Genomic DNA, 72089 nt, shown 5'->3' with positions numbered 1-72089 from the left:
ACTAGAATACCTAGGGGAGTCTACATAATTTTTTGGGGCTTTTTCAAAAATTTTATTTTTCCCACCTCTGGTCGATATTTACAGACATCCGCTCTTAAAGCTGCTTATAGTCACTTTGCGTCAGTCAGTAGAAATAGATCCTGACACTCGCTTTTTTACGATACGATCATGATTGTGTTACTAAGGCACCAAGTAAGAGCACAAGAATGTTAGCCAGGCTGATCAAATTCAGTTCTTAGGAAAGTTGTTTCTTCCGATCAACTGTACTAACATCAAGTAGTTTTGCTGCTCGTTAAGTTGTAGAATAGTGAAACTATTTTTTAGAAAATGATACTTTGATACGCAAGCAAGATAAAACGAACGAACGACATTTCAGTGTCGTCATGACGCTAAATTTCAAGTTTACAATGTTGAAACTAAGCTATCAGAAATAGCTGCCTAACGATTAACGTATAAAATTATGCAAGGTCATACTGATAGTTTGTAAGAAGTATTTATCGAGAGAAAGCGTACTTACTCTGGTAAAGGCTGTCTACACGAGCCGTATAGATTACTGTAAATTAAAGCTTACTGTATGGGCCTCCCCAAAGAAAAAATAGCTAAGTTGCCACGCATGCAAAATGCTGCTTCTAGATTATTAATGGTTTTAGGAAGTATTCTCACATCATTCTAGTACTTTACGAGTTACACTGGCTACCAGTGCAAACACGCATACATTTCAAGATTCTATTGTTAATTTTGAAAGCCATTCACGGCCTCGCACCTGCACATATCAGCAATATTCTAGCTGTGAATAGGTCCTTGTATAATCTTAGTTCCACCTCAGGCGTTTTACTAAAAGTAGGATGATAGAAATACTGGGCCGGGCGCGCAATTCAGGAAGCAGGGCCGCATTTGTGAAACAAGTGTCGATTGTGAATATTACAAATGAGACTAGCTCGCAGGTAGCTTTAGCTAATAGACTGAGGAGGGTGGGGAGAATCCTATTATAATTGCTCACTATTGAATTTGTAGAAATTTTCAAAAATCAATCAACGCATTTCTCTTTGGCAATTTTGAGTTGGCGGTTAAATCCATGAACTTCATATATCTCTTAAGGTTTGCATTATATCATATTATTTATTTTCTTAAGAGTCGTACATATTGAAATTGGTTGAAAAACAAGCTAAGGGTCGATTTTACTGCACGAAATGTTGCTAATTAGGGAACTGACGGTGCCTCTTAATATCCAGTTGGACTCAATTCGAGCCAAAATATTTGCGTCACATTGACTAGTTTTTACTCGTTGACCTTCAGCCAACTTCCTGGTAGTTTATAGTAAAAATTTAATGGCTTCATGACGACGCCAAAACGTCAAATGATTTTATCGTCATTGCTTTTTGTCTCTCTATCTATTAGAAAACCCTTGCCAATAATATTTTGAAAGGAAATTTTGGCCAATTTCGTATGTAATACAGTCTTTCCTAATAAATTAACTTTAAGTAGAAGCATCCGCTAGCCATTCTGTCAATTATATCAAGGAATATGCTCAGAAGGGCGGAGTTCCCCTTAAATGGTAACATCTGGAAATTTGGTTCCTGGAGAGAGGCCATAATCCAGAGGGGCCATTTATAGCAAGTTGCTTCGTTTAAAACAGTCTGTAAAGCTAGAAATTCTTCTAAAAAGGGCAGGTGAGTTTTAAAGTGTTTTAAGTATAAAATTCATGGCCACGGGATCGGTCACTTGAATGAACAATATGCTGTTTTAGGGCCTGTTTACATGGAGTGGGGGACCCCGGTCTAGTGGGGTTAGTTTCTTTTGTTTTCACGCTCTGGGGGACACAAAACAAATGAAACTTACCCCACTAGACCAGGGCCCCCCACTCCATGTAAACAGGGTCTTAGAAAATGAACAAGAAGTTAGGAAAAAGAAGACTTAATTTTGAAAAATTTACCACTTTACCATAGTTAAGAAATTTTAAAAGGAAAAAAGAATCATAATTATGATAGTAGTGATATAGGGTTATTTCACTCCTGTTTGGTTCCTTCCCCTGCCTTCCGTATGCCTTCTCTTTATTAATATGTGTAGGTGTCGTCCCTCATACAAATTTAGTTCCTTCCTGCATATTAATTATGTGCCTTGTCAGTGTCTAGCTAGCTGGGTAAAAATGTGTTCCTCCAAACTAATTAAGTGCCTTCTGCCATTTGTAATGAGCGTTTCTCTACTACAATAGGCACAATAGGCTTGCCCGGTCCCTTTTAACCCTGATTGGCTCTTGTAGGACATATGATTAATTTTGTTCAAAATAAAAACGGGTAGATTTCGAATCGCTATCGTTCTTGCAATCGCTTTGTTAGGAAGCAATTTGTTCGAGTTCGTGTGTTTGAGAAAACGTTTATTAACTTTTTATCACCATGGGTTTTATTACCAACGTTGATGAGCTTCAAGCTCTTTTGGACGCTTGTTCCGAGACCAGACAATGGGAACTTTTGATCCAGTCTATTTTAATTCCCGATGAGTAGATCCCAATGGCGTATGCTCGGCTATTAGAACTAACAGCCGGAGCGATTACTCAGCAACGCGAGAAACGGCTTACTATATCTTTTTTAGCACTCAAAATCGGATATATAAACAAACCACATACACAAAGTGGAGTTGAAAACTCTCTATTTCAATTTAGCTTATGTCTTCTTATTATTTAGCGCTAAAACTTAGATATATAAACAAAACACACACACATACACAAAGTGGAGCCTAAAACTCTCCATTTCATTTCTGTCTAACTATTAAAAAACCGCTTTCTGCTTTCTATCTCGAGGAAATGAAAAACTATTAAAGTCTAAGCGTTTCACGTGCCAGTAGTTAGTTAATTATGCGAGTTAACAAGCCCACCGTTGCATATAAATTAACTAAGCTCTGCAGTAAAAACCCCCAGGGAGAACTTTGAAGTATTATTATAAAAACCAATAACTTAACAAGGATTAATCGTTAATGTTGAGAACTGATGACTTTGACTTTTAAATGGACCCACGTTTTACCTGAGGTGTCTTTTCAGAGCCATTAATCACAGGTAGCCCAAGCTCGAAATAGAAGCATCGGTGAGCATCGGCATTGTTGCGTAACATTCAAAATATAAGGATTTGTATGGGAAAAAAACCTATCGTTTCCGTAACCTACGAAAGTGAAAGGATTTCAATAAAAAACAGCTTACCTTACTTAAAATGTGTGTTACATCTCTCCTGTGTGGTCCACCGGCCGATTTATGGAGAGACGTAACACATTTTTTATAAAGCTAATTGAAAGGATTTTTCATGGTGCTATTCTGATCCTTTCAAATGTACTATATATTCTATGTCGATAAAAATTTTATGCTTTTTATCATCATTCTCAGCTCAGTAATAAAAGTGGCCCAGTTCCTGTCCTCGCAAAACCGGTTTGTCCTGAAAAACCGGTATTGACCCTCCCACATGCTGAGAGGGCGCCATTTTGAATAAATCTCGCTTAGTTATCTGACTTAGACTACTGCCGTATGGGGCAAGACCAACAAGTAAGCTCTCATGCTGGGGCTTATGGTAGACTCGGTGGAACAATCTACTAGAGTAATATATAAGTAATATTTTAAGGTCACTAGAAAATTAAAAATTAAGAAGTCGTGAAGCTCAGTTATGCGGTTTATCTGTTCTTTTAATCGAGTAGTAAACCTCCAAAACATTCCACTTTTCCTTTAAGTCCTTGAGTGAGGTGATAGCATCGTCGGAAATCTAGCAGGTTCCCAGGCCGCTGAAATTTGATTTTCTTGAAGAGGCAAATTATGGTCCAAATGATGTTTGGCGATCGATCGACTCGGGTGAATTAAGGAATAGGTCTCTAGAAATATGTCAGGGGGTGGTCTAGTTTAAAGGAGATTTAACTTTTCGACTTGAAACTTTGCATGCGGTAAATACTTTTTAAAAATGTTCGTATCCGTTGTCACTAATAAGCTGTCTTAGTCACACGACTTGTCACACCCATTTTTTGCCATTTAGTTGGGTCCAATTTTACAACATTTTACAAATACTAGTTGTGATTTATTTTGGTTTTTTTCAATGACTATTAACACAAGGTTTATGGAATTAATCGGGGTTTTTCGAAATTATTTGTTTTGAGTGAACTATAACGTTTCCAGTTAAGAGTGGGACTGGGTCGAGGAGAAAACATTTGATAATTACATAGGAATAAAATATTTTGCAATTCCCCGTTTAATTTGACTCATTTGACTTTAAACTTAACACCATGGAAAAATAAACGGAAGCTTCAACAGTCATTTTCATGGCGTAATCTGAAAATATTTAATTTTGCATAATTATAGGAGTGGCTGTTCACGTGACCTTAAGTGGCACAGTGTGAGCTTTAAAAATGGTTCCAATCTTAAGCATATGTGTTTAAATAATGAAATGAAAAGAGATGGCAGACAAAAAGAGAAAAAATGAAAGAAGTCCAAAATACTAGAGCGAGGAGCTATGCGTTAGTTGTGTCTGTTAATGACTTTTAGCTTCTGGAGCCATTTCGAGGCCGTTTCGGAGTTGTACCTATTCTCCTGCTTATCAATAATAATAATAATAATAATTGTAATTATAATAATAATAATTATTATTATTATTATGTCTTTCTTTTTTCGATACAATACATATCAAACGGTACACAAATTTTAAAAAGGATTAAGAAACGGTCCAGATAAGAACGATAGCAACAACGGCAACGAACTTGTTGGAATGCAAAAAGGTGCTAACTTTTCTATTGTCTGTACTTACTTCTGATTGGCTTAAACAGCAAAAGTTAACAAAACTTCATAAAGCAGTACATATATTCATCCTTACTTTCCAAGCATCTTCCATATAACAAAATCTGGTCTCAGTTTGAATAACAAAGAAATCCTATGTGGGGAACATGTAAAATTGTAAACGTTTCTTGGCTATTGTTTTTAACTCTTGTGATTAGTCAATATCTTTTAACACAAAAAAACACCCTTTCAAAGTGGAGTGTAAATGCATTTTATTGCGTAAACGGCCTTCATGTAGGTTTATGCATTCTCTGTGTAAAAATGAGAACATTCCTATGTGTGGAAAGCACCGTTGCCTCATAACAAAAGAAACTGCTATCCACCTTACCCGGATCATTACTTAATTAAGGAGCTTATTTACAGTAAGAATTTCTCATAGTGTTCAATTGTATTTGAAACTAAGCCTATTTAAAAAGCTACTTTTAAAACGTTCAGTGTTTATCCTAGGTAACTGACTAGATTTTTTTTTTTAATCTAAGGACCCTTTGCCTTGGGGCAACATAGGGTACAATGGGTGAGAACTGTCGCTTCTAATTTTCTTGAAGAGTTTCCTATCACATTTGTACAAGAGCTAGCTAAGAGCTCGTGGATATTATAAATTTTTGAGGAGTAGCGCCTCTTGAAACATCTTTTCAGGCAGCATTGTACTGTATTTAAATCCGCTTGGCATGTGCCATAAATAAAAGAAGAGCATACACTCTTGTTGGAAGAACGAGCCTTTAAAAAGATGATCGATTTCGTCTTGGCTATAACCCTATTTCCTAAGTTCTCTTTTTATGTAAATAAGCTTAAACACATTTGTTCGCTTCATTTAGTTACGTTTAACAAATGCTTAGCAAATATATCAATTTAAATTCTAAACCAACCACCTGTTTTACTCTCAATTTGGCCCTGTTTTCGAAGCACGGTATGTTTACTGCATTTCTTTGCTTTTTAATATAATTGTTGTTGTTGTACTCAGTCTCAGCCCGCTTGTTATACCCAACTCGTGTTCCGCAGTCCGCATTCCAAGTTTATATTTGTCAAAAATATATTTTTTATATCTGTTAAACCCACTTTAAGAAAATGCATTAGACTGCTGGTTCGCCATTTGGCTCCCACTGAACCTTAACATCCCAATGAAAACTTGTTGCTAAGACCCTGTGTTCAGAAAATGACGATATCCTGGTCTCATTTAGTTTTTCTACACGTAAACAATAAAAACGAAACATTTCTTAACTTTAATGTACTTGATATTAAACTTACTATTACATGAAAGAACATCATCGCAGTTATAATAGACGAAAGCCTGAAAAAAATCAGGCTTGTACGGGATTCGAACGCTTGACCTCTGCGATACCGGTGCAGCGCTCTACCAATTGAGCTAACAAGCCAGCTGAGAGCAGGTGGTTGAATTGGTTGGTATTAAACCTGGTGAATTGGTTGGTATTAAACCCAATGAAGGATGATAATGATGATCATCATATTCCCTTCAAGGTTTAATACCAACCAATTCACCAGGTTTAATACCAACCAATTCAACGAGCTGCTCCCAATTGTCTTGTTAGCTCAATTGGTAGAGCGCTGCATCGGTATCGCAGAGGTCAAGGGTTCGAATCCCGTACAAGCCTGAATTTTTTCAGACTTTCTTTTCGCAACTACAAAAGTTGCGTCTATAACTGCGATGATCTTCTTTAATACAATTCTTGTTCTCATATATGATTATCATATATTCATAACTTCATTAAACCTACTATTATTGTAACTTAAGCTTGTAACAAATTTCTATATATTACTTGAGCATAAACTTGAATCTTTCATGACTTAATTACTTTGAAAATGAAATTTGTTCCACAACAACATGAACAAAAACAATAATCCAACTAAGTTAATTTTAAAGTAGAAATTAAGTAAAATTGTTTTCGCGTATCTTTTGGCCAAGTCTTATTTTCTAACAAACTACACGTGCTTTACGTTTTGTTATTTACGTTAGCGCAAATTCTAGGATGAGTGGGCCTCCACCTCATGGACCGCCACCCCATGGTCCCCCACACCATGGGCCTCCACCTCATGGACCGCCACCCCATTGTCCCCCACACCATGGACCTCCACACCATGGGCCTCCACCGCATGGGCCTCCACACCATCCACCACACCATGGTCCCCCACACCGTGGACCTCCACACCATGGGCCTCCACCGCATGGGCCTCCACCGCATGGGCCTCCACACCATCCACCACACCATGGTCCCCCACACCATGGACCTCCACACCATGGGCCTCCACATCATGGGCCTCCACCGCATGAGCCTCAACACCATCCACCACACCATGGGCCTCATCCCCATGGAGATCACCACCCTCCACCACCTTAAGGACAAACCCTTCCCAGGTAAGTTGGAAATGTTGTTTTATATATATATATAATATTACTGTTATTTGTGAATGCCATTTTCAGAGAACGGTTACGCAATACTGGTAACATATAGCCTGCGTAGCAGGCGTCGAAAGAGGTAGGGGGTAGGGGATAGGGAGGAAGGAAAAAAGGGGAGGGGGATTGGGGAGAGGGTGAGGGGACGCCCTGCTCTTTGAACCCCCTTTTGTTCATATCTGCGGACGCTGGCGTCCGCAAATTCCTGATTGGCTGAGCCGTAATGAGTAACATATTAAAATGCGCGTTTCACAAATCAACAAACAGTCGAGATGGCAGCGGTAGACGTGAATTTCGTAGAGAGTGCTTTGAGAGATGTGAATTTATTTTTGTAGAGAAACTGTTTTAAAACCACAGCAAGAATCAGCAGTAAGGGCTCTTTTAGCCGACAGAGATGTTCTGACGGTTTTGCGGACCGGATACGGTAAGAGTTTAATTTACCAAATGTTTGTACGCGCCAAGAACTACGAGCTAAATGGTAATGCGGCGATTCTCGTCATTTCGCCACTGAAAAGTATTATCGAAGACCAGTTGCAGGAGATGGAATTGTTGGGCTACCCAGCGAAAGATTTAGCCAATTTATCGAACGATGACATTCGCCGATGTAACTTAGCAATAAAAGAGGGTGGTTTTACCTCATGCCAAAATGCTGCTTATTCCAATAAAGTTGTTTTTATCTGCTGGGTAGATTATGGTCTGGAAGGTTCTGCATTCATACTGAGCAAATGTTATTTTAGCCGCATGTTTCACACTGAGAGGTCATGACATACATATCGATTGGCTGTAGTTACTGTTTTCTGGTCGGCAGGATTTGCCCTCTGATGCAAGCGCAATTTCTTTGTCCTCTTTTGAAGAGTAAAGCTTTTTTTATTACGGCTGAATAAGGGTTCCAATTTTCTCCAAAGTGCCTTCTGGATCTGAATAACTGAGCGAATTTCTTTAGTCCGTGAGTGTAATGTTTTTCTGCAATGGCGAGTGTAGCGACACTTGATTGACAGTAAGCGTAATCGGATTACTAGAAAATTGGTAGGCGTTATGCAAAAACATAGGCTCTTAGAGCAGGCGCTCCCTTCCCTTCCCCTTTCTCCCTTCCCCCTCCCCCTCCCCTTTTTGCGCCTGCCACGCAGGCTAGGTAACATACATCATCCGGAACACTTGGATTCGGGTAGCTTGTGTTAACGATATAATTCAATGTTAGTACAAGACTTAAATTTCGTCTATAACACAGGCTTAAAATTGCTAAAAGGTTTACTTCGTAATGATAGTCTTTGGTTTGCATACGTATCTCAACGAACATTTTAAATGCCACTCTTGTAGGTTAGGAACTATAGCAATACCCTGATTTTAGGTCCATAATTTTTCATCATTTGCAAATGTTTTCAAGTATTATATCCTGTTGGAAAGTAAACGGAAAACGAGTGATGTCAGTAAAACGTTTTCGAAACAAAAGGAACTTCTGTGTAGCGGTTGAGTCCCCTGTTTCGTTTTTTCCTGCCTTATGAGACCCTGTCTTTCGCCCTTGCTTGTTATGCTTTTGGCAAGTGTTTGCACGGCTTGAGAAAAAAACCGACATTTCGCGACGCCAGGATAGTTTGCAGCTGCTTTTCCATAAATCGGACTGATTTGTACAAATGGTAAACGTGTTTGCCAAATCGTTGAAAGTTACTAGTCCTAGCCGAGCTTAGGGAACGACAAAGGTAACGTCCCGTACGTCAGAAGTAACAACCATAAGTCGTTCTTTTCTCTTTTTTAATTGTTTGACTCGATAACGTCATACTACAGTAATTAAAACAAAAACTTTCAAACTTATTATGTCATGTAGAAGTGTTTCATAGAGCGAACTGAAGAAAAACAACTGGTTGTCATTCATGACGCCCGGGACGTAAGAGTTGCTTAGACTCCCTAATTTTGCAATTTTCCCAAATCGTGAACCGACTAGTTTGCCCGTATAACCTTGAGGAAGTAATAACTGTTACTTGCTAAGTTAGATTATTGTCTTTTTTTCTTCTATTTTTGTTTCAGATATGAATATTTCTGGAAGTAGCAGCAGAAGCATCAGTGATTAGTGCTTTTAGTAAAAGTGGATAGAAATCGCCCGTATCATATTGTTATTCACTACTTTAGTTTTTATGATAGCCTTGATGATTGAGAACTATAAGAACTATAACAAGAGTAGTGGTGCTCAATAATGACCTGAAAAATACTTTTGCTTTTTGTTAAACTTCAACAATGATTGCGTCATGGCGTTGTGCGATAGCTCTTTATTACCTACAAGTGATTCAAACTGGTGCAGAGTTTCTGGCCTTTAGCATATGAACTTGTCAATTGATATCATAAATAATGCTAATGGTTATAGTTAATGTAAACTAAACAACAATGCTTATCGCCTGCTGTACTGCTATTGCATATTTCAAGGCTTGTCTTACTATTTTCAAGATGTTTGCTTTGTTACAAGCGGCCGAGTGTATGCAATACCCTTTAAGAATGCAACTTTGTGAAAACCTTCTTAAAAATGTATTTGATGTTGCTACCTCCACTTTTATCAGTAATACAGTAAGGATTGCTTCTTTTGCCGGATTTTTTTAAATGTCTAAAATAATTGCATTTGTTTGTATTTATTTCTAGCGAAGGGAGGGAGGACTGGCATTAGTTTCTTTCTCGGTCATGCGTTCTACTCAGCTTTTGGTCATGTGCTTGTACAGATCGTAGCTTCGCTGAACACACGTTTATTTCCCAGAATTGTTTCTAATGGTGTGCCGATATCGTTTTTTACACTATGGCGACTAGAAGGAGCAGCAGGAGAACATAACTGTAGTGTCTTACGGATTTAACCACCAACACACACACCATTGCTGCTCGTGAACACCTATGTATTCAATCATCATAACAGTCAGAGCGCATGCTCGATAATACAAACATTGGGGGTGGGGACGGTAGACCTAAAGATTTACATATACTTCCTTCCTCCCTTCTTCGAATTACTTGTTAGGTTAAAAGAAAACGAAAAGAAAAGAGAACCTAGCTAACAATGTATATAAATGTCTCTGAATTTCCTATGGATATCCTAACCTTCTCTTATTTATCAGCTGCCTGCGTACTGAAGAAATGCCACGAATCCGAGCAATAACTGAACTATAAGGCTATATAGATATCTCCCCTAGTTCCTCTCTACCCATCAGATTGTGTAATATGCACGACAGTTCAGGTGGATGTTCACTAAAACCTTGTTATTTAAAGTACAATTTGAAAAGAAATAATTCAATAGTTCTGCGACCTCTTGCTGATCTCTAATGACTCTACTACCTTATCCTTCAGAGAGGCCGTTCCAGGAGTTCAGATAATGGAGTGCGGCGCCAACCTTTTTGCGCCGTCCTCACAATCTGAACGCCTGGAACCGGGCTATCCTTCGGAACAATTCTGTGATTATGGACATTCTTGCGAGAATTTATGAAAGTTTTTATAGTCTTTATACCTTTATCTTTTTGTTTCTTATCGCTGGACCGTATCAGCTCTGCTCTATTTTTTTTGCTATTCTGTATAATTAAATTCATTATGGTTCTGCTCCGACCGATAAATGTTTAAATCTGTTTTATTAACCAATCTTGACAGGTCAAGACTGCTGCATATAGGTCATGTTTGTCCTGGTGTTTTTATGGAGCGAGATAAAGTCGACATTTATAAAAACGCAAAAAGAACTAGGCTTATATCAGCGGCGGAAGCCCGAAGGAACGGCCGGAAAATTTGTTTTTGGAGACCGCCCCCCCTTATCTCAAAGTCTGGATGGCTGCTCCCTTATTGACACTTCCCCATCCTCCCCTCCCAAGGCATTTCTCTGTGATTTTAATTTCGTCCCGGAGAATAACCCAGTCACGTGCTTCTTGGCTGTGCAATTCACTTATTGTTTGCTGAGTTGTTGAAAGACTTAACTGTAGTTCAGAAACTTGTCCTCGGCAATTTCTCAACTGCTGTCTTGTCTCCCTTAATTGCCTCTGTGAATTTTCTTCACGTTGCTGAAACTCCGTTAGCTGCCTTTGAGATGATTTTGTTCCTGTTCTTGAACCTCTCTGAGTTGTCGCTGCAGTTTTTGTTCACTTTGCCTCGACTCCGTAAGTTGCCTTTGAGAGCTTTGTTCCCGTTCCTGAAGCTCTCTGATTTGCCGCTACAAATTTGTTCACGCTGCCGCGACTCCGTAAGCTGCCTTTGAGCGCTCTGTTCCCGTTCCTGAAGCTCTCTGAACTGTCTTTGTAAATTCTCTTCGCGTTGCTGCTCATCTCTTAACTGCCTCTGGAAATTTTCTTCACGTGGTTGAAAATCGCTCAACTGTCTTTCTAATTCAGAGGTCCGCGTTGTCGAGTTTGCTTCGCGTAGGTCTTGCATCTTTTCTGAAAAGATAATTCAAAAACGATACAAAGCAATCAAAATCACTTGAGTACCATGGGCAAACAGACTACGTTTTACCAGGAGCATATGATTTCAGTTTACCTAAAGCAAAAAACAATTAAAAACTTTGTCTTTAAAGAAAATGCACTGCATTTCTTCCCTTGAAACTGAGTGACAACTTTGCATAAACGAAATATTGATGAATAAAATGAAATTTAGAATGGTTCCTTTCGCCCAATTGTCACTTAACATTGCTTGTTTTTAAAACGTCTTCAGCTTGCAAAGTTGAGTTCCAACCCTATGGGAGCTGATTTTTGTTCCTCCCCCACTTTTTTTGTTACTTTCCAATGTTAGACAGTAAGTCGTTAGTCGGGAAGGTGCGAAAATACGAAGATTATGGCGCCAATTAACGCGAAATTAGAAAATATCTGAAGAAAAATGTAACATGAACTCGTAATGTAAAAACCTTTAATGCAAAATGCAAAACAGTTTTAACACAAAATGTAACAAGTTTTGAACGCAAATTGTAACAACGTTCTGATTAATTGTATTATCAACTTCGTCCTTATTGTTTTTTTTATTAATTTCAATATTTCAAATAAATTATTGCTGTGGTTGTTTTCAGAATGCAGATCGTTTTTCCAAGAAAGACAATGAACTGCAATGGGCAGCTTGTGTGAGCCAGTCTGTACAAGAGACTGGTCGTGCAAAAGACCCGGAGGGGGGGGGGTACTCCCTATAATGGCCTGTACGGGGAGGCTGCGTCTGAAAGGGGAACCTTTTTCGGGCTTCAGGTATAGATCGTTTTCAGTCACGTGGTCAGCAGCTTTGCAAATTCCTTGGAATAAAAGAAAATTTTAACAAGTGAAAAGGGTACAATTCCCACAGGATTTTTTTGCACACAAACATGGCCGCCGATTCATTGTTTTGTACACCAATATGGCAGCCATGACGTCATGTGAAAACTATCTTTATGAAGGGTTAGGGAATTTACTCGTTGAAGTATACGAAAGGGTAGGGAAATCTGTGATTTAGGTCTGTGAAAGGGTCCAATGGGCTTTATAAAGTCGAGATAACGTTCCGTTTTGTGATTAATTCATATTAAAACGACAGTGCATTTACAGCAGTTAAAATGGTTGCAATGTTCTAAAAAAGAAATAGAAAGTATGCCAAAGGGGTACCTTTTTCGTGAAAAATCGTATATAAAGGGCAAGGGGTCGGATCTTGAGGCGGAGCCTCCCGGCATAAAAATTTGTTGAGTACCCGCCCCCCCCCCCCCCCCCCCCCCCCTCCTATGAGCTAAAAGATGCCTCAAACGTCAAGTCATATCTATGCTGACCATTTATTTCATCGATATCGGTATGAATTGTCATATCCTTTGTGCTGTGAGTGGAGGATTAAAGGAGGAGACTGCTAGACTGCTTGCAGCATGTATAGTTTTATACAATGTAAATTATGAAGGAATTATTGCTGAATGCCCCCAATAGAGATAGGTACTAGGGATGGTCATTGATTTCTGATTGCCTGCGATCAGGCAATCAGAAAAAGGGAAGAACGACCGCCTGATGGCAGGTTAGGGTGATCACTGTCAAAGGTTCGTCACATCCTTGGTAGTTCTTTTACGTCCCACAGAGTCGAATTATGTGAAAGTGCTGTGAGACGGGAGGGTCTCAATGGTGTTTGTCATCAACCGTCAGAAGATTAGGGAACTTAAGAAAGAGACGTTAAACCGGCGACGCCGACCGGACTGGCAGAGAAAGCTTGGAACTAAGGCAGCCGTCTCTTGCCGTCCCGTTACATAAGATCGAAGTGAACTCAGAAGGACGGCGCCTTAGCAGCTAGAATACCGAAGAGGAAAATATGGCTTCGCATAAAGAATTAAGAGAATTACTATTTGCTGTGCAGACAACATGTATCGGATGAAGAGTTTCTCGTTTTGTGGGAAAATCATGAGTCAAAAAATCCAGATTTTCTTTGGGACAGTTACGATCCGTTCACGCTCGAAAAAATGCGGGATGAAGCTGAGTGCAAGGCAGAATTTCGGAATTTCGCGTTGAAAAACAAATGATCTCCACAGGCGAAGCCTTGCATATTCCAGGAACATTAAAATGATACCAAGGAACCGTATTCTTAGTTTGGTATTGAAATAATTCCCGGCAAATACTTAATTGCATGCAACAACAACAACGACAACAACAACTTTATTTCAGTATTCCCACGTTAGTACATGGTATTACCTGCTATTCTAAATAATTTTCAATGCGTTTCATTTGTACAATACTCTAAGGACAAGAGTGAACTAAAAACACACAATTAAAATATATTAGTTCATATTTTTTGTCTGGATACTTTTTATTTGGCCAGTAGGACAATTTTGTCCATGTAAAGCGAGTGTAGCTAAATGTCGTGGGTCGTGGGTAGTGGGTAGATAATGTCGTGGGTCGTGGGTGTGGTGTGGGTAAATGTCGTGGGTGAAAAATAGTCTTCCAAAAAAAATAATACAAATTACAAAATTAAATAGCAAAAAGTTATAAAATTCATGAAACGAAAATCTCCGAGTACAAACCAGTCCTATTCCCCTTCCCCGCGGTCAGCAAACGAATGAGCGAATCTTCTAGTACAAACGGGCTTTAAAAAGGGATTTAGGTAAAAAATAAAAGAAACTCTGTACACTATGTAGACCTGGAGCAGGCTAGAGAAAAACTGGAAACTGAACTGCTTTTTCTCACAGATGTCAACATTCGTGACTGAATAAGGAATGTTTAAGGAATGATATTGCGAATCGTTACAGCAAAGATTTTGTACACAAAACAAAACAAAAAAGAATCGCGAAAATTGTATTTCCGTACGGCAATAAAATTTTCGTACAGTCTAGCCCCTTAAATTGAAATGTTAGGAATGAAGGTGTTTCCTTCGTAAGGTAAGGGACCTAAAACTTCTTTAAGGGACCGACCATTAAAAAAGTTATGGGAAAGGGGAATTTTCGAACCGCAGGAATTTTGTTTTTTTCGTTATCAAATTCCTTGTATGAATTTGTTTTAGGCCATAGCATGAATATTTTTTTAGTATTAATTGGCGCGCCTGAATTTTTTTCGTTTAATTTTCCCTTGCGCGAATATTTTTTTTGTACTTCGCCCGCCCTCACCATAATTTTTCTAATGGTCCGTCCCTAAGAAAGACTTCTATCCAAAAATATGAATTGACTATTTTCCAATTCCCCATAATACACTCTGTCTGCCCCCCACATTTTGCATAACTTATTGTCTTAAAATGCTCTTAGGAAAATGTAATACTCCCAGGAGCATTTAAAAACAATGGTTTATGCAAAATTTGGGGGGCAAACAGAGTGTATTATGGGGAATTGGAAAATAGAGAATTACCTCAAAACTGTGAGTATGTCTAAATGTCGCGGGTCGCGACTTGCGGGTAGAGGTCGCGGGTGCGGGTGCGGGTGCGGGTTAAGGTCAAGGGTTAACATAAATCACCAAATTTAACATTAAATTGTTAGTAAAATAAAGGGAAATTTGATTATCTTTCAAAGAAGATTTGCAATACTTCAAGCTAACTAAGGGCGATACAAAGGAAAAAGTCACTAAAGAAAAATCCACATGATTAAAACTACATTGGCTAGTTAAGATTGCACTAAGTAACCGAGCTACCTGCGTTTGGGATTTGTTGGGGAGGAGATTAAAGTTCTGATAGAGAAAAGAAAAGTATCAGTGGATATGTGATGACTTGTCTTGGTAGTTGATTCAAAAAACCCTCCGGGGATTTCACCCACTCCCTTACCTTGTACGCCCAAGGGTTTAAGGGTACTAAGTTGCAATAGTACAAGAAAGTAGTTGGCCTTTTGCTGACCTCTATATTACCTATATGTAGCAGCGAAGTGTATTGAAAAGGGAGTGTAAAAATTCAGTGCCCGCCTTAAACAGCCGAAACCTTATCGGACTGAAAAACTAACTTTAACTGATACTTCTTTTTTTCTTTTTTCTGCAAATCAAGACAAATACAATTAATTTGGGTCGCATAAATGCGTAATGTCCCAGTAGGTTTTTTTTATCATTACCATGTTGCGAGTGATCAGTCTTGAATCTTGTTTCCTCCATGCCTAGTACATTTCTATCTTCATTTTTGACATGTCTTTTATACAGTTATGTTGTGAAAGGGGAGCCAAGTCCCACGTAGCTAAGGAAATGTCAGGAAGAGGCCGAAGAAGAGGCCGTGACGAACAAGGCAATCAAGGAGTTGGATATTTTCGTTTCATAAATATTTTACAACTTGTTTCTATTTATTTTTTTTTCAATTATTTTACTTTATCATTTTTTTTTCTATACCCACGACATTTACCCACACCCACACCCACACCCACGACCCACGACCTCTACCCATTACCCACGACCCACGACATTATAAAGCTTCATTCATGTAAAGCTCACTTACGGTTGGCTGTTTGCCAAGTTGGATCTTGACCCTGTGACATGAAACATAGAAACATTCAAAGATGTAGTAAGTTTAGATGACAGAGCTTGGAAATCGAGCTTGAAATGTGACTCAAAGAAAACAAGGACAATTTACGAACGATAATCTGCAAAATTTTGGTTGCTAAACGCAACAAACCTGATTGAATGAAAGTTAAATACTCACGTTTTCGCCACAACGCCAAACAGACCAGTTTCAAGTCGCCGACGGGACCACGACAGCAAGGTGGTGAGCAAGAGCATGCGCAATATCCAACAAATGATGACGTCATGTCCGGTTGAAGTTGCCGTCGCCCCGAAAACGTCTCTATATATCTGAAGCTCCCTATTCAGCAACCATCAACCGTCAAAAAGATTTTTTTTTTTACCTTCAACTGTCAAACTGTATAAAGATTAACGTTAAAAAAGGTTCAATGTATTTCAAATTTCGCTATTAGTTCAGCTGATCTTCACGGGATTCTAGCTCCTAAAGAATTTATATATAAACTGGAAAAACACAACAGTTCATATTAATCTATACAGAAGTTTATATTTACTTTTAATTAGCTTTTGGACTCAACAACGCCAATTCTCAATGATCGTCAACCGTCAAACGTTTTTGGTTTTGGGGAAGGGATGGCGCAGTGGTGAGAGTGATTGTCTCCCACCAATGTGGCCCGGCTTCAAATACCGGCGTCAACGCCATATTTGGGTTGAGTTTGTTGTTGGTTCTCTCCTTTGCTTCAAGAGGTTTTTCTCTGAGTACTCCGGTTTTACCCTCTCCTCAAAAACCAACGTTTCTAAATTCCGATTTGACCAGGACTCAGGTAGACGATGAACCACTTTGTGGATGTGCTATCTGCAAATTTATTTATTATTTGACCGTCACCCATCAAAATTGGTAAAAAATAACGATTAATCGTCAAAGCTACCATCCCAGAAGACACTCTGTTCCATGAGGTACTCAAGGGACGTTTTGATAGAGGTGTGCCGCCGAGGCGCGCCTTCAAACCTTGACCCCGGTTAAAGACAAAAATCGTTCATTTTTCAACCCTGTTTAATAAAAGAGAAAAGAGACCCTATTTTATGACCCTAATTTGTTATTTTTTTGCATCCAGAATCGAAAAAACATTACGGAATTAGATGTTTTGGAATAAAAATTGTTGGTAGCACATATGTAGATTACTCATCGCAAACCGTCGCATTAATTATTTGGAAAGGCTTCCGATCCGAAATGACTCTCTCCTCAAGAACGCTTATTTATAAATAGTGAAATTGTATACCCTGTTTAACACTCAAAAACCCTGTTCAGCGGTACAAACCGGCCCACTTAGGCCAAATAAGGCCAGTAGCTAGCTCCCCACGCGCGTCGAGTATCTATCTGCGTGTAACGAATTCGGTATCTCAGTGAAGTTTCCATATTGTTGACGAATCCGGAAAAATCGACTCTATCGTAAATGTAGCCTTTAAATAATGTTTCAAGTGTCCTTGTTGTTAACAAAATGAACAGTTACAATTGATGTAAATGTAATGCAATATATAGGAGGATAAAGGAGTGTTCCATAAACTTTACGCGCGCAGGAAAACATTCTATTTTGTCTTTATGACGACGGGTTTTTTATCGTTCCACGTCGCTAAACAAGTTTAGTCGTGTTGCGCTTTGGAAAGAGAAAAGTTATTCTTGACAAAATGAAAACGTTTTTAATCCACATAATTTCCTCCTAACAATGTGAGGAACTTCGACTGCTTCGGGAAATTTCAACGAGGAAGGTAAAACTTGTGTTATTTTCACATCTGTTCTCTTCGCGTTATTTTCCTCGATGGCGTAAGCTTGTAGCAAAAGTACAGGGCACGCGCGAAATTCGTTACTTTCCCAGGCTAACTTTGCTTTTGCCTTTAAGTTATCAAACTACTGCGCCAACTTTTCATTCAAAAGTGTTAGAGCTTCTTTAATTTGTGTAGGATTAAAATTGTCTGGTTGTCGTTGAAACTGAACTCGCATTTGTTTGGACGATTTTGCTTCCATGGTTACTTGTTTCTAAGGATCGGAAGCGATTCTGGCGAGCACAATCGAAGTTACTTACGACGTCAAGTTCCGTTATTTGTTTCCACAAAGTTTAAAACACTTTTCAAAGCTTTTTTAACAGCTTTGTTGTAATCTAGTTGTAGCCGTGGGATTTTGAGGCTCAATTTAAGTATTAGCACATACTTTCACACGGTTTATACCTGATCAGCTGCATTTAAGTCGTTTAAATTCAAGGTGCCTTGAAAAGCTTTCAGGGATAGTTGTTCCGCCGCTAACTTTAAGTAAAGAAAAAAGAGCTCTTCTCTCTATGAAATAATTCCAGTAAGTTCTAATTAGAGAGAGATGAGAAATAGAGACTTCGATATAATTTTCTGTTTTCTTTGTTCATTGGGCAGGCCTGGCTTTTTATACTGATTTGTTGTGTTGCTTTTTTTTTTTAATTTCCGTTCAGTTAATTGTGCTTCTTTCTTTTCATAAAGGAAATTTTTGCGAAGAAATCTAGTCCATCAGTGAACTCAAGCTTGTTCCTTGCAAGGCTGTGGAATAGAGGTTTGGTATCTGTTGGCTTACGTAAGCCAAGTAATGTTCGACGGCAAACAGCAAAACGGCCACAGTATCAGCGACTTGCAGATGTACCAATCAGCGTGTTTGAGATATGCATGGCACAGGTAAACAAAACTGGTCCGGTAAGTAATTTTTCTTGTAGTTTGTTGTATTGCATTGCACTGAGAATGTGTACGAAAATTCCTTTAAGCTTTTCTCTTGATAAATTGTAGGTTTACATTTGGGATGCTGTAAAACATGCTAACAAACTCAACCTTATGTATGATTTTCGTATATTCATAACTTCATCATTAAACTGAACCTTTGTAATGTAATCTTTTAATCGAGGAAAAAAATACCACCTATGTGTTGTTGCTTGATCTGAACGCAGCTTTTTACCGTCATTTCGAGGTTTGCAACGATGGAGATAACCCCTATTAAATAAGGCATTCGGGTCGAGACAATTTATGTAATAGTTAGAATTGCAACTTCGCCCTTTTCCCTGTTTTCGAGTAAACCCAGGATGAGGACGAACCAGTATTTGGGCCGCGGGGACTGGGCCAAGATTGTTCTACATGCATGTATGTTACATGTACAGTATGCATTTAACTAAAAGTAATTTACACTCAAGGAATAACCTATTTAAGGTTATAGCTTATAATTATGTTAATCAAATCTGTCTAACTTCCTTTTTTGCTTGGGAAACATTATTTTGCACAGAGAAAGCTGCCAGACGCGAAGCTGAATCACAGTGGATTACTACAAAGCTGTGGAACAAGGACTTGGCGGCAACCATGCGCTTGATCAGATCAAATGAAACTCAGAAGAAGGCTCGCAATCTCACAAATTGTAAGTACTTTGATGCACTCTCCTTCATAAGTTACGATCACTTTTCAACTCCTAATTCTAAAAAAAAAAAAAATTAAAACTCTCCCAGCATATTTCGTCTTGGAAAATATGCATCAATCGATCATTTTGTGACGGACGAAACTGATTTGAAAGTGACTGATCAATCTTTGTTTTGTTTGTTTGTTGCTTAATTACTATACGAAACTATTTTCGTTCATAGTTTAAAATAAGATACTTCCGAAAGTTGTTATATAACAGTGGAAATATTTCTGAGATAACAATGCTTATACGAAAATACGCGCATTAGATAAACCGGTCCGTGATTCTCGCAATCTGTTTCTTGACTTTTCTCGGTAAAATTAACTTTTGCAAGTCACAGACTTATTTTTACGAAAAAAAAGGAAGTGAGTAGACCCCACAGTTTGTGAAGTAATTTTTTAAACCTGTTGTTCGTTTGTCCTGTGTTTGTGTTTTATTGGTTGTGCATATTTATTACAAATTTCTTATTATCGCTCAGATCTCTTTCTAGTCTATTTGACAAGAATTACAACCACAATGATTAATTGGACCTGGCAGGACACGTTTGATCTGACGACCATTCCTCAAGCTCACATTATAAACATCATCACCTGATTAATTCGAATGTTCATTCGAAAATGGAGGTAAGAGAACACATGATGAGTTTTTAATGTTTGCCGCAAAGTTGCCAAATTTCTACGTTCCCTTAAAGTAAAGGTCGCACTACACTATCGGTCAAATACCTGGAGACTTTATAAAGCTAAAGGATACGAGCCATGGTTGTTTGGGAGTTTCTGGACATGAATTTGTTTGTAAATGTGAACTTTTGTTTTTAAAATGGCAATGAAAAATTCAGTGCCAAATAGCAAATAATTTAGATTTCTTACATAAGTCCATATAGACTATGATAATGGCGCAATACTGCCTTTTTATGGCCCATATAAGGCTAGTTTTTTTGTGCAAGAAGAGTTTGCTAGGAAAATGAGTGAAGACCGCCATTGTTTCCGGCCACTGGTCCGTCTGTTAGTTTTTTTTAAACATTTATGTCTGCACTCTCTTTTTGTAGTTGCATATGTGATATGTAATCGCCAAACTAAAAACCAAACAAGACTAAAAAGACTACGAGTAGCCACCCATTTGTCTTCAGGGATAGTAGAGCGAGCGGAACACGAGCGCGCGTGAAAATCACCCCACGTGGGAAAGGCGAGACGCCTTTTCTCGCGTGGGGTGATTTTCACGCGCGCTCACGTTTCGCTCACTTTACTATCCCTGAAGACAAATGGGGGACTACTCGTAGTCTACGACTGAAACTACTAACCAACCAAAACTTCCGCGACATCAAGAAACACCCATTCAATTCTAGTCCTGATCGACACTCTTTTGAGCGAAATTGACTATACATGTGTACCAAGAGAGTAGAACGGGGCTATATTCTCTAGCTCTTGCTAGACCAAGAGAGTTAAAAAATAGAACAAAAAACGCGGTAACAATAAACAAGATGAAACAACGAATGTTGCAAAAAACTAAGATTTTAAAGACTTTGCGTTTCGTAATCTCGACTCTCTAAAGGAGAAGCGAAAATTTTGATGTCAAATCGCATTCTCTTTATCATATTGGATAAAATGCTGTACTGAACTGCACAGGAAGGGTAACACGATACACATTTTGATCTTTAAGGGTATCGACGGAGGTTATATTGATAGAACTGTGCTAAAATTATTCAAAGGGACACATAGTTGGTTCGACATTGTAGAATGCTCAAAACAGCCCCACCCAACCCCCCCACCCCCACCTTCCCCATTCTCACCAAACTGACCCAGGTTCAAAGAAAACTGTCCGTAATTAACGTTGGGTGTCCGTACAGTGGGGTTCTAGTGACATAAAATTTATTTTCCCTCAAAGGGCTACACTAGAATAACACTAAATCTAAATCTTTGTCGGGAAATGGGTTTGTTCACTCGTGCAAATGACGTAACAGTTGTTAAAGTATTTGCCCTTCACAGTTCCACCAGCTTGGTTCGTTACACCAAGAAGCTCTTCAGAACAAATAGCTGGCTCACATTGTGTTTCATGCTTTCCGAAAAAGGCATAGCAACAAAGTTTTCATCGATACCGATTCCTGCAAGGTTCTCTCCCAAGTCAACATGTAGTCGATACCACTATTTATCAGACACAGGTCCGAATGTTTTTTAAAGCTCACTCCTTATAGGCATTTGAACAACCACTACTTTGCAGAAACAGGTCTGAATCGAAACACTTGGGACCATATTCATATATGATAAACACGGATTTAGACGGTTTTAATACGCTGTCAAAAGTTATGAAACGTATTTTCTCATTAGCGTTAGGTTGGATTGATGTGAGATGCAGTACAAGAAGAAGTACAAGTAGACGCTGCAGTAACATGCTTAAGATCGTTTAGTTGGTTCCGTCAGTAAAAACTTTTTGCAATCTGCAGCGCCCTTCGTTTTTGTCGACACATGCGCTCTCCACATCAAGCTAAACCAAGCGACATTCATTTGAAAAAATTCAAGTTAAAATGTACCAGTTTTGTCTCTTAACAATTAATTACAAGTCTTTTAATTAACTGCAGACTCGCAGTGTTTTAGTCACTGAAGACTACCGGTAGCTTTTATCCTCAACGTGATATTTCCACCTTCAACCTTAATTCACTGTTTGAACGGGTAAACTTCCGCATTAATTGTCTTCGGGATTTCCATAATAAACAAAGGCTACGTATTTTGCATAGGCGGGAGATGGGCTAGACTGTTTCAAAACAGCTTCTTAGTTTGCAAAGATCAAAGTATTGCTTTTAACTTTGTTCAGAAATTCTAAAATGCAATTTTTTTCTTTCTTGATGAAATGAGAAATAAAAACACGTTCGGCAAAAACACTTCCGCTTTTACTTACTAGCACTATGCCAAGTCTTGCCAAAACACAACGCACAACGACCATCAAAAGAAAGAAAAGATTGAACCTTGGACAAAAATAAGAATCGAACAGAAATCACTAAATCCTCTGGTCAAGTTCGTCTGCAAAACAGCGCTGAAATCCTTGTTCAGGGCTCCACCAGTGTACCATGATTTGAGTACGCGCTATGATTGGCCAGTAACCTACTGAAAAAGCCATTGCTAATTTGTTAATCAGGTGGAAGAGAACTGAATCGAAACGCATTTCCGGTAATTCGTTCAGTCCGCTGAGGGCTCAGAACAAGGATCTCGGCTTTGCTTCACAGACGTCACTAACCGGATTAAGATTACGTCTGCGACGCAGGCTACATTATCTACTCCTATCTTTTATTTATATTGCGGTCTATTTCGGCTGTATGACCTTCATAAGTTCCAGCATAAGAAAGTAATACTGAATATTAAAATGAAAAAATATATTTTGTAAGTAACGTATTACATATGTAAAAATAGCGCTATTAGTTCTCATTGTTGTTAGTCTAACGATCATAGAGATACTTTTAAGTTTTTTTGTATCTCTTTCGGATATGAATTAAAATTCATATCCGAAAATCCAGCCGTGCTAAATCTTCAGGAACTGTTCAGTGCTATTTTTACCAAATTTTTGTCAAGTAAGGGCTATGCTCAGCCAGTGACCGGTGGTACCTGGCGCCTTAATCTTGCTCTTGGGCATAAAATTTTTTTTTTCCTAAACATCATATTCTAGGCACCCTGAATTTCACAATCTTCACAGGCTCAAAGCACCGGGCCCTCTTCAATTTTCATATCACAGCCATCACAGGCATTCAATACAATACAATACAACAATAAGCTTTATTTGCATGACCATAACAAAGTATTACAGTATTGCAAAAGCTACTTGAAATTACTTATTGATTCCTTGTAAATTAAACATTTAAAATAATTTGAAACTTATCAATCATTGTTTATTTCTAACCATCAGTAGGATTAATTATTCCGGAGATAAGTTTGTCTCTCAATTCAAAGCAAGTTGATATAAATGAAATTAATTGGATGTTAATAAAATAGTCAGGAGAATTCATCAGATGTGATAATAAGGACTCATGTGATTGTAGTCGCAGAAACGGTATTTTAGGATCTAGTTTAGAGAAGAACATATCTCTTATGGAAGAAAAACTTGGACAATCTAATAAAAAGTGAGTTTCATCTTCAATTCTGTTACAATTGCAGAGATTGCATAACCTTTCGTCACGTGGTAGATTGTCGTATCTACCTGTCTCAATCCTAAGTTTGTGACTGCTTATTCTCAGTTTCACTAATGTTTTCCTAGAAGGGTTCTTTCTTGTTAAATCTAGGTAGACAGAAGGGCTATAATTCGTTTTGATTTTATTATAAAAGTTAAGTTTTTGTGAATGTTGAAGGGTATTCAGATAATGTGAAAGGCGCAAAGAAAAGTGCGCGCCACTCCCCACGATCTGAACGACTACTGGAACAGGCTGAGGGAACAGCTTTGCCAGTAGGTTATAAAACTTTCCAACAAACAGCAGATTATCAATGATTTGGTGTACCGTTGGTTCTACAATTAAGATGATACATCGGCATCTTTCAGTTCATCGATTATCTCCTGCATGGTTGGTCTCGGCCCAGGATCTCTACGCAGGCATCGCCGTACCAGGCCGCGAAACACACCGTTCGTTACAAGCACGACTTGTTCTTCACGCTTACTAGGATCTGGAAGTTCCCGGATGCACATTTCACAAAGAAGAACACCAAAGCTGTACACATCAACCTAAAAGCAATCATAATACATGACATTACTTATTAGTTGTGTACTGATTACAAAAGGAGTTAAGGTAACACGAGAGGGAGGAACTCGAGAATTCAAAATAGATGATTATCGATAAATGGATAAGAAAAGCCTAGAAAAGAGAAGATTCTTAAAAGGCTTCATGGTACGTTATTGGCTTAAATGTTTTGTTTCTAAAAATACTAATTAACTTTTGCTATCCCGTGACTGTTGCCTTTAGAGACAAGAAGGGATGAATTAAAGAATCCAATTACGTGGACCAAATCCATGAAGAAGATATGTATAAAAGAGTGAAAAAAGTGCAGAACAAGGTACAAAGACTCCTCACAAAGATATAGTCATTTCATATGTATTGTTTATGGAGTGGACATCACTTATCACTTCTGCCACTGTTAGCCTTGCTGTACAGTTTTAGTAAGTAAACAGTCTTGAATATTTACTTAAACTTACCTTGACTGTTTGGTTTGATGTAAGTGCTTCAGGTGCACTGTAAATCATAGCTCCAGGAGCCACTGTCATGGTCTGCTGTATAAAATTAGCAGTACCGTAATCAGACACTTTGGCTCTCCATTGGTCACCCTGTCGCCATAGCAACACATTCGCACTGCTGACGTCACGGTGAATGATAGGCTCTGGTTTCTTTCGATGAAGGTAGTTCAGGGCACGTGCTACATCCAGAGAAATGACGGCTATTTCTGTCTCGGAGAGTTGCCGCTGCTCCAACAAAGTGCGTAGACTTTTCTCCATCAGCTCGGTCACAAACAGAGGAGTTCCCTCATCTTTCGTGGCGCCGATAAACTGTAGTAAGTGAGGATGGCGGCATTTAGAAGCGATATTCATTTCTCTTTCAAACAGATTTATGTTATGAGGAGAAAGAATCAACTCATGGATCTGCTTCACTGCTACAGTACAGCCACAATACGTTCCCTCATTGACAATTCCCCATCCTCCCCTCCCAAGGTATTTCTCTGTGATTTGAATTTCGTCGCGGGGAATAACCCAGTCACGTGTTTCCTGGTTCCGCAATTGATTTATTGTTTCCTGTGCTGTTGAAAGACTTAACTGTAGTTCAGAAACTTGTCCTCGGCAATTGGTCAAATGCTGTCCTATCTCTCTTAGTTGCCGCTGCAACTCCACCAGCTGCCTCTGGGAATTTTCTTCACGTTGTTGAAACTCCGTCAGCTGCCTCTGAGAATTTTCTTCACGTTGTTGAAACTCCCTCAGCTGCCTTTGAGAATTTTTTTCTCTTTCCTGAAGCTCTCTCAACAACCGCTGCATATTTTGTTCACGTTGTTGAAACTCCATCAGTTGCCTTTGAGAATTTTTTTCTCGTTCCTGAAGGTCTCTCAATAGCCGCTGCATATTTTGTTCATGTTGCTCAATATCCGTTAGGTGGCTTTGAGAGTCCTGATACCGTTCTTTAACCACTCTGAGTTTCCTTTGTAAATCCTGCTCGCGTTGCTGCATCTCCCGTTTCTGTCTCTGGAAGTTTTCCTCACGTCGTTGAAAATCCTTCCACTGACTTTCTATTTCTGAGGTTCGCCTTGGCGAATTTGCTTTGCGTAGATTTTGGTTTTTTTCTAAAAAGATAATTCATGATAAAAAATAAAACAAGGCAATCATGAAAATCACCAAAGTAACATGGGCAACCCGATTAAGTGTCACTTAAAAAAGAAAAATTAAAAATTTTGACGTCAAAGAAAATTTTAAATGTACTGTGTTCCTCTCTTTAAACTGAGCGACACATAAGCTTAAGAGATACTGATGAAGAAGATGAAAATCAGAATTTCGTTTCGCTCCGATTGTCACTAAATAATTATGGTTTGCTTGTAAACTCAAACAAAATATTGAAATGTGTGTCCAAGAATAGCCCCTTCTTTGAACGAGCTCTCATTTTTTCGTTCAGATGAACCTTAAATCAGTCGATTTGATATCAAAACGTTTCGACACGATCCAGTCCGAAATTGAAATCACGCCCGCATTTTTACTCTAACTGCTTATCCCATAGGACGTTGCATCTTTTACCGCACAGCGGAAACAGTTTTTACCAATTGCCAATCTTGAGAGAGCTTCAGGAACGAGAAAAAAATTCTCAAAGGCAACTGATGGAGTTTCAACAACGTGAACAAAATATGCAGCGGTTGTTGAGAGAGCTTCAGGAAAGAGAAAAAAATTCCTAATTCCTAATTCTGTTAGTGACATGTCCCCTCCCCACTACTTTATCGGTCTTCCTCTCTCCTTTTCTCATCTATCTTTCCCTCCAAGATGATCTTTCCCAAGCCCTAATTTGTTTACATTGGACATTAAGCTTTTGTTTCTTTTAAAAAAGGTAACTTACGAGTTCAAAAAAACAATACACTAAATCTGGAGTGCAAAGACATCCGTGATGAGTTTTTAGAAAACCTGAATTTTTCCATATAAATTTTCTGTAATTTTGATACTGTGGAATTACAGAAAATGTATGGGAAAATCAAGCATCAAATATATGAATTCAGGAAGAATTAGCGGGCTTTGAATTCCAATACAAATCTTTGAATTTCCCTCCATCTTGCCCTGATTACCTATGATGCCGTGACTATGAGCGTGAACTCCTCTATACGAGCCCACATCGCTGAGGTCTGTCTTTTGTAACCTCATACTAGATTAAACTTTTGTAAGTGCATTTTCTGTTCTGCACGATGAGGACTAAGGATGTGTTGCGAGATTTGCAATTGCTATTAAATTTGCATTTGCATGTCAGCATTTGTAATTTGCTCTTTTAATAGTAATAAGCTTATGTGTTACATTAAGATAACTATTTCAGAGAAAACTCTCCTAATATGTGTAATAAACAGCTCACGTCTTAGAAAGTGCTTTGTACAAGGTCATATTCACGAGTTGTTTGTGTCAAAAGCTCTCACTCGCTCGTATCTCGCTCGTTCGGGTTTTGACACAAACAAGCTCGTGAATATAACCCCGTACAAAGCACTTTCTATGACGTAAACTACATTTTTGATAAGAAAACTACTGAGTAGGATTCAGGATCGGAGGGGAAATTTTGGCGGCGGGACCGCCAGCGCGCGAGAAAAATGAGGCGAGGAAGCAATTTTCATCAATCGATTTGTGAATTACAGACTAATGCAGTTGACTCAAAGCTTTCATTTAGTCTTAAATATGATCTGATTTTTTTTACTCCAAATCACTAGAATAGGGGCCGCCGGCCTGATATCACGCTCTTCTTTGTTGCTTTAAAAAAGAAGATCAGTGTTGTTCTAGTAGTCTACCCCTCTTGACACTGTTAACAGCGAACAATGTTTTGACGCGAAGATTCCCGGTCGACAAAATTTATAGGCGTTAATATTCTGTCTTGTTATATAACAATTATTCACCGAAGTGGAGGTGGCTAGTAGTGATAATTTACCGAGGCCGCGAAGCGGCGAGGTAAATTTCCACTACGACACTGAGGTGAATAATTGTTTTAGTATATACTAAAATAGTGAGATAATTGAGGACAAAAATGATGATTTTTAACTCATTTACTGTTGCCAACGATTACAATTTGGGCGCACGATGACCGAACGGTCACGGTCATCGCTTTTTCTTAGCGACAAATAAAACTTTTGAAGGCGTTTGTATAGCTCTTGCGGGGAAGTTTCTTCAAAAGGAGTTGTGAATTCTTTTTTTATTTAAAATCATTCTGTAAAAAAGATTATTAAATATTATTAAATTTAGTTTTAAGCTTATTTATGAACAAGTCAACTAAATTAAGTAGCGCAAGACTTAAGCTTAATTTGCATTTGTAAACAAAAAACTTTTTCACCGGTTTTATCGATAAATTTAAGTAAAAAAGACAAAGATTTACCTGTTAAAACTTCCAAACCGAACTTCGTCACCTTTTTCATGTATTTTGGGAATAGCTTGCATGATTAGTTGTGAAATTTCTTAGTTTGTTACGGCAGCAAACCGGGAAGGCATTTTGCCCGCAACTCAGTTACGCAAGTTTGGCGTCGCTCGTTCGGAGGAACTGGAGGTGAATCAGTGAATAGTGAAGGATATTCACTGATTGAGTAGCCAATCAGAGCGCGCGAAAAACACTATCCACTGTTTTAGTATATTCTAAATATGGATATTTCACTCATCAATTATAAATATTTTAGCCCAGCTATCCACACAAATGTACGGGTTTAACCGTACGCTTCTCAATTCAAAAACACCAAACTAACTACTCTTGCCATAAGCTTGAGCTACCTGTTTTTATAAACCTTCGTAAATACAATAAGTTTAACCCGTATTCGTCTTTTTATTTAAAGACTAAAACCAAAAAATTGATTAACCTTGATCTGCCTGTTTCCATACATTTGTACAGAGGTTCAACCATGTACCTTTTTATTCCAAAACCAAAACTTAAACAAAATTTTGGAAATTACTTTGAACACTCTCACCTTTGATTGGGACGGGCATTTTTTCAATAAAAAGCTGAAGCTCATTTGCATCAGCATCTTTTAGTTGAACAGTTTGTCCTTCGTGACCCCACCAGTCTTTTAGCTCTTTAATTGTAACTGTATCCTTGGTGACCTTCATTGTAGTTTCAGGCATGATTACAAACTGAAAAAAGTAAGGAGCGGTAGTATTGGATCACTTCCTTGAAATACGTACTGTAGTCGATTAATAGAGAGAAATCAATACATTTAGAGGTCAATTAACTGCATATTACACCGATATCCGGCAGTATAATCGTCATCCGCGATCAAAGTTCACCTAAAGTGTTGCGCAAAGTACAGCACAGCTTCCTCAGATTCCTAAGTTTCCTCAACAACATGGCTTAATCACAGTACAGAGTAACCGTTGAATGTTAATCGTTAACAAACATTGCGCAATTTTTACAAACCTCTATAAAAAGCGGACACTTGGGAAGGTCCCGAAGGTGTCCGCTTAATACCAGGGGGGGGGGGGGGGTACTTGGCTAAATTTTTGCTGACCCCATCTTAGCCACTTTTGGGCAAATAATCACTGAATGAAGAGCACTTTACTTTTCACCTACAGTGGAAACATTCTGGTACGTTTGCTAACCGTAAATATGAAGAAATGTCTTACCCCAAAAAACCCCAAAATGTGCCACCCCATTCGAGTAACTCTATTGAAATTTCGACCCCTCTATAGTCAGTCCTGTTGTGAAAATGCGACCCCATCCAGCGGCACATTCCTATTAGCCTCTTATAAGGAAGTAACCCTTCCCTCCCGAGGCTTACCTCCTCACGGAACTTTATGATAAAGTAACACAATCTTCCAAATTATAAATAGCAATCACATGATTTACACGATAACATAACGCTGTTTTTATATCTCATAGCAACCTTATTTCCGCTTTTTTGCCAGTTGTTGTAATCTAACGGTCAATCGTTGATATTACCCGATGAGTGTGGTCATCTTTTGGCCACACGAAACAGAGCTGTAGTAATAAAACGATGCACTACCTGTGAAGTCTTGAACCAGTTTATTATAATTGTATTGTTAAATTATATATTTAAAACCCTTTCACTCCCAGAGTCATGGATCTATAAAATTTAGTTCTAACTCTTGAGCCCCTGGACGAAACCCCTCTATCAGTACTCTCACGATGGTACTATTTGTTTTCAGTATTGGACGAAATGAAATTTCGACTTCTCTGTTGATAACGTTTTGATTTTGCTGATTTTGTCAGTGCAATCTCGGAAGTGAAAGAGGAAAAACATCAATAACTCACATACCATCTCGTCATGTCCCGCTATCCTACTGGCATATAAAATGCGGCAATCGTTGAACATCGCACGAAACCAAAGTTGTAGCTCTCCTTCTCCATCCTTCTTACCGCGCAATGAGACGGTACCAAGTACAACACAAAGCTGTGTATAGCACAACTGACTGACCCAACTAAGCCAATCCATTTTGTTTATTGGAAGTGCACCTCGTACCCAGGCTCTCATCCTACTGAAAATCGCAGCTGCCGCAAGGACGGTATGGACTGGATTTGTGTGCTGAGGCGTTTTTCATTTTATTTCGTTTGTTTTTATTTACCATTTTGTGAAAACTCATACTAGTAGGTCAACAAAATGCACATTCAAAGTGACTTTTTACCTGCATGTGTTTAAATGCTTCGCGCTCGAGCAAAATTTACATGTTAGTTGACATAGCACCGCCTACTCTGCATACTTCAAACATTGAGAACTTTTTAAAGTAAACTTTCAAAAACAATGGTCCAAGAAACGAGAAATGGGTTCATAGAAATCATACTCCAGAGAAATTCTGTGAATGAAAACCGATCAGATACCAAAAAGCTGCTGCAGCCCACAGGTTTGAAGAATAATCTTGGACGGGGAATTTACCCGCCAACCACAGTTTCTCTTTCATTTCTAAAACACGTGATGTCACGTCTGGGGTCAGTGATCCTCTTTAACCTGTCAGACCAGGTTTACTTTTTGCAGGTATTCTCTTTTGTAGTTTGCTCGTTTCGCTTAAGTCACGGTGTAAATGGTCTACGGTGCAAGCGAAACAAAAAATACCGGGTAAATATCCTCGTCTGATGCTTACTGTTTCAGGGAAGGATGGAGAGGGATTGGAAAAAAACAGGCTGAATTGCCTAAAAATTCATACAAAAAAGAAGAAATAGAAGAAGGAAAAACTCTCCAGAAAAACACTTCTCCTTTTAGTTGACCATTAAAAGTAAAACGCATCCCTTAGCGAGACAAACTGATCAATTTAAGAAAGCCATGTGTCCAACTCACCCAACTGGGAAAGAGGAAACTTACAGTGGACTGCCATGTGAAAAGGGGGAGTTGCTTGTTGATCATCTAAAGGAGACCAGTCACGATATGGTTTTATTTGACCCCTTACCATTCTCAAACATTCTCTTTATTTTTATCATCGAAGCACAAAATATTGGCGTTCGGTCCTAAACACCTTGAGTGATGCCACAAACTACAAGTTTACTCCGCTACGAGGCGATAACCATACATCCTCTTCCCCCTAGTTATTTCAAGTTTTTTTCCCTTTGTCTTCTCAGGTAAATTAAGGCATGGGTCCAACGATTCATTCAAAAAGTGATGAGGGTGGTTTATCTCTGACCACTTAATCATTAGAAAGATGAGACTTTGCAAGATACATACATGTGTGGTTTGTGTCAATTTGGTGTTTTTCAATTACGCAAATGTTGTCACGTGTGTGGTCTGTCAATCTGGTGTTTTTCAATTATGCAAATGTTGTCACGTGACTCCACACGGCCAGAAAACAATAAAAAGTCTTTAAATAAAAATGGCACCACGTTTTGTTGCGAGTTTTTAAAACGTGCTTTTGGTTGCTTATGTTGTCTACAATGATAAGAAGCTTGTGTGTTTCACGCAAGGTATTAATTTTTTTTTAATAATTTAGATATTTGTTAGTTTCCCTCAAAGTAGAATTAGGCAGAATACATATAAAAAGTCAATTTCACTTATCAGCGTTTTCCCACCACTTTTAGATAAGGCCAGTCGATCTGCCGATCCACTTAAAACGACTCTTGACAGTTATAATAGAAAAAAGACTTCATTGTAACAACGAAAGCGAGATTTTACCCACGGAAAAAAAATATTAATGAAAATTGACCTTAACATCAATTTGTTCAATTCTCAGAAAGCCGGAAATTGCGATTCTGAGAATTTAGTTTTCCACATTTTTTTCTACACAGGAGCATATCCACAGACTCCCCAAAAAAAACAAATAGTAATTAATTAGAATGTGTTGATTCTCCACCAACTAAATAAACTGAAAAAATTATTATTATTTTGGTTAACATCTTTACCCTTAACATATGGTGTTCTTTATTCTCAGTATTTAAAGAGTGGAATTAAACCAATTCAGTGGTTGTTTTAATTGTAAATTTTGCAAAACCAAGAAACGAAAATATCGAAACTTGTAGGAATTGTCTCTTGTATCTAAAGAATTCTCTTTTTTTTTTTTCAATGTCATCACAAAACAATTGCAAATTTTATAAATTTCGTTCTTGTTTCTAAGGCCTGAACAAAAGATTTGGATTGACTGTAGAGCAATAAAGTAAGACTATTTTCTTCCAAATAGAGTCTTCACCGTCATTATCCAGTCAAATAATTTTAAATTATCTCTCTTCCCAAAGTGCGTCCTGCTGCGAACCAGTCGGCAGTAAATAAACAAAAGCCTCATTGTTCTCACGAAAATTAAATTGAGACGCATTTATTACAAGTTACTAGTTGATGACAAGTATAGACCGGTAAACGTATTTGTATTGCAAATCCGTGTCAGAAGAAAAGAATTATAAATTAATTTTCTGGTGGATTCCGTCTTAAAACTCAGTTCTTAGTTGATAAACTGTGCTATCCTTAAGGTAATCCTGTCTTCTCTAAATGATCTACTTTATTTGGGGTTGTAATGGAGTCTCGTATTAAAATCTCGACTGTCCGAAGGAGAAGCGCAAATTTGATGTCAAATCGCAATCACTTTCTCATATTGGATGAAATGCTGTACTGGACAGCAAAGAAAGGGTAATATGATACACATATTGACCTTTACGGGTATCGAGGGGCGGGAGGTTATATTGATAGAACTATGCTGCCTTAAATTACTCAAAAGGACACATAGTTTGTTCGACATTCTAGGATGATCAAAATATCCAAAGTAAAATTGCAGCGATACACTTGAGGATTCCACGTTGACGCAATATATCCAGGGCTGAGCTAACAGAACTCTATACACTGTATTTTTTGATTAACTGAAGGCTAACTACACTTCTTCTGTGTTCTACTCAGCTGTGCTCCGCTCAGCTCAGCTCAGCTCTCTGTTTTGAATATTCTCAGTCCTACTCTTATGTAATCTTCTCTTCCCGTGCAGTGGTGAGATCATTCCTCTCCCACCAATGTGACCCGGGTTCAAATCCCGGTGTCGACGCCATATGTGAGTTAAGTTTGTTGTTGGTTCTCTCCTTTGCTCTGAGAGGTTTTCCTCCGGACACTACGGTCAAAAACCAGCATTTGTGGAAGTGCTACCTCTAAAACTTAGTTTAGTTATTTACTCGCTTACCTATTTATTTACTAAGTGTACTAAGGTCTACTATATTACATCATAATTATGTTTGGCTATTACCCTCTTTCCCTGTTCCTTTATTTTCCTTTTCACTTTATGATCTTCAGTCACCAAGTAATAACTGCCATACTGGCAGCAATGACATCAGCAACCCACACAGCCGCATCCCAGCATGCACTGCAGAAGACTTTGACAAGGTACTGGACAATCTCCCAAGGAAATTGGTTTTACTTTTCTCTCATCTTCAGAAGATTTGCCTGATGATTTAAATATTGTTAAAGATTTGGGATACGAATCCGTATAAAATGAACATCTACCTAACTGATTTTAGAGAGCACGGCGTGTTCTGATCAATCTCGATCAATGATTAGTTCAGTTACAAGTGAAACACTTATGATTTGAAGTTACAATGTAAGATACGATTGGTCCTGATGGATGTTACAACTAATGATTACAATAGACCTTTTTACCTTATATGTTTTGTTTTCCCATTTCGGACCACGTGATGGTAAATTTTGTCCTATGCGCGAGCATCCACGTGTATCAGGTGTATATGTATGCAGGTTTAATCTTACAGTGTATATCCATAACATTTCATGAGCCATATTCATACTTGTGTCTTCATTCAATATTGTCAATTTAACATTGTCTGTTTCATTTAATTTCAGTGACCTACTTCATAAGTACGTAACTTATGAATTATGGTATATTCCTTTCTACAAGTAAGTTACCTATTGGATAGGAGACTCTAATTATAATCGCTTAATGTGCTAGCTACTCCGCCGATTTAATCGAATATCGTAAAACGTTTCATAAGCCATATACTGATATAATTGTTTCTTTACACGATATTGTCTATTTCAACATTGTCTACTTCATAAGTAGATAACTACAACTGTACAAATTTAAGTAAATTACATTTTACAGGTAAGTTACCTTTCGGGTACGAAACTTTTATTACAATACCTAATGGGCTTTACTACGCGACGGATTCAACGGTATATCCTAAACTGAATTTTATAAAGGCGACACATCTGCTGGTATCTTCCGTCAATTTTACGTCTACAACCTACGTCATATAAGGAAGTACATAGAAATTGAAGTAAACCCTGTTTATGAATAAGTTCCCTATTACCAGCATAGGGAACTCATGTCTACTCCAGCCTAACATACAACTGCTATTTAGTGACTACTACGCGTATTTAATTGTATATTCCACTACTTATAATAAGCTCCATATCTACTCGTATCTTCAATTCTAATTATAAAAGTATAAAAAAAATATTGTCTACCTCATGTCTATGAACTTCTTCAGAACGAAGTATTATTTGAATAAATGTCAAAATATTTCTTACAAGTAACGTAATCTATTGCACATGTTTTTCTAATAACACTTTTGTAAGCTACTTGTCACGAGAAGCGATTGGACACAACTTCCCGCAATAAACCTTTTTTAACAATTCACTGAATCTATTAACAACAAACTCTTTCGAAACATATTTAATGGACGTTACACAGCTCCGGATAATTCATCGATTATCTCCTGCATAGTTGGTCTCGCTTCAGGATCTGTCTGCAGGCATCGCCGTACCAGGCCTCTTAACACGCGGTTCGTCATCAACAAAACTTGCTCGTCACGCTTTTCAGGATTTGGGAGTTCCCGAATGCACATTTCGCACAATAAAACACCAAAGCTATAAACATCGACCTAAAAAAATTAGGCAGAAAAATTGAGTTTACATTTGAGAAAGATACCTTTTGATCCACCTTCCTTGCTCTGATGCTAAGAGACGATTTCAACTGAAGAACCTTATAAACATTAAGTACTTTCTGACTGACTCACTGACATCACACCTCAAAAACATTCACTCATCAAACTCTAACTCCGCAATACGATACCAAAGTCAAGCTCGCAAAAACTCTGTTATATGCACAGGCGGCCCAGACGTGGTGCGTGTCAATATATTAACAGTCACATGGACAAAATGGGATGAGTCGTCGAAACTCCCATGAACTAAAATAGTCCAAAAGTCATAATATAACAAAACAAAGCTAAGATACCTTTAACTGAACGTTAACACACTACGTCTGGGCCGCCTGTGTTATATGCTTATAAAAAAGGTGGGCCCTGAAATTAATGATAACCAACCTTCATTGTTTGGTTTGGTGTTAATGCTTCAGGTGAGCTATAAATCATAGCTCCAGGAGCCACTGTCATGGTCTGCTGCATGAAATTAGCAGTGCCATAATCTGACACTTTGCCTCTCCATTGATCACCTTGTCGCCATAGCAACACATTGGCACTGCTGACGTCCCGGTGAATGATGGGATGTGGTTTCTTCTGATGAAGGTAGTTCAGCGCACGAGCTACATCCAAAGAAATTACAGTTATTTCTGTTTCGGAAAGTTGCCGCTGTGCCAACAAAGCTCGCAGGCTCATATCCATGAGCTCGGTCACAAACAGAGGAGTTCCCTCGTCATTTGTGGCGCCAATAAATTGCAGCAAACAGGGATGGCGGCAAGCCGAAGCAATATTCATTTCTCTTTCAAATAAAAGCCTGTTGTGAGGAGACAGAATCAGGTCATGGATTTGCTTCACTGCTACAGTACAGCCACAGTAGGTACCTTCATTGACGGTTCCCCAGCCTCCCCTCCCTAGGCAATTCTCTGTCATATGAATTTCATTGCGGGAAATGACCCAGTCGCATGTTTCCTGTCGTCGTTGTTCACTTATCGTTTGCTGGGCTAATGAAAGACTTAACTCTAGTTCATTTAATTCCTGATCTTTGCCTCTCAGTTGTCTTTCTAAGGTGGACACCTGTTGTTGGGAGTTCTCTAATCGTTGATGCATTTCTCTCAACTGCCTTTGCGAGTTTTCCTGCTGTCGCTGCATCTCAGTCAACCGCCTTTGTGAATTCTCTTCGCGTTGCTGAAACTCTCTTTGTGTGTTTTCTTCGCGTTGCTGCATCTCCTGCAACTGCCTTTGCAAGCACTCCCGCTGCCGTTGCGTCTCTGTCAACCGCCTTTGTGAAGTTTCTTCGCGTTGCTGCATTTCCTGTAACTGCCTTTGCAAGTTTTCCTGCTGTCGTTGCGTCTCTGTTAACTGCCTTTGCGAGTTTTTCTCGCGTTGCTGCATCTCTCTCAACTGCCTTTGCGAGTTTTCCTCGCGTTGCTGCATCTCTCTCAACTGCCTTTGCGAATTTTCTTCGCGTTGCTGCATTTCCTGTAACTGCCTTTGCAAGTTTTCCTGCTGTAGTGGCATCTCTGTCAACTGCCTTTGTGACGTTTGTTTACGTTGCTGCACCTTCCTTAGTCGCCCTTGTACGTTTTGTCCCTGTAGTTCACCAGCTGGTAACGGCGATTGCATGTTCGTTCCACGTAGATCTTCCATTTTTGCTGTACAGAACAAAAGAACAACAAATTAAAAACACCATTATTACTAGAATTAAACATGAACATAACAACAATGATATATTTCCTTTCTGTTAAACTAAGGTGATAGAGGTAGGAAACCGCAAATAGCTAAAGACAGTTATTGGCTAATCAAGTTAAGCAAGTTGTTTGATAGATCGCGTTCTAAACAACAATTTCAAACCTGATATAAAGAAAGCAAATCATACAACAATAAAAATACAATTCCTAAATATGACTAAATAACACCATACGTAAATACGTATATATTACGCTATGAACTATAGACGGAACTAATAATTAACATAAACGACGTCCTCTTTCTTTCCCAGCGAGCAGAATTCTCTCACGGCGAGAGAAAAATGAGAGGAAAGAAGAAGAGGGAGAGAGATCTCTACCGGCCTCCACCCGTTCATTGCCTAATTTCATACCGCGCGGGGACCTGCCACTACCGGATTTTCCCGGACTTTTTAAAAAATCCAGTTTCAAAATGGCGGATAGTCGGAGTAAAAACTCGAACGAAAGCATTCTTTTTCGAAGAAATATTGATCAAAATATTCCCTCGGAGAATCTGTCTAAACTTAGTAAGGAAAGGATGCAGTATTTCTGCCATACCCTGAAGCTAAACTGAAGGAGCCGACACTCAGCAAGTGCACGAACAATTGTTCGATGAACAGGTCGCTCGAACCAAACATGATTATGAATTTTCTACAGCAAAGGATCCTGTGTTTAATTCTCCCCGCATATGAAAAGTAGAGGATCATTGCTGGAAAGAACACAGATGTGATTGTTCACGTACCGATCGTAGCCTAAGTATGCTGGAGCAAAACTTAAAAGGGCAGTACAGAAGGGCGGAAAAGAGTAATGTCCGTGAAAGGTACTGAGTGTAGTGAACTTTGTGGCGTTATGTATGTTAAACCTAGTGTTGTTCACATGAAGGGACATAAAGGACTAGTCTATACTCAGTGCATGCTAGCCAAAAGGTAGATGTACGTGACATTCTTGATTGTGATTACAAGCTGATTGGCCAAATTACAGGAACTGCGGTGTTACCGGACGAGAAATGCCTCTCAAGTAAGACTGAAGTATACTTGCTTTTATCCATGTTCAGTGAGGATTGTTTCCGGTCTCATCTTTAGGATTTCTACTGAGACCGTAACAACAACAACAACAACAACAACAACAACACTTTATTCACATTTCCATTACAGGGTTTGTCAAACTTATTGAATAATTAGTAACTTAACACGTAGAATATTCAATTACAATTGGAGCGACGGGGAGAAAATCTAATGTAAGCCTTGCCGACCTAATATACAATGTTGCTCTTTCTCTCAGGGTCACTTTGGCGTGTTTCGCTATTTGGTAGTTTTTATTTTACGGTTTGTAAAAACAGGTACACCCACTCCCTTATCCGAGTTCCCCAATACTCGGTCAGATCCAGCGCCGTAACAAGAGCTAAACTCGACGGTTCTTTGTTCAAGTCTTTTGTCGAACAATTCGGGAGTCCTTCCAATACTTCCAAGTACCGAAAGTCTCCGATTAGATCTGTCTTTTCTCGAAATTTTTAATCGAGGTTCTTAATAGCAGTAAAACAACTGTTCTTAGCTTTAGAATATTAATTTTCTGGAGTAATCTGGCTCTTAATATCGTTTTAACTACACGCAATGACCTTTGCTTTACCTTTTATTTTGGAAGCCATTTTCAATCCGGAATTTAAAAAGTCCGGGAAAACCGGTAGTGCCAGGCTCCCGCGCGGCATGAAATTAGGCAATTTATGTAGCCGTCGAGCAGATTTGTTGTCGAAACTGACTGGTTTTTAAACCCTGTCTCTTTTAATAATGCGGAATGTGCATGCCCTGTTGAGACTGTAAGCTGGAAATTTCTGAACCCACACTGTAATTTGTGTCTTACGTGGCTAAACCGTTATCGCTCTGTCAGGAAACGCAAGAGCATGCGTGATAGGCAACGCGTCGGCGGCCGGCAGAGGTGTCTCTCCTTCCTCTCATGAAATAGTTGACTGTCAAAATCATTTTGACCGTCGATCAATTTTAACTCTAAAATTTAAGTGCTACAAACATTTTTCGGATTATTGGGTAATCAACAACTAAAGTCAGCTATTTCATTCACATCAGCAAAGTGTATTGGAAGTCCATCGTCTCCGACTTGGATGATTATTTTCCTGTACAGGGTTGTTGGCCGCGACAGACACGTTTGTAGGTCGAGAGGCCTGCTTCACAGCGAAAGCGGCCGGCGATGGCAATGTATTCATATGACGTTTATCTAGACTGTTGCGCAAAGTCTCCTTTCGTTTGTCTTTTGCTCTTCCGTCGCTTCCCTTCAATTGCTGCAATTGATTCGTTCACGGCACGAAGCCACTTGGGATGATCTAAAGCTTGGACATTCTAAGATGCGTACTTTTTCATGTTTCATTTTGAACATATCTTTTAAAACGTAGTTTCTTGCCGTCAAGAAATCTCTTTCCCGACACTGATTATCATAAATAATGCTCTAGGAGGACTTGAGTTGCTCATTCTGTTGAAATTTCCTCTCCAGCGAAAAAAAAGGTGATATGAGGCGACAGAAGCTTCCACAGGAACAGTCAGCCCTTCTGAGAACTTCTACATCCGTCCTACCGTCTATGCCAGGAATTTAGTAGATGGCGTAATACTAGACTTGTCAGCTTCTTGACGAGCATTCAATTGCATTGAGTAGGGACCGAGGCACAGCGCCTTGTACATTTTTAATTTTGGTAGCAGGGCACCAAATGCTTTCGTGAGAGCTTGGATTTCTCTTTCTACTTCTAGGTCAGAGGAGTTGGTGTCGGTCACAGTGGTTCTATGATTCATATTCGTCCTTCGGGTCTTCATCAAAGTGTGTTAGCATTAATCGAGTTTAGTTAGCAACTGATTCACTCACACAGATCAAAATTTTGGTAAGTAGTATCAAATACTTCTCTCTTCGTACCTCTTCTTATCTATGATTTAATGCATAATACGATAGGCCAGGAATTTTCTGTTGCAAGCGCCTTTATAATGAAAATTGTCTATGATTTTTACATTTGGAGAGCTTATTCGTACGCTCGCGTTAAAAAGAGTAAAAAGGTAAAGACTCACACGAGCCAAAGGCGCAAACGGCCGGAGCTTATCCAGGTTTCCTTAGCTTGAAACATGCCTACGCGAACTGTTACTCTAGCCCCTCGACAGCGATTCATGAGTTTCGCGCTAATTTTCCGACCTTCTATAGGTCCTTGCAGCATCCTTGCTTCGCGAGTTGCTTCGAGCTTTATCCCTTCTTGTTCGTGGTCACTCAAAAATGAAATTTGTTGAGACCGTAGAGGCGTGCTTTTCTCGTAGAAAAGTGAACACTGAATAGTCGGGTCTGAACTGGAATAGAATAGCTTCGTATATTTCATTGCCTCTGAAGAGAACTGTAAAGAGTTTGTAAAACAAGACTGAGTAGAAAGGGAGGAAACAAGCAAGCGCCTGAGTTGTACTTTTGATAGCAGCTATTTTTCTATAGCTGCTAAGCTAATTCAAACCGGCCACTTCACTCAAATTCATTTATTTTCCGCAGTCAATCGGTTTTTTTCCCCAAAACAAGACGGTAAACTAATAGTCTAATTCCTGTAATACCTCAGGCACGGATCCATTCGTCCTTCGGGTCTGTGAGCGCCTAACAACCCACAGTCTGATTTCATTTTATTGCTTTCAATTTCTCAACTTAATGGAAAAATTTTTTGTTTTGTTTTTTAGCGATTAGAATTTGGCTTTTGCTCACGTCTGCTTCTTCATTTCAAAGATCAATCCTCGCCGTGGCTGGCTACAATAGATGAAGGATAGCATTCATTTGTCAATCTTCAGATGAGTGTGATTTGAATTAATTTAGTCTTTCCGAAGAATTTTTCCTAGGGATATTTGTTCGGGAGTTATTTAGAGTCGCTTTAAGTCCTCTTTTAGGCTTTGTGAGTCCCGCCTAAAAGCACCTCAGTTCACTGTTGCTACCGTTGCCCACTTCCGAGTTTTTAGCTAATGGCTGTATCATCGAGCATGGTGAGCCTCCTTTTTGACGGTTGAAGTCGTCATCGATCATATGCAGTAACATTAACTGCTACCTCGTTCGATTTAAGTTTAAGTACGAGAATTTTCGCACCTTATCACAGGTTCTTAAGAGGGGCACCGGGGCTATGAATGGGACCTATAATCTGGATTGACATTTCCTTAGATCACCAGAAGTATCGAGGTTTTTCTTGGCCCTTCAACGGTGTGCTCTGGTATTTCGCTTTCTCGATTTTAGTCTTTGGTCTAGTTAAGCGTTTGTTTTGCTTTAATGGCTTTCTATGGTTCTGAAGTCTTTTGTTTATCTCGATGACGCATTTGGTAGTCATCTAAAGAGGACTTCAGCCGCCCGGTAGCTTTTATTGAGCGCAAGGGGCTTATTCTTCCGCTTTCCTTATTGGTAAGGAGAAATCCCAACGGGTCCCAATACAAGTAGGCGAGTGGCTCGGGTTTGCGGTCTGCACTATGTGATTTACGTTTCAGATTCCCGAGAAGCAAGTTTTCAGCTAGTGAAGGGGCTTTGGCCGAATTCTGCAATTCAAAATGAGTCATCTCTCTATCGCAAATCAGCTGGATGGCTGGTTCCATTATTTCAGTTGCCTTAGCGGTGGGGCCCATTCCCCTCTTCATACAAGCCAGACGTAGGTAGCTATGGAGTCTTAATCGGCTTAGGGTCACCCTTTTCGATTCACTTCCCCTCGGCTGGAGGAATTGAAGTTTTCGTTTTTGTGACATTGCCTCTTTAAACAGTAACTCCATTCGGCACCACTCCCTGATTCTTTCCCTGATTGTATTTCCAGAGGCACACGTCGCTTCATGTCGCGGCTTTTCCGCCCTGTGGCTAGCGTTATGTTCACGATCGATTATTTGGGTCAAAGAAGGCTGATCGTTTGCGCCGTTTCATTAACGAGGATGATTCGCCAACTAATCCCTCTGTGTTTCGAGTCGTTGAAGCCAAATGGGGCCCTCGCACGAATCTTAACCGTTTCACATCCTATTATAGAGCGCTCAGCTTCCACGTTTTGACTCCTACTTTGCTTCTCCTGGTTGTAGGTGTCTCCGATGCCTTTGTCCGAGACAGGAGTGGAAAGGATAACTGGATTTTTCTTTCCAGTGGGTCTCGTAGTGGTCGCCTGATTTGAGCCTGATTTGGTATATTTGTGTGCCCGATTTGGCATATTTGTACGGTATGTGAGCCTGATTTGTCTTATTTTTTAGCCTGATTTGACATAATCTTGAGCCTGGTTTAGCATATCTGTGAGCCTGCTTTAGCTCATTTGTAAGTCTGATTTGGCATATCTGTGAGCTTGCTTTAGCTTATTTTTTAGCCTGATTCGGCATGTTTCAAGTCATTTTTGTGTCGGCTCGTTTTGGGCCTGTAATATAATTTTTTCAATTCTTCTTTGCCCGAATATTTTGCTCAGCGCCTCCCTTGTTCCATGTTTTCCTTTTTTTTTTTGTTCAGTTAAAAAAATAGCGCTGTAGTTGTTTAATTTTTACGCTATTTCCTTTTATTTCAGTTGCCCTTAATTCCAGGTTATGGCTTGAAACAGCCCCTTTGACTGATTCTTCGCTGAGGATACAGTTCCAGGCCTGGCTGGATTGCAGTTGGATGTTAACGCTCCCTCCACAGTCTTGAAGATACGGGCCTGGCTTATTGTGGTGACGTGAGTGGGCTCTTTCGAAGACTGGTGTTTCTGCTATTAGAAAAACCTTCGCATGCCCCATTGCTTCTAAGTTAGCTTAGCGTTCTCCGATCTGAGGATAACAGTGGCGCATCTTATTTAGAATCTGCTGTTTACAGTATAAGTTGGCGCCATGCAGTGGCTGGTATTTAGGTTTGTTCTGTTAGCCACGCCTTGCTTAAGTTTCCCTTTAAATTAGAGGACGCCAAAAGAAGCTACGCTTGCACGCCCAGTTCAGCCTAAGTAGCTGCTTTCTGTTAGTTCTGTCAGGCGATTGCTAAAGATTTTGCCTCCCATCAAGAATATATACATGTAATAGTTTTATGTCAATTTCTGTGTCCTTGCAAGCGCAAAGTAGATCTTTATAGAAGTCTGAGGCCTTGTCCCGTAACTGTGACCTAGTGTTTTATTAAGTTCTCTCCTCAGTCCTCCTCTGCGTTTCCACTAGTTCGAAGAATTGTCCAAGCTCAATTTTAGTACGGTATATTATACTTTCATTCTAGTGCAAGTGTTTCTTTATTCACGTTATTTAGGAGAGGAGTTTAAGAGGCATATTAAACCATTAGTTAGTGATGTTTCTAAGTAAGTACTGCACCCACAAGTGAACGCGAGTCTGACGCGGCGCCCAATCCAGCTTGTAGGAGAATAGCTGGTGATTTGTTGGATATCCACACCGGTTGGAGGCGCGAGTCCACTAAGCATAGGCATTTTCGGCATGGTCTTAACTAGCTCTCTGTATCTAGTCACTTTCAGTCCAGGTGTATTTCATAAAGATATAAATATGTTTCAGTATATTTCCCACAATTTGCGTGTAATTGTTAGCGCTTAGCCTTATCTAAGTCATTTTCAGTCCAGGTGAATACAGGTTTTAGTATATTTTCCAGTATACACGTGTAATGGCTTTATTAGAAGTTCTTCTTTTGTCTATTTCAGTTTTGAGTAATTTGTTTAGAGTCCTGGCGGGGGACGTTAGTTGCGCCTGGCCAGCCCCAGATTTCTTGTGCTTTTTTCCCTACGGGGTTTTTTGGGACAGGTTTTTCCTGGCCACCCTGGCACACTTACATGTAGCTTTTCGTTTTATTTCATTTGCTGTAGTGTTTAATTTTTTGGGTATAATTAAAGTGGGTTATGGCGTTACACCCAGGCCATATCCAATATTCTCCATGTTTTGTTGCCTATGTTGTTTCTTGTTTTTCTACTAACTTCTAGAAAGTGCAGAAGTGCCTTGTACGGTATTTAAGCACGAATTTGTTTTTGCATCTCTCTGAAACGTGAACAACTCGTGCGTAAATCCCCCCGGCTGGGGGGGGGGGGGGGGCGTAAATACCGTACGCGCGTACTTTCCCTGTAGCATTCTACATGTATATTTCTTTTAGTTAATCTACTTTGAAGCCTTGTGCGGGCTAGTACTCTTTTTCAAGAGATGTCTCCTTTTTTCTTTTACCGGCTCCCAGCATTTTATAACTCGGTAGAATCTCAATCAAACTTCAACTTACAGGTAGCGCTATTGAGTGTTTCAACATTCTGGGCCAACGTGAGATACGCCTTTAGAAACAACGAAATGAATTAAGGGCTAAAAAATACAATCACGTCGCTCTTCCCAGATTCATCTCGTACTGGTCGATGAATTACCCACAGAACGTGTATAGCGAAAAAGTCTAAAAACAAGCTGAAAAATGGAAACGGGCTTTGAGTTTGTCTAACTAATATTTGACTCTAAGCTTTCATTTTATAGTATTAAATATGATCTGATTTGTGGACTCCAAATCACTAGAATTTGGGCCAGCCCGATATCATGCTCTTTCTAAGTAGATCAATGTTGTTCTTGTAGTCTACCCCTCTTGACACTGTTAACAGCGCGTTTTGACGCGAGGATTGCCGGTTGACCAAATTCATAAGCGTTAATGTTTATAAACTTTAGTCTGGATATTTCACTCATCAATGTTAAATATTTAAGCCCAGCTATTCATACATATGTACAGGTTTAACCATATGCTTCTAAATTCAAAAAACCAAACTAACTACTCTCGTCATAAGCTTGAGCTACCTGTTTCTAAACTTACATACATGCAGTAAGTTTAACCTTATTCCTCTTTTTATCAAAAACCATATTTCACACTCTTACCTTTGATAGTGGCGGGCATATTGTCAATAAAAAGTTGAAGCTCATTTGGATCAGCATCTTTTAGTTGAACAGTTTGTCCTTTAGGACGCATAAGTGCGACTCGTCTTAGTTCGCTAATTGTAACCGTATCCTTGGTGACCTTCATGGTAGTTTCAGGCCAAATGGAAAACTGAAACGGTAAGGAAAGATAATGATATAATTTAAGTTATATTGACTATAGTGGCAGTAGTTTCTGTAAAATAACAACTAAACACAACTATTCACAGCCCATTTCACTGAGATCTCACTTGCTACAGGATAAACAGTTATGCCCTCAGTTACAGCAAAATAAGTTCAATATGTTCTGCTCAAAATCATTTGTTAAGACCGCTCATATTTATATTTTCGTTTTTTTTTTTTTCACCATAACTGACTTATCTTTCTTTTTCTAGATTGGTAAATTTTTGGTCCGCAACTTAACGTACGGAACAAGGAAAAAACAAACAGATCTATCATTTCCCTCATCATCTTTTTTGACCCACAAGGTACCAAAATGTGGTTTCTTTGGAATCTTTCGGCATTAAAATTAACCACGATCCTTGTTTTGCCCCATAATTTATGGCCCGCCGCTTTAAACCCATTTCTCTGCACTACTTTTCCTAGCTCTAGGTTCAGAATCTAACATTTTTTGCCTTTTGGGGGATGTTGGAAAGTCTGTACAGGACCACTAACACCCTACACAGTGTACACTTTTCCACTAGTATGGAACATCATGTCAAAGGGACAGTTTAACAGAGGTAAAGACCATAACAAATTACTCATTGGGTCCTCGAAAACAGGTGACCACGGCTGCTTAATAGAGGTAACTGCTAAATACAGATCAGTTTTTACAATAATTAAGGGAAGCTATTTCCAGGACATTAATTGGTGACCGCTTATAAAGGTCCCCTTATTACAGGTTTGACTGGTTTGACTATAGCGGCAGTTAGAGTAAACACCCGCTAATAAGAACCTGTGGTTAAGAACCTCCTGGCAGAAATCTACACTTTAATACCTAAGAATACAAGAACCTGTTTAGGCAAGCTAAATCAAGCAGGTTCTTATATGTGGTTAATTTTTACAGTTAAATGATGATAAACAATTTAACAAAGGAGTGTAACTTTGAGTTGTAAATTTAAGTACAACAAAAACATACTGTACTAAACTGTATGATATTCGGTAATACGTTTTGTTAGGGTTATCATAATTGTGAATAAACAGGAAATTTATTTATTTTTCTCATAATCAACAATCTATTATATCCTAATTGCCAATAAGTACTCCAAGAACAAGAACCTACTTCAAAAAAACGGACCTTCTTATCAGTGAACATTTCCGCTACTATAAAATAACAACTGAAAACAACCATATTCACACCCCATTTAACCATAGCCAGCGAAACGCAGACGTATTTCTGGTCGTCGCTTCGCTCCCTCCGAAAAACTGAACATACATATGCGTTTCGCAGGATAATCATTTTAACCAAGACGTCATCACCTAAAGCAAAATTTGTGCAATGTGTTTAGCTCAAATTCCTTTGTCAAAACCGTAGCCTTGCAATTCTTCAGAATCTATAATTTGTTTGGATTCCTTTATGTCGCAGCTCTTTTGTTTCGGGCTAGGTTCCATTGTTACATTGTTTGTTCATTGTTTTCCCAGCCAATCCCTATGAGGTTGCCCAGTATACGCTAGACCATGTGCTCCCTGGCTCGTCCCCAGACCTTTAGGTAGAGGGCAACACCACATCTCCCTTAATTCCCTACCATGAGCAAGCAGGCAACATCTTCTCTCCCCGACATTAGATGAAAGATTATAATTTGAACAAAGAAGGGTAATACGTGGTAAAAAAAATACATATTAGGAAGATAACTATTTTTATGCAAGACACACAAAACTCATTATCGGACTGACTTAATAATACCTGAAGAATAACTTTATAACATAGGGTAAATTTCACTTGACAATAGCCCCCTGGGCCGTTGATACTATTTGGTGAGAATTTTAACTTGTACAGTGTACAAGAAATGGAGCATAAAAGTCTTAGTTATCAAAGATTATCATAATAATACCAATCAAAAAAGTCAACAGGCTCACAGTGCAAAGCACAGAAAGTTATTAAGTGAGCTTTGAAATGAAAAGAAAATATACTTGAAGCAATAGATAAAACAATACAATGAAACTTCTATTCAGTGGACACCCTCAGGACCAAAGCAAGTGTCCCTTGAATAGAGGTTTCCCCTGCTTAGAGGTTGCGCTGGGGTTTGCTAATAATTAACCAACAAAAATCATCATTAGGGACTTTAAGATGCCACAACGGCGACGACAAAGAGAACGTTAAAAAGGCAATATAAATGAATGGGCAAAGCAACAACTCTGCACGTACAGTACGCTTTTTTTGTACATTTTTTTAGCCATCACTCCACGAACAGGGCAAGGAAATGCCAAATTTCACGTTTTACTGAGGACGTAAACAAGCGATGGCGAAATTTTTTTTTTCTCATCAGGGGTGTAGCTACGGGGTGGTCCTGGGGGGCCTGTGACCCCCCCCCCCCCACCCCCCCGCCCTTGTGAGATAATTGTTTTATGTCCCTATAATTCAGGTGTACAAGTACCCATAAATGACATAGCAAAAATAACATACATGTAGGCTGTGGGCATAAATGGGGACCTCAATAAGTAATATTCCAGATCCCAATAACTAAGAGAGTTGACTTTCATACTGGTGTTGTATAATGAAAGAGGACTTTACAGTACACATGACCTACAATCATATCCAAATTTTGAAAGGACAGAAATGACAAAGTCATACAGTGGCTTAGAAAGAGATAATAGCAAGCCAAGAAGAGGAACTTTCTTGAACTACTTTTGAACTAGCAGTATACATGCAATTTGTTTTTGTAACTGCTATTTCAATTTCAACCTCAGAAACCCGAAGAAAGCTTACAGAGTATCAGCACCACAGGAAGAGAAATAATCGAAAATCTTACATCCTGTGGACCAGCCTTTAGCAGATTTAGATCTAGAAAAACAACATGGAAAGGTGATTCAGCAAAGAGCAGGAGCAAAATATAAGTTATTATAAAAAGGGATGAAGACACCATCATTACTTGTCATCGATCTACTGACAAGCATAAGCAACTGTTTTTACTCCGTGACAATACACAAAGAAGGCTGTCTGTCAAGTCCCTGACAACAGAAATTATTAGTTCTTTCCCATGTACCTCCCAACCTAGACCTCTCCATCTGGTCCATCTCCACAAACCTGAGTTATTTTTTTCTGTCTTCTCTTGGCTACTGGGTTAGTGGGGTTTAAATGGAATCTTTTGCATAATTTATTCCATTTTGATAATGGCATGCAATACATACATGTACATTAAATTTGTATTATTTGCTGTATGCTGAAATTTGTTTTTGGTCTCCAAATAAGTTATCAAAAATGGGGGAAACTTTTTATAGTTCTGAGAATTCTATAAAAATAATAATAATAAAAGAATTAAAATTAAAATAATACAAAATAATTTCAAGGAAAAAAGGCCCCCTTTGGCCCACCCCTAAATCCACCCTTACTGTTGCTTAATGTCACAGCTCCTTTGTTACTGATGAGAAGAAGCTGATAGCTGCCTGAAACAGGGTGAGATGAAAATTAAAACTCATTGCCCTTTGGGCAAACTGTTGCTGAAGTTTAGTACCCACAGTGCAGCATTCACGCTGGCCAACCAACCGCTTTTCTGTAGCATTTCAGATTACTCTTTATCTTGGCAAATGCTGCTTACTCACTGGACATCCCATGAGTTGCGCTTCACTAGCACTTGGCTATCAGATAGCACTTTTGTCACACCCTGTGAATGGTGTGCCAAAATGGTGAGAGATTATAGTGTTGAAAAAGTTTGTGAAAAATTGTGTTTTGATGAATTTTTATACTTTAAAAAACTACGAAAACTGTAGATTCAATAAGTAAAAAATACACTCACAACAATTATATTTAGGTTAAAAATGTGTCTGCTACTCAGCCTTTGAAACATCATGTACAATTCTTTCTAAAATTCTCAACTTGTTATAAATCTTTCTACCATAAATTATACTATAAATTATACAATAAATTTTCAATTGATCTATTAAAATCTCACTCCAGAAAAATCATATAAATTGACAATGCTGTACCCTCCTAAATGCAAATTCCTGACTCCCTTTAAGTGGCAGAAAAAGAACAAAATATTTTCAGCAATCTGTTCAAGATGCAATAATGGTTGAAGCTGAAAATAATAATATTATTAGCCTCACTAAGTTTTCAAATAACAAATAAATTCATGATTCTTCATGTCTTCATTTAATGATGAGAGTTTTATTTTTATTTGCACTTACCGTATGTGTAAAAAGTACCTCTTAACAAAACGGGAATATTTTCGTAATAACCGGTAGTTTCACTGTATACAAATTTATACATTTTTGGATTTTTCGATCCATATGTTATGACACTGTGCCCCTTCAGATCAAAATAGAGAGCTGTGGCAACAACAACCGCAACAGCAATAAAGACATCAAAAAAAGCATTTATACATTTTATACTACTCCTAGGCAAAACAAGAAGTCTGCACATACAGCACACTTTTTTGTACATTTTTTTGACATCACCTAATAAAATCCCTCTGTCAGCAGACATTTTATGGAGGACGTAAACACACCACAAATGGATTTCTCTTTCTCCTACTAAACTACAGTCGAACCTCTCAGTACGGACACCTCTCTAATACGGACAGTTTCCAATGTCCCAACAAAATTCTCCTATATTTTCTTTAAAAAAAAAAACCTCTATAATACAGACTCTCTCTAATACAGACAACGAACACTAAATCTTGGCCCTAGAGAGTAAATTCATATAACCTTAACCTCTTTATTACGGATGCTGTAGTGACCAAGTAATCAGCTGAATTTGCACAGAAGGGTAAATCCCGTCTAGTCTGGCTGATGAGCTATGCAAGGTGACTTCAAAAGCCCAGTCGCCGAATACCCAACAATTAATTTGCAAAATGTGTACAGAGGATAACCAACTGTTTGAAGGCTTCAATAACTATATAGATAGCATGAAGATATTTTCTATTACATTTTGTACTCTAGTTACTGTTTACTGCACTTTCTTGCAAAATAGTGAAAGACGCTTTAAGAATTGTGCTTCACGCTAAAACTTTTTATATGCAGAATAAGTGCTGTAGCTCATTTCATCTTAAAACAGTGATTTGTCTATGACTGTACATATGTAGCTGATATGTACAATTTTGTATACTACTGAAAGACTAGTGTCTTTGTACTGTGACTTAATAAACTTCAATGCAGTTTAAAGACGAGTGTAAGCCTGGTTTTAACTGCTAAACACTTAAAACTGTAAGTGGAGTCATAAAAGTGACGTCATCGTAGTGACCTCTTTTATACGGACACTTCATTCTGTCCCTTAGGTGTCTGTATTAGAGAGGTTCGACAGTAATGGGTTTGATTTCAGGGAACTTAACCTACTTACTGACATTAAAAGCAACCGAGTTGAAAGAATAATTATTGCAAAAAAACTTAAAGAAAGTGTGAAGACTTCTTAATGCTACATGTATACTACTTTTACCAAAAAAAACATATTTAAAACAAGGGTTATTAATTTTGTTGCCTGACTCACAACCTACAGTTGACTGTGATATGAGTAAACTGTAATGTGTAGTTCCAGAAAACATCCATAATACCCAACCCCCCCCCCCCCCCCCAACCACCCCTATGGAGGGCACTTTTACTTTAAACCACCCACAACCCTATAATTTCCATTCCAGGGGGTGCTTGTCATACACCCCATGCCACAGAATTTTCTGTAATCTAACTTGGTTGGGAACCCCCTAAGGAGAATATTTTCATCAAAAATACTGTTGCACTATACTTTTATGTGGAAGATAATTGTATGTTTTCTTTTCTATTAGAGAGGAAAAATCTTTTTACTCATCTTAAAACAGTGTCTAATGTTCTCAGTTTTGCCTTGCATGTAAAGGTCTTTCTTTGTTAATTATTAACAGTGAGTAGAAATGTATGCCACTGACAACCAAGGAGGCAATACCTTACGAGAAAAAATGGTAAACTGGACAAAAGTGCTCTGGATTGACGTTTTATTATACAAAAATAAAACAAGCCATTATATAATTATAAGGACCCTTAATGGTATTTTTGTCCTTTTAACAATATTAAATTCCACTCATGGAATAATATTTCCATGTTGATCACACAAGGAGGAATTGGGTTACGGTGTATCAAAACTTAGTAACAAAATCACCAAGGAACACAAAATCACGTAATTTTTAAGAAAAACAAATCACGTTTTTCGATGAAAATTAAAGAAGTATTGCCATGTTAGAAATTGTTGTCTCCAAATAAATCTTGCAGCAAAGGTAACTTGGATCGAGTCATTGACGTGCAGCAGTATAATAAAATTCTTTGATACATCAGCAGTTAAGAGACTCAAAGATTCAAGCTGCAGTAGCCTGCGTAGCAAGCATTTCTGCGCGTGTTCGTCTAGATAGTTGGAACAAGAGCAAAAAAAAAGAATGAATGATGGGGGAGGGGGAGGGGAAAGAAGGAAACGCTTGCCCGCAAACCCCACGATTTTGAAAAACTGCGTTCGCCCACGAACGCAGCTTCTGATTGGTGCGGTGCGGGTAGTGTTGATTACTTAGCACTCAAAACATCAATAAAACAAGGTATGCTTTGTTTACATGGCGCGTCACAGATCTGGTCTTATCTGATTTGTGGTCGCAGATTACAAATGGTTTGGACTGGTATTTACTTGAATCATGTTTGCGCGAAGGTTTATGAGATCAGAGTCTTCAAAGTATAAATGGAGATCGAGTAGTGGAGACTAGGGAAGGCCAATTTATTGAGAATGATGGCGTGCGGATCTGATTGGAAAAAATAGACTGTTTGTTGGAGATAACATCAACTTAAATCAGAACATCGGTACTCAACACTAGCTAAAGCCACGCACCATGGACAAGCGATTTGTCAGCTTTTTGAAATGAAAAGATTCTTTTTGTTTATTGGAAATTTAGCGGCATGTATTGTAGAGAACATTTCCACACGGGCTGAAGAGCAGCCACTCTGCAAAACTTACAGCCGGCGGAGTGAATTGTTCCGGACACGTCATTTTTGACATTTCGACAAGGTTTCACACAAGATAAAGCCACACAATAAAAAACAAGAAATTCCACAGTAATCGCTCACAGTTGTAACTTTTTTTATTTGTAAACCTTTTTTATTACAGTTTTTGCAATCGCCTGGAACATGTTCTATTAGAGAGAACAAAGTAATTTTACAAATCTGGTAATCCAGGGGTAATCTGTTCTATTTTGACAAGCTGTCAATTTACAAATGAACCGAACCAGGAAATATCAAGGGGCGTTTTCCAGAATCGTGGGGTTTACAGGCAAGCATTTCCTCTTCTCCCCTCCCCCTCCCTCCTTTTTTTTTGGCCCGCTCTAACTTTCACGCAATAAGTCGATTGAATTTTAAATTACACTTGCTGCGCAGGCTAAGCTGCAATAGATATAATATATGCTACCACTGAAGGGCCACGAGGCAAATCCACAGAGTTGTTTGAATCAACACAACATGATACTAAATGGCGAGCTCCTGAGACAAGAGCCAAGAAATATGGTCCAGCAACTATTAGAGAGGCCCACATAGCAGTGTCTGAAGTTCTTGGCCGACTACGCTTTAACACAGCAGCATTTCGTGGCTGCTGGAACGGAGAGTGAGCAACAGGCTGCCATCTTTAAAACTGATGGAAGACCGATCTAGTGGCAAGAAGAGTTTAAAGATGACGAAAGTCTGAAAAAAGTGCCATATTTCAGTGGTCAAATAAGTTGTAGACTCATAAGTTTTCCTTGTGTCTTCCAATTGAATGCTTTTCAAAACATCCACAAAAATGTCGTGATATTCTTAAAACAACAACCCTTCTTTTTAATTATTCTTTTTTTCTTGGAAATCACGTGATTTTGCATACCTTTGTGATTTCGTTACCATGTTTGGATACGCTGTAATACAAGTCCTCCTTGCATGATCAACACGAAAATATTTTCCCATGTGTGGAATTTGAAAAAGTTCAAAACGGAAAAATATAATTGAGGTTCCTTGGCTTGTTTTATTTTTGTATAATATAACATCAATCCAGAACAGTTTTGTCCAGTGTACTATGAGAGCATCTATGAAAGAACCAGTAAACAATTATTCCTTTCACTCAAAAACAAGTTAGAAGAAGGCTAATAGGACATGACCATAACACAGTGAAGACCACAATTATATCGTGAAATATAAAGCAATGAGCTGGATGACCGGCATAATTCATGAGCTGATGACATTCATATACAAGTAGACTATATCATACAGGTAAGCTGTGAAAAAAGCATTCTGAGCTATAACTGTTAATATAAGATCATCAATAAAAACAATAATTCTTGTTTCAAAGTCCCTGGAAAAAAAGACCTTGAGAATCTGACCCCACCCCCTTGGAAATTGCCTCCCAGTCTTGGACCCCCTTCCCATTGGAATTTCTGGTGCCCTCCATGGGGGGAAGTATAAACCACATCCTGGTATGGAGGGTAACAGTTTCCATTTTCTCATGAACCTATGCAGGTACACATGTAATAGCTCCTGGAGTCACTGCATGTTTTTCCTTAAACTTTTTAAACAGTTCATTGTTGTTAAATGTACATGTATTTTCTGCTGACACTAAACATGAAAGGCATTTTGAAATAACCTCAGTGAATTGGTAATGATCAAATGTAAACACAGCACTGGTTTATTCATTAAAAGTTCTTACATGAATCAAGTGAACTCACTCACTTCATTTCCTCGTGAACCTATTGTTGTGGTGCATCAAGCTACCATGGTGGCCAATCATTTACATAAAACTGGTAAATGAGGTACAGTAACACCAGCAAATAAGAACCTACTTTTTTTGAAAGTCTGGCAAAATAGGTTCTTGTATTTTGGGGTACTTAATGGCAATTTAGGCTATGTATAAGGTTCTTAATTAGGTTCTTAGTTTTTACATATGAAGGAGATAGATTGTGGATTTAAAATCAGAAAAATAAATTAATTAACTTTTTAAGTCATTCATAATAATTGTATTATGACCCTAACAAAACTGATGACCAAATTTCTTGTTAGTCTCAATTGCAGATTCAGAATCTGTAAGCCATGTTTTGTTCCTTGTATTTAGTCCACAAAAGAGAAGACATGGAGACCATGGACACTGGGGATATAAAGAATTGCGGCATGACTCAGAAGCCACGAATGTTTTGTGAAGAAAGCTTAGGAAAAGTTAATGCAAAAGATTTAGAGCTTTTCCGGAATAGGTTGGTCCACGAATTCTATTGCTTGAAAGTGCTGATTACTTTGGAACAAGTGGTCGAAAAAAAGAAGAATCTTAATGAGCAAAACTTCGATCAATGGGACAGATGGTGTGGCTAAATGGTCGGGTGTTGTAAACTTTCATTGAACAATTTTCATTTTCAGCGTTGACAGAAATGACATGCCATGTTCATCACTTTTTTTGCTCTCTGGAAATGATGTAATTAATTCTCTTGTACTCGAATCTAGGCCCTTAATTTTTGTGAATTTATACACATTTACTTAATCAATTCAGAAACAAATTGTCAAATACCATATACAAAATAAAATATCCTGAAGAATACTGGACTGTCGATAAAGTAGGAAGTTAAAAACTTGTCATGCTCAAGGAAATCCTGCTTCATGAAGATGTAATTGCCTCCTCATTTCTCAAGCAAGCGAGACTTATGAAGTACACTTAAAAAATATAACTCATAGGTACCCCCCTTTTTACAACTCATAGTTTAACCCCCCTCTGTTAAATTGTTTATCGTAATTTAAGCTTAACTTACAATGATGATCTTCCTTGGCTAAACTTACTTCACAATAATTATCATGTTTGAATCCTGCAGTCGCAAGGACATATGTGAGCATTTTTGATTGGCTAGTTTGTTACACAGTTTAATGTGATTAGTCTGATTTGAATTAAGCATTGACAGGCCAAACATGACTAATATATATATATATAGCTTGTGAGAAGGGAGATTGAGCTTTTGATAGTGCAATTAACATGACCAAAGAGTCAGCTTGAACAACAGTGGTTTGTTTTTCTTGCTCTCTTTTTGCATAGTTTATGCAGTGTATGGAGTATTCTACACTGAGCAAATTTTATTTTACCACTTTGAATCTCGCATTTAGAGGTTGAGGAAGCTGGTCTATTCCATGCATATTGAGCAATTAGTTCCTACGGTTTATGTTTCTGCAGATGTTTTCTGACAGGATTTGATCACAAATGCAGTTTACCACAAAATGATTTTCTTTTACCTCTGTTTAATACGGTGGCCCACAGGCTAGGGGACATGCTGCAAATAGAAAAGTTGCTGCAAAACAAAATACAGTTGCTGCAAATAAAAAGTAGTTGCTACAAATAAAAAATAATTACAGCAAACAAAAAAAATATCTGCTGCAAATAAAAGCAGTTGCTGCAAATTAAGTGACAGGAAATTATGTACACGCACTGATGGGAAGAGGAGGACTCAGTATAGTTGTATCCAGGGCCCACTCACAAAATGCTTGGCCTAATCCTCAGTGATAGGAACCTTATTTGAGTTCAATGGAAACAATTATCGTCAAACCCAAGGAGTTGCATTGGGCATAAAAACAGCAGTAGTGTCCTTTGCAAATATCTACAAGGCGGAGACTGAAACAAACCTAATCCAACATAGAAATACCAATGGAAATGTTTCATTGGTGACATTTCCTTTCTTTGGGACTGTAACAGAAAAGACCCAACTTTTTCTTAAAGAAACTAACAAATCCCATCCCAAAAAATGAAGTCCACGGCCGAAATATGAAATAACGAAATAACTTTCCTTGATACAACAGTTTTCAAAGGAGAACATCTCACAGAGAAATCCCACTATAAGCCGACTAAAACCTTTCAATATGTACACTTTACCTAGTTCCACCTACGAGGGTAAAAAGAAGTTTCATTAAAGGCGAAGAAATAAGATTGATTAGAAAAAACTCCTCAAAAAAACATTTGAAGAGTGCCTTGTGAACTCAAAGCACTCAAAATCCTAAACCGGATATAGAAAGGTCGTTGTCAGGGGTCAACCTTCACTCGAGACACCGCATGATAGGGGCTAAAACAAAAACAAAAAAAATAAAGAGAGACTATATATTGCCTTTCATTACAACATATAACCCAACGGTACGAGACCTTAAAAAGACGTTGATGGCAGATTGGAGTCTACAGGCCTAATAAGAAATCAGCCTCTGCAGTGCTGAAAACAGTTTAAGACCTCCGATCATATCCTACAAAAGACATGCTTGAGTGCAAAAATGTAACTTGAAGGCAGTTAATAATTCAACGCAACCACAAAAACCACATTGGGAGTCCTTGCAGGTCTGCCTTTAACTTCCTTACAACTATACTGAGTACTCCTCTTCACATCAATGCGTGCGCATACTTTCCTGTCACTTAATTTGCAGCAACTGCTTTTATTTGCAGCAAATATTTTTATTATTTGCTGCAATTATTTTTTATTTGCAGCAACTTTATTCAACTTGCAGCAACTTTATTTTATTTGCTGCAACTTTATTTAATTTGCAGCAACTTTTTTATTTGCAGCATGTCCCCTGTGGGCCACCATAGTTTAAGCCTTACGCTTTTTTCTTGTGGCTAAATAACCTTAGTTTCTTTGGTTTCTCTAAAATGCCTGGACCAGGATAGCCACATGTAGTAGGTTTTATTTTTGGCTGTGAAGATAATGATTTCCTGAATTTTTTTTTTTTTGGATGCTACAGAAGCCTAGAACTGTTGGCTAGATTGCAGAATACGTGACAGTGCATCTGCAGTGATTGTAAGATGCTGGAAAACCAGTGGGCAAATTTATACAAGCAAATTCTTATTAAAAAAATCACAAGGAATTCTCTCAATGTATTTTTTTGTGCAGAAGAAGGCTTTAAAGTTTGAACTGCTCTTTTATTATTTGCTGTAAACTCCAAACGATCATTGCCAACTCCCTTCTGAGAATTTTGACATGTCACTGTGCCTTTTAATATTGGCATGCGCACGCGAAGAATTAGGCCAATCATGAGGCACATAACATTAATGTAAGCGGCAAGAAACCTACCTATCACAAACACTCACATATGTCTTTGCGACTCTGCAGGATGTTAGAATGAACTTTTATGCACTTGTTCGCAAATGGACTATACAAATGGTTTAGACGAGTGTGTGGGCTGGCTGCAACATAGGCTAGGCTAAACAGGTTCTTGTATTTTTGCATGGGTATATAAAGTGGCAAATTTCTGCCAGGTTCTTATTGGTGGGTGTTTACTGTATTTAAATGTTTAATGAAGAACAAAGCATATAAAATAATAAATGGATATGTTGTAGTTAAGTTTTTATGTCAGTTTAATTTTCTTTTGTTTCAACTTCATTAGCATACATTACCATACCCAAAAACAAAAGAAAAACAAAAAATTACATGAGGTAGAAAAATTAATTACAACAGATACATTAAGGTGACCGCATAAACACATAAATAAGCTAATTTTTTAAATAAAAAGGGTTTAATATAAATAATTGTTAAATTGTACACAGTTAAAACCCTATCACTCCTTGAGTCAATTATGGATCCATAAAATTTAGTTCTTACTCTTGATCCCCTGGACGAAACCCCTTTATCAGTACTCCCACATGGTGCTTTTGTTTTCAGTATTGGGCGAAATGAAATTTCCACTTCTTCGTTAATAACTTTTTGATTTTGTCAGTGCACTTTTGGAAGTGAAAGAGTAAAAACATCAATAACTTTACATACCTCCATGTCAACTCCCGCTGTCTTTCTGGCATGAAGGCAGTAACTGTTATCCCACTCATGACACCAAAGTTGAAGCTCTCCTGCCTCATCATTATCCTTACTCCACCATGACACTCTTCCATGTGCCACACATTTCTGTGTACGGCTCAAGGGATTAAGCGTAAGCCGACTGAGCCAGTTAGAGGCCATTTTGTTTATTGGAAGAGCACCTCGTCCCCAGGCTCTCATCCTAATGAAAATCGCACCTGCCGCAAGGACTTATTGGCTGCATTTATGCTCTGAAGTTTCTTATTTGTTTTATTTGAGGGTCTCAATGGGGTTAACCGATAGGCGTAAAACGGCCAAAAATTTAGCCGATAGCCGTAAAAATTTAAAAAATTTAACCGTTAGCCGTAAATAGCGTAAAAAAGAGTTCACCGTAAAAGAAAGTGTTCCCTAGATTTGCTACTTTTAAGGAAGGTACTAAACTCACTTATGGTTGCGTTTTTTATTTCCCGGCTAGTGTGACTCCGTACGCACGTTAGGCGAAGCGCCTTTCAGGTGTTAACCAAGGCCTAGGCTCCATTTCCGGCCCTTTTTTGGGGAACTAATTTTTTCCATAGCGAAAGTGTGGCTTCTTGCTGGGGATTAATATTTGCAATTTTCAGGAGACCGTGCCCTCATAGTGAAACAACACGCAGAGAAGTCAGTGTTTGTAAAACACGTTACCGATAAACAACATTTCCCTGTTTTTCTCGGACGCTACGGTAGACATCGCCATGCCTAGTCTCCCACGTCCCGCGTCTTCCCACGCAATCTCGGTCACGGCATTTCAGTGGCGAAATCGCTCGGACCACATGACCCGAAAGGCATCAGCCGCGCGGAATAATGCGGCCTACGGACAAGGCAACGGCAAGACAGTTGTTCCGTACAGTCCTTCGCTATCATTAGAAACACTGGACACGGGAATTTTGTTATTGGCCGTTTTCACACTAGACCTAGAAATGGATCATCCGTCTGAGACTAGCCTGTGTCAAGAGCCATAATAGGACAGAGAGGGACACTCCCAGTCACGCCTTTGGGATATCTTAATCCCAAAAAAGTTATTTTTAGAACTATGCGGACCATGCGGAAACAGTTTCCGGTAAACTGGTTGACTTCCGGAAGATTCAGCGCGCCAAAGCGAGGCGGGGTCAATAAATGAAAAAAATGGCTGCTAAAGTGGAGGGACAATGTGGAGGGTGTGTACTTGATAAATTGTCCTTCTTCAACGAAGAACCTACCATAGAAAATAGTTAAAACTTCTACACAAACGGATCCTTTACAAGAAACGGTAGAAAAACAGTTAAAGCGACCGCGTGGACCATCGTTTTTGTTGGAACAACTGGAAAGAGGACAAGTAGCATTGCGTTTTACACAAAATGCGCGGGTCCTACAAAGACGACCGTACAAGCGACCGTGTGGACGTATTTTCTGTTGAAAGAGGAAGGAAAAAAACGTATAAAGGTTTCCAGTATTTTTCTCAAGGACATGACCAGGAATCATGTGGAAAACACCTTTCCCTGCTTTGACTGATATTTTGTACCGTACTTCACATGGGACAATCAACAATTATTCTTGAACACGAGGTGAATAGAAGCGGAATATTCGCGGTGAGGTTAATATTCCTAAAGCCACTATTCAGCAAGATTAAAAATCAGTAAGGAGACCATTTAAGTTCAATGTGATTGACGGTTTTGACGGATCAATTCATATGTGAAAATCGGTATGTGCAAAAGTTTGATCTTTACAGAATTTTCAAACATGGCAAATCAAATTGCAGTTAAAAATCCTTTCGCAAACAATGGCCTAATAATGGGTTATATGGAATAACCAGAACTTTAAATTCTGCTTCCCAGCCTGTGAAGAAAAGAGGAGCTTTGTTTTCATCTGTCGACTCGCCAAGTAAGGGAAAAAGGGTTCTTGTGCAGCAAATTTGTGTTGTTCTTTTTAAGTGCAGACAATGGTGGCCCGGTTGCTCGAGGTAAGGCGCCGTTTCTCTGTAGTTTTCTTGACATTGAAATCTCGAAATTTCGTAAAGATTTGCTTTTAATTTTTTTTGTCACAAGTTGAATTTGATTTCTGGGGAAAATTCGCCTTTGACGGAAATGTTGAGTTTACACAGAAACCACTTCTTCTATTCAATTTGTAATTGTCAACATTCCATCGAGCGAAAAATACTGCTCAGTAAAGTTAATCGGAAACCGTTCTTGAATACTTTGAAGTCTTCCTTACCTTCAAAAAAATGGACCCTAGCGAATTCTGAAAGGTTCTTACTCTAAAAAAGATTGGCAAAACACCGAGCTATCTCATTTTTTACTCGAGAGGCTAAAACACCACAAAGATCACTGAATTCTGAAAACGATTTTTGCTTATAAAAGCTTTATTTGTGTAAGGCAACCCCAACCATTCATTATGTGTGTTAAATAATGTAAGCTTGCTGTATGTATAATAAATGTAGGGGTTTGAATGCAAATCGTACCACAGCATAATTCAAACTTCAGGCATTCGTGGATGCACAGGACCTTTTGATGTTATGTTTGCCACTTATTGATCTACCAAGTTTTCTCTATTTTAGTAAGCACTCATGTTTTTAGGTGTCAGCTGCTGAATGTAGTCTTTCCTTTTTTTCGTTATAGAAAGCACTCAAAAGTATTAAGAATAAAAACTACTGCAATAAGTTCAAGCTGTTTGTTTATAGCTTCTTACTGAGTTGTGTCTTATTTTTTTTACCCCCTCCCACACAGAAAAAAATACAAACTTATAATAGTGTATGGCAAAACCTGTATATTTAAGCGGACCCCATATTAAAAGTTACATCCTATGTTAAGCAGATGAATAGCTCAGTATGTTTGAAAAGTTTCTAACCATATTTTCAGAAAAAACAATGTTTTCAAAAATAAATGTATCCATACCCATTTTAAGGGATATTTTCTTTGTGTTAAAGGGTTTCAACCAATCATTAGAGCTGCAAACATTATAGCCAACTGAAGAAAACTTTACATTAATTTTATGTTCCAGACATGCATGGTATATCTGTTTTATTCAGACTCATAAGATTTTGTTATAAGGATTCATATACATGCTGCTTTGCAAATTTTTCTTGAATTTTGCTGCCTAAACCAATCAGAAGTATAATACAGACAATAGTAAAGTGAGTACCTTTTTGCATTTCAACATGTTTAAATATTGACTTTATTGATATTAATGCTGCATTTCTGATGCTCTTAAAGCCGAGTCTGCAGGCAGAGCAAGTTTGTGTGATCTTTTGCTTTTAAGGCATCCACCATGACACCCCAATCTTTCCCTTTAAATAATCTAATAAATTCACATGTTGCTGGCCTGCACATTATGATTGATCAGGCCTCATGCAACCACTAAGACATCACAGGAAATTGAGGCTGTTATTATCAGTTAAGCTGATCAGTATTTGAGAATATGACCTTCATTGAGGAAGGGTTTAAGTTAAAAATGGCAGTATCACATTAAAATAAAACCTTTGGTCTTAATTAGGTCAAGTTTCTTTCATTGGTGAGTTAATCAATTTATGCACCTGCATAACAGGGTTGCATTGAGAGAAAACATTCTGGAGCAATAAAACATAGTGTGTGACTGAATCAAATGCATCTATTCATGCCATGGCTTGAAAGAGGCAATGTAGAGGAAAGCATCTAGAAGGAGACAAATTAATATTAATGTAGTGTGTACAATAACATGTGTAGGTTGAGTTTGATCATCCGGGTGAACGTAGTCCTGAATAGGACTGTTGTTGTTGACAGTGACTACGTTCACCCGGACGATCAAACTCAACATACTTTTGAAATGACTCCTGGGTTCAAACCTTTCACAATAATGTGTGTGTCACTCAGTTGGTCACACTCTTCCCAGTATTCCTCAAATTTCAAATCCCAAATGCATTGGCAGCCACATAGTTTAACCGAAGTATAAAAAATAATAAATAAATAAATAAGTGCTCCCTTGCCCCAAAATATAGAACTTGCACTGTTTGTCAAACTTGTACATTATTTTCCCCAGTATCAATTCCGTAGCAAGGTCATGCAGAGATCTTAAAAGAGAATTCATGATTGCTAGTATTATTGTTCCTTCAATTCAACCTGTCAGAAAACAACAGAAAAGTTTGCAGACACTGAAAGACATATAGACTGCAAGCAGTCTCTCTTTTGCTTGCAAATGTGTAAGCAAGAGTATTTGAGTAGCGTATTCGAATTTGCGCCCTCGCAACTCACGCAACTTTGCTGCTCAAATACTCTCGCTTACAGATTTTCAAGCTGAAGAGAGACTGCTCACAGTGTAAAAGACACACAACATAAAAATGATGTACCAGTTTTATGAAACCTTTACATGTTGTATTTTATATTATATCTTCAGGGAGGGAGCCAGCCTGGCATAAGGACTCAGTTCTTCTCTCTTTGCATCCTCACTCATCCTTCTTTTTACCACCTATTTTTTTTGCATACAAGGTTGTTATAAATAAAATAAAAAAAAACTGTATAATTTTTAGAATTAGGGGGACATCTACACAAACTTTGCTGCTTTCTGCTTATTAGAGATATCCACTAAATACTGGTTTGTTTTTCTTAAATTGTGGAAAGAAACGTTTTGCCACATTTTGAGCTATTTGACTGCTGAATACAGCAGCGTGTCTGCTTAATATGGGGTCTGCATACCATACAATGTAGAAAATGAGCTAATTAGGCTTTCACTGAGGAGGGGAGGTACAAGAAATAAGACATAATTATAAACAAGAAGCTATACACAGCTTGAACTTATTGCAGTAGTTTATATTCTTATCACTTTTGAGTGCTTTCTATAGAGAAAAAAAGAAAAGACTACATTCAGAAGCCGACACCTAACACCATGAGTGCTTACTAAAGTAGACAAAACTTGCTGGATCAATAAGTGGCAAACACAACATCAAAAGGTCCTGTGCATCCAAACCCCTACATTTATTATGCATGCAGCAAGCTTATATTATTTAACACATAACAAATGTTTGGGGTTGTATGGAAATCTTACCTATACATTGTGGTGCAGGATCTGTAAAGGTTAATTATTACAGGTGTATGAGGAAAATATGAGGCTTGGTAAAACAAACTCCAGATGAGATTATCATACTGTCGTATTTATTTCAACACCGTTTGCAACATGAAAAACACAAATAACCTTACACAAATAAAGTTTTTACAAGCAAAAATCGGTTTCAGGATGCACACTCAGTGATAGTGTTTTAACCTCGCGAGTAAATAATTCGTGAGCTCGTTGTATTGCTAATTTTTTTAGAGTAAGAACCTTTCAGAATTCGGCAAAATCCTAGTGTCCACTCTTTTGAAGGTATGAAAATACTTCAAAGTTTCAATATTTTTTGCTCGATGGAATGTTGACAATTACAGTTTAATCGAGTAGAAGGGGTGGGTGAAGTCAACATTTCCTTTAAAGACCAATTTTCCCCCGAAATCAAATTCAACTGACTTATGAGAAAAAAAAATGAAAGCAAATGTTAACGAAAGCTCGAGATTTCAATTAAACAGGGCAGAGAAAACTACAGAGAAACGGCTCCTTACCTCAAGCAACCGGGCCACCATTGTCTGCGCTTACAAAGAACAGCACAAATTAGCTGCACAAAAAACCTTTTTCCTCTAACTTGGCGAGTCGACAGATGAAAACAAAGCTCTACTTTTCTTCTTAGGTTTGAAAGTACAATTTAAACTTCTGGCGATTCCATATAACCCATATAGGCTATTGTTTCCGATTTGATTTGCAATGTTTGAAAATTCTGTAGAGATGAAACCTATTGTTTACCGATTTCCACGCATGATTTGATCCGTCAATCAAATTGAGCTTTTTGGTTTCTTTACTGATTTAGGAACATTAACCTCCGCTTCTATTAACCTCGTGTTCAATAAAGAATTGCTAATTGTCCAATGTGAAGTGCGGAACAAAATATCAGTCAAGCAGGAAAAGGTGTGTTCCACAAGATTCCCGGTCATGTCCGTGACAAAAATACTGGAAACCTTCATACGTTCTTTTCCTTCCTCTTTCAATAGAAAATACGTCCACATGGTTGCTTGTACGTTCGTCTTTGTAGGACCCGCGCATTTTGTCTTGAATGCTTATCCCTGCTTATCCCTGCTTACCCGGGCCACAATGCTACTTGTCCTCTCTCCAGCTGTTCAAACAAAAACGATGGTCACGCGGTCGCTTTTACCGATTTCTACCGTTGCTTGTAAAGGACCCTTTTGTGTAGAAATTTTAAGCGGTTTCTATGGTAGGTTCTTTGTTGAAGAAGGCCAATTTATCAACTTCACATCGTCCCTCCACTTGTGCCGCCATTTTTTTTATTTGTTGACGCCGCCTCGCTTTGGCGGCCTGAAATCGTGAAAGCGAGTCTTCCGGAAGTCAACCAGTTTACCGGAAACTGTTTTCGCATGGTCCGCATAGTTCTAAAAATAACTTTTTTGGGATTAAGATATCCCGGCCAACGCCCTGAGTGTCCCTCTCTGTCCTATTATGGCTCTTGCCTGTGTACAGTCGCGCCCTCCCCACAGACACCCCTTCTCCGATTTTTTTCTGAGGGGAGGGGGCGGCTGTACACAGGCTATCTGGAACGGATAATCTTGTCTTCAAAAGTCAGGCGGCTTGTTTATTCAAATTAAGACGTATCACCTATCTGACGCGAATCATCAAACGGATAACCCGTCTCACACGAATAATCCTTCTCTAGTGTGAAAACGGCCATTTCGGTTATAATGAACGTCGCGCCCCGGCCTTTAGTTGGGCGTTCGCGTGTCTGCTTTTGCTTTCTCACAAAGATTATTTTTAAATTGACTATTGACATTTCTATGTGTAAAATAATATCAGAAGTGCAATACTTTATAAAAAGTATGATCCATCAAATGTTAAAATTTTTCAAAAGAAAAGCTTATTTCATCCCGAGATGATCCGAAGACCTTTATTTTGATTTAAAGATACAAAAAAATACAGGTTAATTAATATTTAACTTTTTGAAACAAAAGAAGTTAATTTTTAACTTTTTCGTTAACCGTAACTGAAAAAAATTAACCGATAGCCGTAGAAGAGCCAAAATTTTAGCCGATATAACCGTAAAAGCCACGACCCCATTGAGACCCTCTTATTTCCCATGTGGGGGAAAGAAAACTCAGACAAGATCAACAAAATGCACATTCAAGGTGACGTTTTTCATCTTCCTCAAAATGCTTAATGTTTGAAAACGATGCTCTGTGCTCAAGTAAAATTATGCTGACAAATACAGGCAAATAGAGAAATTCTCAGTGTGACTGAATGGAGAGGCAAACACTTAAAAAAAGCGTAAACCCGGCACATAAAAATATGTGACAGGGAATTTTCCCAGCCACGATTTTCTCTTTTCATTTTTTTATAAGTGCGATGTCGCCACCGGGATTTCTACTCTCTCTTCAACCTGTCGGACCTGCTTCACTTTTTGAAGATTTTCTCTTTTGCAGTTCGCTCGTTTCGCCTTACCCGGGCGAAAATGGTCTACGGCGCAAGCGAAACGAAAAATACTGCCTAAGTGTAGGTTATTTTCTCGTCCGATGCTTGCTGTTTTAGGAACGGACAGTTAAAACAATTTAATGATGGAGAGGGATGGGGAAAGCAAAAACATTTTATACAGGCCAAAACGCTTGAAAAAATTCATGCAAACCACAATGAAAACAAAAAGAAAACCCCTTACCCTTTTATATACCATTTTTGACGAAAAAGGTCCCTTTTCGCATACCCTCTATCAGTGACAAATGGTGCCTCTTCCACATATAATTGTTTGTATTGTTTATAGAACTTTATATCCCTTTTGACTGCTGTAAATGCACTTTTTTTTACATAGAATAGCCTGTACACCGACGTTGTTTTATTTTTCTTTTTGTTCCTACTTCCTTGCACTGGTGGTCAATAAATCACCTGCGGTTTACATTTTATCACCCGCGCTCGACGGACTTTTGAAGAGGAAGTAGAGAGTCTGTCAACAGGCCACTAATCTCAAAAACAGAACGTTTTCTGGACTTTTCAAAGCCATTTCATTCATCTGTTAGCCCTATTGGGCCCTTTAACAGACCCAAATGACAGATTTCCCTACCCTTTAATATACTTCAACAAGCGAAATCACTACTCTTTCTTATACAGCTATTTCGAGAAAGGTTGTCGGAAGGCTGGTATGGCCAGCCGAAATATTGTTATGAAAAAACAATACACGTCGTTGTGAATCAGCGTTGCACCAGTCTTTGGTCTTCTCGTTTTTGGTATATATATTAGTTGTTTTTGGCTTGTCAACATTTAACTCAAATCGGACTAATCACAAACTGTGTAAGAAACTAAACTAGCTAATGAAAAACACCAACATAGGTAACCCTTTCCGGCGGAGCCTCCCCGCCGTAGGCCAATATAGGAAAACCCCCGGGTCTGGTTTTTTTAAAAGATACTATTCTTAAACATTCTCTTTATTTCAAGCCCGGAAGCACAAAATATTGGCGTTCAGTCCTGAACACATTGAGTGATGCTATAAACAACAAGTTTACTCCGCTACAAGACGATGCCCATCCTCTCCCCTGAGTTATTTCGAATCCTTTTCTCTTTGTCTTTAAACGCGCATCTTCCATATACATGCTAAGAAGCTGTTTTATTGAAAGGCCGGGAATAAAATATATAAAACATTTCAATAATTGAAGCATGTGTTAGTTTCCCTGAAAGCAGAAATACGTATTATCAAGTGAGAATAACGGGACAGAGAGGGTAAGGCCCTGCAGTCAGATCAGTTCAGCAGGCCAGCGGCTTTGGAAAAATATGACAATCATTGCACCAAACGTTATTTTAGGAAAATTAAACGCTGTTGCTAGAATACATAGAAAATGTTAAATTCCCTTACAGCTATGCCACCGTTCTTTTATCGCTTTTAGGTCTCGGACCGCGCTGCCGCTCTATCTAAAGTTCTTTAAAAACAAACGGCCTTTGACAGTTCATAATGGAAAGAAACAACCTCATTGAACAACAAAAGCAAGACTTAACCCATAGAAAATAATCGTAATGAAACTGTCCTTAACACTGCTATCACTTTATTCAATCCCCAGAATGCTGGAAATTACGCTTCTGAGAATTTGGTTTTCAATTTTTTTGTGAACGGAAGCATGTCCCGAGACTGACCCCCTAAATTACTGGAGACCTGACACTCCCCTCACTACTGCCTTTGTCAAATAGCCAGGCATGTATTTATTGGATAAATAAATTATTAACATCCCGGAGGCCTATCATGTAAAATCACATGTATTTCCACATAAAAAGCGGTCCTTACAATATGTAACATGCCATCATTAAAAATTTGCATAGGTTATAGCATTATTTGTTGTTGGCATGAATGCCACGAGTGATAATTCAAAATGGTTGCACGAGACAACTTTGTGGTATTTATGCCAAATATCACGTACATTATTTGTTCATACTACTACCCGCAAAAGGCTTGTAAATTTCACGTGTAGGTATAGCCACATGTAGTAGGAAGTAATACAGCAAATGACGTGAACACGTAATTTCAATAACCTTGTCCAAAGAGCAATATTAAAAAATTAAACAAAAGAGAAAGCTAGGAGTAAATTGGAGTATGAATGATTCCCGGCCCTAAACTGAATATAACGTCGAATAAAATGAACAAAGGTTACAAAACTAAGTTTGCTCCCGACATTTGGTGTTTATTCGGAGGTATCATCTTTTGTATTTTGACATTTTTATATATTCTTATTTAAAGATGGATATTACAATTTTCCAGTTTTCACAAAGCCAAGTGACGAAAATATCCAAACCTGAGTCATGCAACTTTTATCCACAGAATTCTTTTAATTTTATTCGTTATCATGACCGTGTGCTTTTTATCGTTGGCGAAGAGAGTTGGATTGACTGCATGCAGAACTAACTCGTGCAACTACGGTAAAGGTTGGACTATTTGGATAGAGTAAGGGCCTGTTTACATGGAGTGGTGGACCCCGGTCTAGTGGGGTTGGTTTCTTTTGTTTTCACGCTCTGGGGGACACAAAACAAAAGAAACCTACCCCACTAGACCGGGGTCCACCACTCCATGTAAACAGGGTCTAAGACGACGTGGAGCGAGGAGATCAGATAACGACTGTATTCACAGGTTACTAGACTAAACTTGTTCTTGGTACTGAAACTTGGACTAAGGTGCCCAGGCCGAAAGTCAATTCTAAATCAAATCATTTTAAGCCGTAGGCTCGAATCCCGAAACATCGAGTTTGGATTCGAGTTCGAGTTCGCGTTCGAGTTCATTATGAACACATTGTTCAGGTGGTATGTGCGCTAAATAAAAGATTGTTTTATTACTATTTTTTTCTTGTAACTGTTCAGCACAATTTTATGATATAAATTTTTTAATATATACTGCTGTTGATCCCCGCAGTTTGTTTTTCAGGCTTCATGTATATGAAAGGGTAGGGATTTCACTTGTTGGAGCATACGACAGGGTAGGGAAATCTGTCATTTAAGTTTGCGAAAGGGACAAAGGGCTAACATATGAATTTTATAGCTTTATAAAGTCGTGAAAACGTTCTATTTTTGTGATTGATTCCTATTTAAAAGACAGTACATTTACAGCAGTTAAAAGGGATACAAAGTTCTAAACAAGGTATGTGAAAGGAGCTGACCATTTGTCAATAGAAGGTATACGAAGGGATACATTTTCCGTGAAAAATGGTATAGAAAAAAAGGGTAAGGGGTTGAACCTCGGGGTAGAGCCTCCCCGTATAAGAATTTATTGAGTACCCCCCGGGCTAAAAGATTCCTCAATCGTCAAGTCATGTCTGCACTTACCAATTATTTCACTGATATCGGTATGAATTGTCATATCCGGCTTTGTCACAGGGTCCAAAGGAGATGTGTTTGTCGTTAGAACATCAAAACCCGTCGAAAACCTCCGAAAAAATGGGTTATTTTGATCGCGTTACAGTTTCGTCGTTACACATTCTATATACCGCAGACCAAGAGACTGAGGGCTCGCAAGATTGGCACTTCGTGCCTCGGTCGCCCTTCGGGCGACTTGCCGTGCGCCAGCGAGGATATGGCTTACGGTTTTTGATTTTCAAAACGGCGAACAACAAAGTCGATCAGGGTCAGATAAGAAGCGAAGAAATCGTTTACAGTAGATTCATAAAGATCCCACTGGGCTAATTAATCGTGCTAAGCGACGGGTATAGACATTTGTCAAGGTAAGACGTAAAATAAGTAATTCATTTATTCACACGAAACTCCTCAGGGACCCCTGTGACCTAGGCGGCTAGGCGGTCCCTTCGGGATTTTCTGTCTTGAAGTCATCCTAACCATTTCGTACTTGCGGGTGCAAACAATAGAAACGTCACCATTACCTACCGATTCCTCGCGGCCCCTGTTCAAGAACATCGAGATCTTTTTTGGCATACTGACTGTAAGTACTTTCCTTAATATACGCGCGAGTTACTAGAGTGCCTCCTCAAGATCCCGAGATCTCTCTGCGGAGGCAATGACGAAGTTTATATTTAATTTAACTTTTGGACTCAATAACGATTCTCAATAATCGGCAACCGTCAAAAGTTTCTGGTTTTGTGAATCAAGAGACGGCGCAGTGGTGAGAGTGCTCGCCTCCTAGCGCCTACCAATGTGGCCAGGGTTCAAATCCGGCGTCGACACCATATGTGGGTTGAGTTTGTTGTTGATTCTCTCCTTTGCTCCGGGAGGTTTTTCTCTGAGTACTCCGATTTTCCCTCTCCTCAAAAACCCAACATTTCAAAATTCCAATTCGACTAGGAATCAGGCCAGATGAAGAACCATTTTGTGGATGTACTGCCTCCAAATCATTACTTCTTTCTTTCTTTTTTCTTTATTTTTTATTTAAAATTTGACCGTCACTCTTAAAAATTAGTTAAAATTAACCGTCAATCGTCAAAGCTACCACCCCATTGAGACCCTCTGTTCCATAAGGTATTCAAGGGACGTTTTGGCAGAGGTGTGCCGCCGAGGCGCGCCTTCAAAGCTTGACCCCGGTTGAAGACAAAAATCGTTCATTTTACAACTCTGTTTAAGAAAAGAGGCCCTATTTTATGACCCTAATCAGTTCGTTCTTTTTCTTGCATACGGAATACAAACATTTTTGAAAATAACATTATGAAATTAGTTGCTTTGGAAAAAAAATTGTTGTAGCACATAGACTGAACTCATCGCGAACCGTCGCATTAATTCTTTGGAAAGGCTTCCGGTCCAAAAAGACACTCCTTTCAAGAACGATAGTTTATGTACACCTTGTTTAACACTCAAGATTGCGAAAGAAAACCATTGGGCCAAATAAGGTCAGGCAGTGCCCCGCGTCGGGGATCTGCATCTAAACGATACAACGAATCCGGTAATCTGAAGTTTCCATATTCTTGACGAATCCGGAAAAATCGTCTATGTAGCCTTTAGAGTAACGTTTCAAGTGTCATTGTTATTAACAAAATGAACAGTTGCAATGGATGTCAATGTAATGCGATATATAGGAGGATAAAGAAGTGTTCCATAAACTTTACGCGCGCAGGAAATCATTCTATTTTGTCTTTATGACGTCGGGTTTTTTATCGTTCACGTCGCTAAACAAGTTTAGTCGTTCCAAACTAAAACGTGTTTTTCCAAACTTCAAAATTCTGTCAGAAAACCTTACTTCCTTCGGCAAAAAACACGGTTTCCGCCAAAAAGTTAATATTATGACTGCACGCTTACAAGAAGCCAGAGTAAATACAACGGAGTCGCTATCGTTGAAATAACCCATATTTATTCTAAGTAGAGTTTTACACTAAAAATCCTACAGTTAGACATAATCAGGAGCCGATTACTTCGGCTCCAGCCATAATGTACGAAGTCAAAAAAAGGCCTAAAATATTGCAGTGAGAAAACAGTGTTGTCTTATTAAGGACTAATAACTGCTTCGTCGTCCGTAGTGAACTATCTTTTGAAGCTAAGAAAGACGGCTCGGCAGTTTAAACGAGAGCGTCTTTTTTCTCCTTTGTGACGGTAACCTTCGCCAGCTTTCATAACTGAAGTTGAAAGCAACGTTTTGATTTGAATAATAATTTCTGATTGGATTTTCCTACTGCACGTGTCTATGTAGCAAGCCAACAAGGATTGTTTACTGCATACACCTCTCAGCAAGCCATTTGGGACTTGTAAGGTCTTGGGGGAGTAAACCATTTCAGTAAAGGCGGAAACTGAATGGGTTAATATATTTGGTCGGAAAGGAAAAACTTGCAAAGTCGTAACATTTTACTCTTGTGCATACGTTGTAAACGAAACTTGACAAATGTTTTCTTGGCAAAATAATGGTAAAGCCTTTGCCTCTCTTGGGAGAGAGCAAATTTGGCTGTTCTCTCTTTGTGCCTGTTTAGAACTATCAGATCGCTGAACCTTTCTTGAGTCATTGTCGAGCAGAGTCATGTTCATATATTGCAAGCCGCTGAAAAGTACCTTTCTCTTGCTAAGCGTGATTGCACATGCTGAATCCACCACTAGAAGTTTGCAGATCATGATATTACACTGTAGGTTCCTGTAACGCCTTCATTTTGTCTAGTACGTCATTGAAATGTGTCAGAGACCACATCATTAGCCTGCGATCATGCCCTCTCCCTTTATCTCTGTAATCTGTTTTCGGGAGGAGGGCATGATACATTTTTTTCACAGATCACATGCAAAAAAGCCAGAATCTGGACTTTTTTCTGATTGGATAGGAAACAATACGGATGATTTGCGCTGTTCCGATTGGCCAAAACGACGCCTTCCGTTAGGAGTTGTTGATTTCAGTCTGCATTTTTGCTTGCGTATTGAGCGGTGAATACACACGCGAGTTCGTTATGAAATTGCTGCCGGCTCAGTACGTAGTTTTCTTGCCAGATTGAAAAATGTATAAATATAAATTTCATCCATTGAAATATTTTCCATTTCATCGTATACTAAAAATTGCAGTAAAAAATTCACCGATCATTTGAATGCAATTTGGTACCGGCTACAAGTTACAGAAGCGACGAACGGGTTCACTATTCAAATAATTAATTCATGAATGGAATCTTGGGGGCCTGGTTTGACCGTAATTCCGGTCATTCCTCCTTCAGAAACCTGCCAATTATTCTGAGCGATCTTCGCTTTCACAACACTTTTCAGTTCGGAAAAAATATGGTCCTTCCGCCTAATTTTTTTTTCAGAGCTTTCGGCAAAGAACGAAGTCAACGAGCTTTTACCGGTAAATTCTTTATTATTTGTAGCTGTTAAATAAAGGTACGGCAGCTCCAACTAGCAGTATTTCAACACACACACACACCCACACACCCACACACTCAAAAAAAAACATTTAAAAATTAATCTTAGGAAGCGCCATCTGAACGTATTTAAACATTTTCTTTTCCCTAAAATTTATTTCGAAAAAGACATTATTCCCGCTAAAATTTGATTCCCTTCTGGTAAACACTGATTGGCTAATAACCTGACAGGTCAAGCAGACGTTAAATTATGTAAATTAGGGGGCGGTTGATGGCTTGTTAAATCGTGGTAAATAAATGTATCAGGCG

At 38.6% G+C, this 72089-nt stretch overlaps 2 protein-coding genes and 3 long non-coding RNA genes across 5 annotated transcripts; 2 read left to right on the top strand and 3 right to left on the bottom strand.

Moving 5' to 3' along the window:
* Positions 1-6774: 6774 nt before the first annotated feature.
* On the top strand, positions 6775-9730 carry LOC140928110 (uncharacterized). The gene is made up of 2 exons (XR_012164609.1): positions 6775-7169; positions 9231-9730. It is a non-coding gene; the product is annotated as an uncharacterized lncRNA (long non-coding RNA).
* A 7957-nt stretch (positions 9731-17687) lies between these two features.
* LOC140928113 (uncharacterized) lies at positions 17688-20051 on the top strand. Its single transcript, XR_012164613.1, has 4 exons — positions 17688-17815; positions 18551-18739; positions 19335-19463; positions 19981-20051. It is a non-coding gene; the product is annotated as an uncharacterized lncRNA (long non-coding RNA).
* A 3784-nt stretch (positions 20052-23835) lies between these two features.
* Positions 23836-25789, bottom strand: LOC140928095 (uncharacterized). Its single transcript, XM_073377815.1, has 2 exons — positions 24666-25789; positions 23836-24197 (listed from the first exon to the last, which is right to left on the bottom strand). Exons 1-2 carry the CDS (start codon positions 25680-25682, stop codon positions 23991-23993), a joined length of 1224 nt encoding a protein of 407 aa, XP_073233916.1. The 5' UTR covers positions 25683-25789; the 3' UTR covers positions 23836-23990.
* Positions 25790-28621: 2832 nt separating this feature from the next.
* Positions 28622-30184, bottom strand: LOC140928114 (uncharacterized). Its single transcript, XR_012164614.1, has 2 exons — positions 29942-30184; positions 28622-28799 (listed from the first exon to the last, which is right to left on the bottom strand). It is a non-coding gene; the product is annotated as an uncharacterized lncRNA (long non-coding RNA).
* Positions 30185-34770: 4586 nt separating this feature from the next.
* On the bottom strand, positions 34771-44638 carry LOC140928109 (uncharacterized). Its single transcript, XM_073377828.1, has 3 exons — positions 44540-44638; positions 35410-36656; positions 34771-34968 (listed from the first exon to the last, which is right to left on the bottom strand). The coding sequence occupies exons 1-3, from the start codon at positions 44628-44630 to the stop codon at positions 34771-34773; spliced, it is 1536 nt and encodes a 511-aa protein (XP_073233929.1). The 5' UTR covers positions 44631-44638.
* Positions 44639-72089: the final 27451 nt, after the last annotated feature.

Source organism: Porites lutea, chromosome 2, assembly GCF_958299795.1.
Source record: "Porites lutea chromosome 2, jaPorLute2.1, whole genome shotgun sequence".
Taxonomy (NCBI): Eukaryota; Metazoa; Cnidaria; class Anthozoa; order Scleractinia; family Poritidae; genus Porites; species Porites lutea.
The sequence above is the reverse complement of the archived record's forward strand: the minus strand, read 5'-3'. Positions and strand labels throughout refer to the sequence as shown.

What these genes read in the sequence shown, in the direction of transcription:
- LOC140928095 (XM_073377815.1), bottom strand. Translation starts at nt 25,682, where the DNA reads ATGCAGCAACGCGAGCAGGATTTACAAAGGAAACTCAGAGTGGTTAAA. An exon ending in CATCAAACCAAACAGTCAAG is followed by an intron (nt 24,198 to 24,665) that starts GTAAGTTTAAGT and finishes GATTGCTTTTAG; the next exon opens with GTTGATGTGTACAGCTTTGG.
- LOC140928109 (XM_073377828.1), bottom strand. Translation starts at nt 44,630, where the DNA reads ATGCGTCCTAAAGGACAAACTGTTCAACTAAAAGATGCTGATCCAAAT. An exon ending in TATGCCCGCCACTATCAAAG is followed by an intron (nt 36,657 to 44,539) that starts GTAAGAGTGTGA and finishes TGTTCTGTACAG; the next exon opens with CAAAAATGGAAGATCTACGT. An exon ending in CACCAAACCAAACAATGAAG is followed by an intron (nt 34,969 to 35,409) that starts GTTGGTTATCAT and finishes TAATTTTTTTAG; the next exon opens with GTCGATGTTTATAGCTTTGG.